This window comes from Podarcis muralis, chromosome 16 (genome assembly GCF_964188315.1).
Source record: "Podarcis muralis chromosome 16, rPodMur119.hap1.1, whole genome shotgun sequence".
Taxonomy (NCBI): domain Eukaryota; kingdom Metazoa; phylum Chordata; class Lepidosauria; order Squamata; family Lacertidae; genus Podarcis; species Podarcis muralis.
The window spans coordinates 25,014,318-25,086,406 of record NC_135670.1 but is presented as its reverse complement, the minus strand read 5'-3'; positions in this window follow the sequence as shown (position 1 = coordinate 25,086,406).

Here is a 72,089-nt window from a genome sequence, read left to right as displayed (position 1 = left end):
TGCAGAGCGGTGTTCCTTAACATAACACATTGTTGCTCCTACCACCCCACCACATTCACACTGTATCCCAGTGTATGCCTTTTTATACAGATTACCTGCCTGGAGAACTGCACTGCGGAATTTGGAGAAGTGCCCATTTCAAAGAATGGTTGTGTTTTGGCTTGTGCATTCCCCCCCCCCCAAAAAAGTGTGAACTAAGCAGGTTCACCTGTCAATGCAAACTGAGTTGAATTTTTCCCTCACCCCTAAGTATCCAATGTCCAGTTGCCCCGTATAGCCTCTTAGATGCAAACATGTCGCAAATGGGACACGAGGGGAAAGAGCATCCCACTGTTTGTCTGCAAGCATTTAAGATAAACTGGATTATGCAGCAACCTGTTGCAATATATCCTTAACCCCTAACAGAAGAACTCCTGTTAAGATTTACAGCCCTGTCTAGGGCTGTGTTCTTCCTCCACTATCAAAGGCAGTACATGTCTCTGAATACCAGTTGGAAAGAACGTGGTTGTGCTCATGTCCCGCTTGCAGGCTTCCCATAGGAATCCAGTTGGCCATTGGCCTGATCCAACAAGCTCCTTTTATGTTTGAAGAAGAAGAAGCGTTTGGATTTGATATCCTGCTTTATCACCTAAGGGTGGCGCTGTGGGTTAAACCACAGAGCCTAGGTCTTGCCGATCAGAAGGTCGGCGGTTCAAATCCCCATGACGGGGTGAGCTCCCATTGCTCGGTCCCTGCTCCTGGCAACCTAGCAGTTCGAAAGCACATCAAAGTGCAAGTAGATAAATAGGTACCGCTCTGGCGGGAAGGTAAACGGCATTTCCGTGCACTGCTCTGGTTCGCCAGAAGCAGCTTAGTTATGCTGGCCACATGACCCGGAAGCTGTACGCCGGCTTCCTCAGCCAATAAAGCGAGATGAAGGCTGCAACCCCAGAGTCGGCCACGACTGGATCTAATGGTCAGGGGTCCTTTACCTTTACCTCAAAGCGGCTAACATCTTCCTTTCCCTTCCTCCCCCACAACAAACACTCTGTGAGGTGAGTGAAACTGAGAGACTTCAGAGAAGTGTGACTAGCCCAAGGTCACTCAGCAGCTGCATTTGGAGGAGTGGGGAATCGAACCCGGTTCACCAGATTACGAGCCTACTGCTCTTAACCACTACACCAATCAAGACTTCTCTGTACTCTGCCCCATTCTGAAGCAGCAGATTTGCTCTTTTCCCTTGCTTTTCACTTTCCCCCATCCAGCTATTTATCATGTTACCGGCTGGGCAGCTGACCACCACCTTTCCTGCCATTGAGCAATTAGTCAGGCACCATCCTGGGCTTCAGGGCCAGACATGAAGTCATCCCACAAAGTATGGGGAGGGGGAGGCAGGGAAGAGAAAGAAAGCAACCTGAGATGGCTCGGTGCAAAAGACTCCCTGCCAACTTCACTCGGTGCTGCAAGCAACCGCAAAAAGCTGTTATGGGAGGCGTTCCAGGTTTCAAATGTTTGTTATGTTAACTGGGCCTGCTCTTCCCCAGCTGGTATCTATGCAATGCAATTATCTTTTCCAAGCAAATAAACTTGAGCGCTAATATCCACCACCTGGACCCAGACCCACTAACCCAGTCTCTGTTTCCTCTGATCAAGCCACCGAGCCAATCTCGAATCCCAGGCCTCATGAAACCAATTAAGGAGCGTTTGAGGGCTCAAAGGGTGCTAATTAACCAGCTCTTCTCTATTCAGCACCCCACACACAGAGGTTCAAGGGTCTATTTCAGCGGTGCCACCAAAAAGCTGGCAAATGCAAATGTTATAAGAATTCTAAGGTCCCAGGTATAAAATAAATGTTCATAAATGTACAAGGCAAGCACACACACAAGTATATAAACCACATGTCTGAAATAGTACAGGAGAACAACCATGAAACCGTTTTGACTCTCCCCAGTTGACCTCAATATATTTCTCTGCAAGGAGGGAGGAAATGGGGAAAGCCTTCCCTTTGTCTTTTTGTTTACAAATCTTGTCTTAAGGGCATATCTGTGTACGAATAGGGTGAGCCTGTGACCTGGATTCAGGAACTAAAAGTAAAGCAACCAGTGACCATTATCAAGTATCTTGGCAAACAGGATTTCTGCTGTAGACCGCCTCCTGTGATGTATTTCTGCTGTGGACCGCCTCCTTCTGTGATGTATGTATGATGTTTTGGGGTGGTGGTCTTGAGCTACAGGGTGGGCAGTTTCAAAAGTCTATATTAGGGCTTGCACACTATTGTTCAGGATTCTCTCCTCCCTCCTCTGTGTGGTGAGTGGGGACCTTGCTGCAACAGTTTAATAAAGATCAGGCTTACTAGCTGCTTTGCTTCTCAGTATTCTCTGGTTGGCCTCTGTTATTTTCTCCTACTGATAGGGAACCCACTTAAGGACTCTATACGAGCTCTTGGATACCCCAGAAGGGAAAAGGAGCAGTTTTTTCTTATAACACAAACGTCAAGCCAAACACAGGAAGTTTTGAGGAATTACAGAGAGAAATTTATCCAGGTCTGTGGCATTGGATGGAACACCTAAGAACATTAGGGGGGCCCTGCTGGATCAGGCCAAAGGGGGGTGCATCTAGGTCAGCATCCTGTTCTCACAGTGGCCAACCATATGCCCCAAATTGGAAGCCCACAAGCACAGCAGCCACATTATCCTCTCCTGCAATTCCCAGAAACTGGCACTCAGAGGCATATTCCTTTTGACAGTGAAGACAGAATGTAGCTCTTGTGGCTAATAGCCATCATGGCCACTGGTCCTATCACCTCCTGGCAAATAGAAGGGGAAGAAATGGAGGCAGTGAGAGATTTTACTTTCTTAGGCTCCATGATCACTGCAGATGGTGACAGCAGCCACGAAATTAAAAGACGCCTGCTTCTTGGGAGAAAAGCAATGGCAAACCTAGACAGCACCTAAAAAAGTAGAGACATCACCTTGCCAACAAAGGTCCGTATAGTTAAAGCTATGGTTTTCCCAGTAGTGATGTATGGAAGTGAGAGCTGGACCATAAAAGAAGGCTGATCGCCGAAGAATTGATGCTTTTGAATTCTGGTGCTGGAGGAGACTCTTGAGAATCCCATGGACTGCAAGAAGATCAAAGCTATCCATTCTGAAGGAAATCAGCCCTGAGTGCTCACTGGAAGGACAGATCCTGAAGCTGAGACTACAATACTTTGGCCACCTCATGAGAAGAGAAGACACCCTGGAAAAGACCCTGATGTTGGGAAAGATGGATGGCACAAGGAGAAGGGGACGGCAGAGGACGAGATGGTTGTACAGTGTTCTTGAAGCTACCAGTGTGAGTTTGACCAAACTGCGGGAGGCAGTGGAAGACAGGAGTGCCTGGCGTGCTCTGGCCCATGGGGTCATGAAGAGTCGGACATGACTAAACAACAACAACAAAGCCTTAAACTCAATGAATTTGTCTAACCAGTTTAACCAGTGCTATTTTTCTAGAAAAAGAGGTGCCAGAACTCACCATGAGTTCTCTTATTTTATTTTAATATTTTTTATTAGGAATTTCAACAAAACATTTTATCATAAAACATATCATCCTTAATTCCCCCCTATTTCCCCCCTCCCCATAAAGTAACCCACCCTCCCCTCCCCCCCAACTTCCCTCAGCTCCTCTCTCTGGTTTATCTACAAATGTTATTCTCTGCATGTTACAAAACTGTATAGATCCTTCATTTGTCTGACTAGTTTTTGTCAATAAAAAGTTTGTGAGTGTTTATTCAAAGCCTGCCAAGGAGTCCAATTCACTTTGTTGTTTCTTTAAGTACTTTGTCAAAGGTTCCCATTCATCTTTAAAATCACAGTTATCCTTGTCCCGTAGTTTATGTGCCAGTTTTGCCAATTCTGCGCAGTCCATCAGTTTCTCTTGCCATAGTTCTTAAGTCGGGGCTTCCTCATTCTTCCATCCTTGACCATGAGTTCTCTTATTATGACAACGACGCCCACCTGAGCGGTGCTGGAACTGAGTTCTGGTTTCAAAAAGGCCCTGCTGCTAAACCTTCCAACGTTCAGCTTTACGGGGTGCTCACAAGAGTCATGTGAGGAAAGAAAGAGTTTCTCCAGCGACTTTCTCCATGCCTTGCTTACACCACTGCCTAGTCTTCTGGCCACAACAGAATGCTTATTTCAAGCCTGCAGGCACCAGGGAACACCTCTGTGGGCACATGTTTGCCTGTGGGTGCCCAATTAGCAACCATCATTTTAGAGAATATATATGTTTCTGTGTGTGAGAGAGAGTGCAGGAGGGAGGGAACTGTTTTCATATAAATCCATAAACTATTCCAAATGCTGCTTGTTCCTCAGTAGCCATCAGTCATCACTGGACTGTGATCCATTGGACATAAAGGGGGAAAGTGAGATGATGCAAGACTCAGCCGTAGCTCATCACTTGAGTTGGGGGGGGGGGCGTTGCCTCTTCGCCAAAGCTGCTGTCTTCAGCTCATTGTTAGAGCAGTGACCTTCACAAGGGTTGGTGGCATCTCAGTCTCATCCTACTTTCCCATGGATGGTTTTGAAGGGGATTGAAAAGATCGCATTGGGGATGGGAAACCAGTCTGAATTGCAGGTACAGTGGTATCTCGGGTTACAGACGCTTCAGGTTACAGACGCTTCAGGTTACAGAATCCGCTAACCCAGAAATAATACCTATTTAGTTAAGAACTTTGCCTCAGGATGAGAACAGAAATTATGCTCTGGTGGCATGGCGGCAGCGGGAATCCCCATTAGCTAAAGTGGTACCTCAGGTTAAGAACAGTTTCAGGTTAAGAACGGACCTCCAGAACGAATTAAGTTCTTAACCAGAGGTACCACTGTATAAGGTAAAGGGACTCCTGACCATTAGGTCCAGTCGTGACTGACTCTGGGGCTGCGGCGCTCATCTCACTTTATTGGCCAAGGGAGCTGGCATACAGTTTCCAGGTCTTGTGGCCAGCATGACTAAGCCGCTTCTGGAGAACCAGAGCAGCGCACAGAAACGCGTTTACCTTCCCGCCAGAGCGGTACCTATTTATCTACTTGCACTTTGACATGCTTTTAAACTGCTAGGTTGGCAGGAGCAGGGACTGAGCAATGGGAGCTCACCCCGTTGCGGGGATTCGAACCGCAGACCTTCTGATCAGCAAGCCCTAGGCTCTGTGGTTTAACCCACAGTGCCACCCACGTCCCTTATTAGGAATAAGGGCAGGTAATTAATAGTAGCAGCATCTCTCTCTCTCTCTCTCTCTCTCTCTCTCTCTCTCTCTCTCTGTGTGTGTGTGTGTGTGCGTGTGTGTATTTCCCCACATTGCGCTTATACCTCATTATATAAATTCCTTCCTCCCCTCCCTTCCCCTGACATTGTTTACTGAGGATAATGAGAGGATGCAATTATGGTGGGTCACCCAGTGTTGCTTAGCCATGGTGTAAGCTTACATTTGTCCCAATGAAGGGACCTTAACATTGACATCCTTTGCTCCTCCTTTGATTCCTCTCCCCCCTCCCCAGCCTTGATATTATCTGGCTGCAGTTTAAATAGCTGCACTTGAAAGGACACTTCCTGGATAATGATTTTGACATCTCAAACTTGGTTATTTCATTCAGCTCGGGCTCAGTGTCATATCACATACGCACATGCAAAGACTCTGACTCCTTTCTCAAACAATGCCCTAATGTCTAGGTATTAGATTAAATGGCCTCATTCGACATCAAGTATACACAGCATTCATCTTAATTTCTATGCGGCGGGCGGTGGGGGGGGGGGACACCTTCACAAGGCAATGACATTTCCAATCAATTAACCGGCTCATCTTTCCACTCCCAAATTAGCTTCCCCCACCAGCCTGTGAAGTACTTTAGAAGCCCAATTTCAAAGAAATCATGCCTTTAGGAAGCTGCAAGACAGCTTGAGATTGGAAAACAAATGTAATTTAGCTTCTGCTTTGCAGACCACTCAGAATATTAGCAAGTGTCCGGCGTTCCTCAATGGACATTGATTTGGTTAGTCTACAAGACGGTGCAGAGCCAGCCGTGATATAAAATTAGGCCACTGCTATTTCATGCACACACAGAGAGAGGGGGAGAGAGCATGTATAATGCTTTGATGCTCACAAGCCATTGATGCACACACTTGGCTCTGCCATGGTGCCAAGAAAACTCCAGTGACTCCTGCAGGCCAAATTGGCCGGGTGTCGTGATGCTGAACTGTGTGTCTGTGTGCTGAAACCAGACCCAGGACCGAGGTCTATATGGAGAATGCAGCTTGTCAATCAGAGTCTTCTGAGTCATTATTCCTTGAACTAAGGCTATTGGAGCCTGCACCCTGTGAACTAGGACTCTGCTGAGGAACCCGTAGGTGGAGAAGCAGCAGAGCACAAGACTCCATGACAGAGAACTGGCCATTTAAGACTCCTCTGGGCACAGATGGAGTCTTGGGAATGGGTAATGTAGACCAACAAGGATATTTCTCCTTCTCTTCCTTCTTCATTCTTCCTTCCACCCAACCTCAGTTGAGCACCAGATCTTTTTAGCGCTGTGTTTCCCAAACGTGGGTGTCAGCGGCTGCCTCAGGTCCCAGCTCACAAAGGACCAACGCCAGTTGCTCTTTATAAACAAAAGTCTTTATTGTGGTTCATTGTTGGTTTGACATCCGTGGCGCGCAGCGCTACGTCTGAGTCCTTAGACCGGCGAAGTCCCGTCTGAATCCGCCCCTCCTTTACACCAGTTCAATACCCGAGCTTTGCTCCACCTCTTCCTTTCCTCCCTCTGCTCCTTTCGCCTCCGGGTCCTCCTGCCCTCTGGGGTCCCCACCCTCCTGGACTCTTCGGAGGCGGATTCTTCTGACTCCTCCCCCTGTCTCCGGCGGGCTTTGGGACCTGGCTCCCAATCCGGATTTTCTGCTGTCCCTCGCGCCTCTACATTTGAACTTGGCACGCGCGCCCAGCCGCCCACTTTCCTCCTAACGGCTACACTGCTCCCTTCACTGCTTTCTCCTTCAGGGAGGCTGGCCGGCCCTGCTCTCTCCTCCGCCCCTCCACTCTCTGACGGAGGCGTGGTCAGTCCTGCCTCACTCTCTCCTCCTGCAGGAGGAGGCTTTTGTTCTAATCTGTGGGATTCTCCCCCCCCCCACTGCGCTTTGGTGGGGAAGCTAGCCCTGATTTCCAGCTGCCGCTTGGCGACTCCCCACTGGCCCCCCTTGCCCTGAACCTGGGGGCCTCCTTCTGGGAATCTTCTGATTCGCTGGAGAGACTCAGGGAATCCCTCTGGTCACTGTCACACCCTCCTGTGCTCCCCTCCGATTGTTCCCCTTCGCTCTCCATCTCCTCCTTCTCCTGTGGCTCAGTCCCTGAGCCCCTGACAGTGGGTCTCTAGCTGTTTTTGGACTACAGCTCCCATCATCCCTAGCTAGCAGAACCAATGGTCAGGGATGATAGGATTTGTAGTCCATAAACAGCTGATCTGGTGCTCAGTGAGAGAACACATTATTTGCAATCAAAAGGTCCAAAGTTCACCCCCTCCCCAGTGTGGACAATCTTGAGCTAGGCAGACCAACAGCCTGACTTTGTAAGACAGCTTCCTATGTTCCAAGTGATGCTGAATAAAATAGGGGAGAAGTGAGTAAGGTTCCCATCGGAAGCTGACTTATACAGAGTCAGACCATTAGTCCTCCAAGCTCAGTATTGTCTACACTGACTGGCAGCAGCTTTCCAGCTTTTCAGGCAGGGTTGTCTCCCAACCCTACTGGGAGATGTTGGAGACTGAGCCCAGGGCCTTCTTCATGGGTTCAGACACACCCTCAGCAACCTTATCCTGAGCAGTGGCGTAGCGTGGGTTGTCAGCACCCGGGGCAAGGCAAGTAATTTGCGCCCCCTAACCCGTGGATTTGCACCCCCTAACCCGTGGATTTGCGCCCCCTAACCTGTGGATTTGCCCTAACCCCAGATGTTGCGCCCGGTGCGGCTGGCCCCCCCTGCACCCCCCTGCTACGCCACTGATCCTGAGTCAGACCATTGGTCCATTTAGCTCCATACTGTCTACACAGACTGGCAGTAGCTCTCCAGGTTTTTAGGTGGGATCTGCCCAAGCTCGACCTGGAGATACTGATGCTGATTCACACAGGGACCTTCTGCATATGAAGAAGATGTTCTACCTCTGAGCTATAATCTAAGATATAATTCTCCCCCCCCCCCCACAAGAGTAATTTGGTACCCTTCTAATTGGAGAGTGGAGTCTATTCACTGGCTCGGAATACACTGCTATCTCTGCACTGGGAAAAGAAAAAGTTTGCCAGCCTTGGGCCAACTAATATTTAGCTTCTCTCCTTCCCAGCTAGCTGCTCCCATCCAGGTATATATTTTCCTAGCTGCTCCCTGTTCCCGAGACAGGTGGAAGTTCTTAATCATCTAGTTCATTAGCTGGCCATTCCCCGGAGGCTCGGCAAAAGAGCAAACCTGTATATCTTCGCCTTGCCACTCTGACAGCCCTTCGCTCCTCGGCTACAAGACCGTCAGCTCAGGCAGCCTTTAAATGTCAGTAAATCTGCTTCTCTATATCACTCCCCAACACTTTGGATGGAGGTAACGTGGAGCGGCTGGCACAAATCCTTCCTTTAGAAATGCCTTGGCAGGGACCTGTCCAGTTGGGCTGTTCATCAAGCGCTACTCTCTCACACACACCGTTCATTCATTTGTTGCATGTATAGGCCACTTCTTCCTCCAAGGAGATCAAGGTGGTGTACCTGGTTCTCTGTCAGATTCTCTGGTGGCTAATGGATTGAGGTTGAATCCTGACAAGACAGAAGTACTGTTTTGGGGGGACAGGAGGCGGGCGGTTGTGGAGGACTCCCTGGTTCTGAATGGGGTAATTGTGCTCCTGAAGGACCAGGTGCGCAGCCTGGGAGTCATTTTGGACTCACAGCTGTCCATGGAGGCGCAGGTCAATTCTGTATCCAGGGCAGCTGTCTACCAGCTCCACCTGGCTAAGACCCTACCTGCCCGCGAACTGTCTCACCAGAGTGGTGCATGCTCAAGTTATCTCCCACTTGGACTACTGCAATGCACTCTACGTGGGGCTACCTTTGAAGGTGACCCGGAAACTACAACTAATCCAGAATGCGGCAGTTAGACTGGTGACCGGGGGCGGCCGTCGAGACCACATAACACCGGTCTTTAAAGACCTACATTGGCTCCCAGTACGTTTCTGAGCACAATTCAAAGTGTTGGTGTTGACCTTTAAAGCCCTAAACAGCCTCGGTCCAGTATACCTGAAGGAGCGTCTTCACCCCCATCGTTCTGCCCAGACGCTGAGGTCCAGCGCCGAGGGCCTTCTGGCGGTTCCCTCATTGTGAGAAGCAAAGCTACAGGGAACCAGGCAGAGGGCCTTCTCGATAGTGGCGCCCGCCCTGTGGAATGCCCTCCCATCAGGTGTCAAAGAGATAAACAACTACCTGACATTCAGAAGAGGCAGCCCTGTTCAGGGAAGTTTTTAATGTATGACATATTAGTGTATATTTGGTCTTTGTGGAAGCCGCCCAGAGTGGCTGGGGAACAAATAATAAATTATTATTATTTATTATTATTCTTAAGAGTTAGAATTCTTTAATAATCACAGTGAGGGATAATGAACATCTCCCTCTAGGAATTGTGGTGCTTCCAATTAAGGCTACAGCCTCTCCGTCCACATCACCCCTACATATTTTTTAAAAAATATTTTTTATTTATTTTTCCATGTATAACAATTTGCGTGGTGAGTTCCAGTCCCCCACCCACCCAGTGGAAATAAAGACACATGACACAATTATTTAAGGTTAATGGGCTAAATAGGGCCACAACTTTATCGGTTACAGGTGATGAGCAGTATTGGCTTAGGCATTGGTCCTAACCGACTATCCGGCTTCAGCCCGTCCACTTGAAGGGTTAACCACCAGTAGACGGAGTCGGTATATATATGACCTTACTTTTTTTTCTTTCCGGGGGGGGGGGGGGAGAGAAATTGTCTGGTGTTTCCAGTATAGTTCATTAGTTTGTTTTGCCAATCTCCTTCATCTTCTTTGGCAGTGACTTCTTCCTTCTATAGGGATGGGCTGGTCTTGGCCTGGCGTCTGTTCTCAGATGCAGGAACAACGTCTTTTACATGGTAAATCCATTAAGTCCTGTACCTTCCAGAATCATAGCTTCAATTTAAAAAAAAAAAAAACAAAAGTCATTTTCAACATTTCCTTCAAATCTTTATGTATCACTTCCCAGATTTTCTTAATAATTTTACACTGCCACCACATATGGTAGCCTCTCATCCCCTTTACCTGCCCTTCCTGCTTCATCTCCATCACCATCAAAGCTTCCCAAATCAAATCACACAGGGTATCATTTTTATCTTGGGCCAAGTCATAGGCCTCCCAAATCAATTCACACGAGGTATCATTTTTGTTAGAGACCAATTTTACTTTCTCTTGTATGTTCTTGACCAGAAGCTCCTACCAGCAGTCTAGCCCCCTAAATCTGCACCACCTGGAGCTTCCGAAGCAGACTCAAGGGCAGCCCCACATAGATTGCATTACAGTAATCCAGCCTCAAAGTCATACCACTTCAACCTGGTTTCCCCTACAGAATTCTGTGAGTTGTAGTTGGATAAGCAGTGCTCTTTTCTGGGGTACTCAAGGTTACACAGTACTGACGGCTTTTTTTCAAATGTAAGAAGTGTGGAACTGACTGATCCTGGTGATCAGCCTGGATAGCTAAATTGGATGGTTAGAGTACTGGCAGTTTTTCTTCCTTTAAAAAAACCACTGGTGCTGAGAGTCATTAAGAGATTTCTATTCCTCTGACAGAGCTACAATTCCCAGAGTTCCTTGTGAAGAAGGATTGATCGTTAACCTGCCCACCCCCCTGCATCCCTTCGTCTGGCAAAGCATACCCCTAAACTTACCCAAAGAAGCTGAATACTGGAAGACTCAGGACAGCCAAAAAGGAAGAACTCCTTCACACAATGCATAGCTAAATTTGGTTCCAGGAGATATCACGATCACCACCAATTTTTGACAACTTTAAAAGGGGATGAGACAAACTTGTGGAGAAACTTTTCAATGGCTACTAGTCACAATGGCTACCATATGTTCTAAGTCCACTACCGAAAGCAGCATGGCTCTGAATATCAGTTGTTGGGAATGAGAACTAGGGAGATTGTCATGGTGCTCATGTTCTGTAGACATCTGGTTGGCCAATGTGAGAACAGGATGCTAGACTAGATGGGCCACTGGCCTCTTCCTAGGTTCTCATCTATTTTTGTTTTTTTAAAATTTTTATTCAACATTTCAGCACAGCAATTTGTCAAAAACATATCGTCCTCATTCCCCACTCCCATAAATTTCCCTCCCCTTTGAGCACATGTTATTCTCTGTATATTATAAAATTGTAATGTTTCTATTTTACTTACTATATGTAGGGCTTGGTGTCAGCGTTGCTTGTGCAGGTTCTCTGCTGTTCACATGTGTTCCTTTGGTGGTGAGAGAGGTTGGGGTTGGCCTAGGGTGTGGTTGTTCATTTGTGGTGGGCTGTGGTGGTCTTTGTTTTCATGTGTGAGTGGGGTGGGTGGGTGTTTTGGATCAGGTTAGCCAGATTGATTTGTATGCCGTTGGTGGGTTTTTGTCATTGTCTTGTTGGGCTGTGTATGTGATAAAGGGCAGCCATACCGGGGTGAAGGTGTCTTCTTCTATTTGTACCCATGTCAGTTTCAGTTTATTGGTTAATTTTTCTAGTAGGGCTGTTTCCCATACTATTTGGTACCATTGGTCCATGCTTACTCCTGACAGGTCTCTCCAGTGTCTAGCTATGATGCTTCTGGCTGCTGAGAGTAGGTGGGTTATGAGTTCTTTGTGGTGTAAGTGGGCATTATTGTCTTGGAAGATGTTTAGTAAGGCCAAACCCCCCGCAGTCATGACACCCAGGACAGACCACACAGCCCTTCCTACGCCTCTGAGAGCTGGGACAGAGCAATGAGAGCTCACCCTGTTGCGGGGATTTGAACCACCGACCTTCCGATCAGCAAGCCCAAGAGGCTCAGTGGTTTAGACCATAGCAGAGGAATAGGCAAACTCGGCCCTCCAGATGTTTTGAGACTACAATTCCCATCATCACCTGACCACTGGTCCTGTTAGCTAGGGATGATGGGAGTTGTAGTCCCAAAACATCTAGAGGGCTGAGTTTGCCTATGTCTGCCATAGCACCACCCGCGCCCCTTCCTGGTAGTAAGCCCCATTCATCATAGTTCTTAATTTGTGGTAAGCATATCTCATAGAATCATAGGATTTAGACCATAGTTATGGTTATAGGACCCCAAGGGTCATGTAGTCAGACCTCCTGCCATGAAGGAAACACCACTAAAGATTCCCTGACAGATAGCCATCCATCCTCTGCCTAAAAAGCTCCAATGAAAGAGAGTCCACCTCCTTCCACAGTAGTCCATTCTGTCTCTCCTAGTTTACTGGGACATAAAATCTATCCATGTATAGATAGATACTCTAAATGCAAGTGAGATAACATGCCATCTCCAAGCTTGCAGGCCTCCTTGTTACTTATGCTGCATATTTATGACACTGGCGCCTCGCCGTTACCATTGAAATGAAATAGATTTTGTACATTATTAATATTTTGTAAATGTTTATGAAAACATGGAGCAAATAAAGATGACTAAGGCGGCACAATTCGTGTAACGGAAGGGCTAATGCAGAGGCCTCTGTGGAAGGGAATAAAGAAAGAATTTCAAATTCCGAGGATTTATCCCCATTCCGCACAGTTTATTCCCATTCTGCACAGTAAGGGCCACTGGGGGCTTGATTCCAAATGAGCACCTTTAAGACGCCAATCTCTATATTTCAAATCGTGTGTGTTTGTTTGTTTGTGTGCATTGAGATATATACTTAAAACAATGCAAAACACTTCAACCGGGAGACATTAAAATCCATCTATTCATCATGAGAGTCAGAAAATCAATTGTCTTTATTGCTCTGAAAAATTAAAAACCTTTCTGCATTTTATTAAAGTGTACATCTCCACCGTGCGAGGATGTGAATAATTGATGGCATCACCTAGCAAGCATTTATTGGGAAGAAATAAACCCTTTATTGCCCATTTCCTCTGGAAGCGTAGGACCCGATTTACAACAGGAGAAGGTCTTTGGTAGCAACATGGAAGCAAGAAGTGTGAGTCCAGGGATTGCCAAGCAAAGATAGCTATTTGGGAGCACAGCTGGTCCTACAATTGTGGAATATTGAAGGCGGGGGGTGGGATCCAAAAAGCTGTGAAAATCCAAATTTTACTACAGTAATTTCCATCAGCAACCAAGCAGCATTCACCCTGAGTGTGAGCTCCATTCTTACATCTCTGTATTTCAAATCTGTCCCTGACCTCTTAGATTCCAGCTTCCATAAAAACAGCCTCGTCCCAGTATACCTGAAGGAGTGTCTCCACCCGCAATGCTCTGCCCGGACACTGAGGTCCAGCTCCGAGGGCCTTCTGGCAGTTCCCTCACTGCGAGAAGTGAGGTTACAGGGAACCAGGCAGAGGGCCTTCTTGATAGTGGCTCCTGCCCTGTGGAACACCCTCCCATCAGGTGTCAAGGAAATAAACAACTATCTGACTTTTAGCAGTCCTGTTTAGGGAAGTTTTTAGTGTTTGAAGTTTTATTTTGTTTTTAATGCTCTGTTGAAAGCTGCCCAGAGTGGCTGGGGAAACCTAGCCAGATGGGCAGGGTATAAACAATAAATAAATTATTATTATTATTATTATTATTATTATTATTATTATTATTATTATTACATAAAAAGAGCCTGCTGGATCAGGACAATGGTCCAGCTAATTCAGCATCCTGTTCTCACAGTGGCCAACCAAATGTCTGTGGGAAACCTGTAAGTAGTGGCGATGTGGTCTAAACCACTGAGCCTCTGGAGCTTGCCGATCGAAAGGTCGGCGGTTCGAATCCCCGCAACGGGGTGAGTTCCTGTTGCTCTGTCCCAGCTCCTGCCAACCTAGCAGTTCGAAAGCACACCAGTGCAAGTAGATAAATAGGTACCGCTGCAGTGGGAAGGTAAACAGCGTTTCTGTGCACTCTGGCACTCATCATGGTGTTCTGTGCACCAGAAGCGGTTTAGTCCAGTGTTTCCCAACCGGTGTTCCGCGGCACACTAGTGTGCCGCGAGACGTTGCCTGGTGTGCCGCGGGAAAAATTAAAAAATTCGAAAGATATCCGGAGAGGCGGCCTTCAGGCGAGTTTTAATTTTAATTTTCCTTCTCCCACTTAATGCCCCACGCTCGCCCGAGCAGCTTGCAGTCCCCGGTAACCACGGCGACCCGAGGGAGGGGAGGGAACAGGGAAGTCGAGGGCGGCGGCGAGCCGCGATGACGTCAGTGGGCCGCGCCGCCTCGCCCTGGCACGGTGTGAGAGCCCCGGCTAGTGGCGCGAGCTTCGGAATAAGTGGGATCCGCGTGCGCGAGACCGAGATCGCGGGTAAGGAGCTCAGCCCTGGGCAGGAGGGCCACATCCCCACAGAGAGCGAGCCTCCCCCGGCCCACCACTCCGGGCAGGTCCACTCGCATGAGGGGGCGGCGATGGCGGCGATGGCGACGGCCGGCAGCTTGCCTGCAATGCCATCCCTCGAGCAGGCGAGGAGCCCAGAGGCTACCAGATGCGAGCCCTCTTTCCCACCCTGCTCGGGAGTCCAGAGCACTTGGTCGCATTCAGGATCTAGAGTGGGGAAGCGGGGCTTGTGTCTGGGCTGGACACATTGGGCTGCCTGTGCCGCTCGACCTGCGGGGAGAAATCAGGGTGGGAGTCACGACCGTGAGGCAGGGCTGCCAAGTGTGGCAGAAGAGGACACGGCCGTCGCACCTGTCCTTAGGTAGGAGCTTCTTCCGTGTCGACCTGCTGCCCTAAAGTCTTGGCTTTTTTCTTGGCTTTTTGGTGGTTGGCACAGAAGGAAGGCAAGGGGGAGGGGGAAAAATTGAAACTTACACTTTCGTGCGTCCCTCCCGGCGTGACGCTGCGCGCTGACGTCACGGGGCTGTAATGGTGGTGTGCCTCGAGATTTTTTTCATGAAACAAGTGTGCCTTTGCCCAAAAAAGGTTGGGAAACACTGGTTTAGTCATTCTAGCTGCATGACCCGGAAAGCTGTTTGTGGACGAACACCAGCTCCCTTGGCCTGAAAGCAGAGATGAACGCCACACCCCATAGTCAAATTTGAATGGACTTAACCACCCAGGGGTCCTTTACCATGCATAAGTGCCTGCTGCCTTCCTGCAGTTGGCAGGACAAGGTATTCAGAAGCATTACGGCCTCTGTCCATGGAGGCAGAGCATAACCATCATGGCTAGTAGCCATTGATAGCTCTTTCCTCTGTGGGTTTGTCTAATCATATTTTAAAGCCATCTAGCTCGGTGGCTATAACTGCCTCCTGTGGGACTGAGTTGCATAGTTCAACTATGTGCTGAATGAAGAAGTATATTCATGCATTTATTTAATGTACAGTGGTACCTCGGGTTACATACGCTTCAGGTTACATTCACTTCAGGCTACAGACTCCGCTAACCTAGAAATAGTACCTCGGTTTAAGAACTTTGCTTCAGGATGAGAACAGAAATCGTGTTCCAGCGGCACGGCAGCAGCGGGAGGCCCCATTAGCTAAAGTGGTGCTTCAGGTTAAGAACAGTTTCAGGTTAAGAACGGACCTCCGGAACGAATTAAGTTCTTAACCAGAGGTACCACTGTATATACTGCCCTTCATCCAGAGAACACAGGGCAGTTCATGGCATTAAAAAATAAACAGAAAACACAAAAAATGTAACACAACAAACAACAACACAGACAGACGTTTCTGTCCTGAAACTTCCAAAATTCTGCTTCCTTGGATATCCATGAATTCTAGCTTTTCTAGAGATGGAGAAGAACTTTTCTCTATCCACTTCCTCCATGCCCTGCAAATTTTATAAGCTTCTACAATTCTTTTTAGAATAATTTTTATTTGATTTTACAAGTGTAAAATTATAATAATACCAAATAAATATCCACATCTAGAGATTTCTCTGAATTTCTAGACTTTCCCCCGTCCCCTCCATAGGTCTTATTGTCATAATTTTCAACTGCATATTGTTTCATCGTCCATATTTTGTATCTGCCCATATTGTCCACAGTAAATTGTTCCATTAAAAGGTAAAGGGACCCCTGACCATTAGGTCCAGTCGTGACTGACTCTGGGGTTGCAGGGCTCATCTAGCTTTATTGGCCGAGGGAGCCGGCGTACAGCTTCCGGGTCACGTGGCCAGCATGACTAAGCCGCTTCTGGCGAAACAGAGCAGCGCACGGAAATGCCATTTACCTTCCTGCCAGAGTGGTACCTATTTATCTACTTGCATTTTGACGTGCTTTTGAACTGCTAGGTTGGCAGGAGCTGGGACCAAGCAACGGGAGCTCACCCCGTCGCAGGGATTCGAACCGCCGACCTTCTGATCGGCAAGTCCTAGGCTCTGTGGTTTAACCCACAGCGCCACCTGCGTCCCTTAAATTGTTCCATTACAAGTGTTATTAAAATCCTGCTAATCTTTTCATTTGCTTACAGTGGTCTCCTAAATAAATTATAAAAAATGCTCATTCTTTCTTAAGGTTTTTGTCATCTTGATTCCTGAGCTTTCCAGTCAGTTTTGGGGTATAGTCCATCAGTTTGGTTCGCCATTCCTCTCTGGTAGGGACTTTGTCTTCTTTCCATCTTTGGGCTAGTAACACCCACGCAGCTGTTGTCGCATACATAGTCTTTTCTGTTCCTTTTATAAACTTCTGTCACGTTGTATCTTACTTACCTTTTCTCTGAATAATGCACTTGTATGCTATTTTCACTTAGATGTGTGCTTTTATGCTTACTCCACCATAGTCTATGGATCTTTCTCCGCTTTACTTGGTTGCAGCATTGCTGTTGTTTAGTCGTTTAGTCGTGTCCGACTCTTCGTGACCCCCTGGACCAGAGCACGCCAGGCACTCCTGTCTTCCACTGCCTCCCGCAGTTTGGTCAAACTCATGCTGGTAGCTTCGAGAACACTGTCCAACCATCTCGTCCTCTGTTGCCCCCTTCTCCTTGTGCCCTCCATCTTTCCCAACATCAGGGTCTTTTCCAGGGAGTCTTCTCTTCTCATGGCCAAAGTATTGGAGCCTCAGTTTCAGGACCTGTCCTTCCAGTGAGTTCCCACGGCTGATTTCCTTAAGAATGGAGAGGTTTGATCTTCTTGCAGTCCATGGGACTCTCAAGAGTCTCCCCCAGCACCATAATTCAAAAGCATCAATTCTTCGGCGATCAGCCTTCTTTATGGTCCAGCTCTCACTTCCACACATCACTACTGGGAAAACCATAGCTTTTACTATACGGACGGTTGCAGCATTACTTGCTGCAAAATCTGGGGACATGCGCAGATCTCAAAGGTGGGCTGTGTTTCGGTCCCTGCATTGTTTCAGAAAGTGTGGATTAGGTATGGTTGCCTTTAAAGGTGAACGGAATTGAAATTCTCCTGCCCGCTCCCTACTCACAGCCCAAACAAGCCGGGAAAGTCAGCAGCAACAGCAGAGACTGATATTTAGAGCTATATATGTGATATATAGACTCTACCCTTCGATTAGGTTCCCCTACAGTATATTTGTTTTTTGGTGTGTTTTTTTAGGAAGGAAGCGGGAGGCAAACAGCCCTCTGTTTTTAAACATAGTCATTGAAGCACTCCAGCTGAGGGAAATTATTAGAAGTGCCACAGCTGGATCCCATTAAGGCTGCTGACCCACGCTGAGCGAACCGCAACGAGATTAAATGCATGTCATCCAGGTAACAGATCCCGGAGCTCCTTACTCTCAGTGTAGTCAATCACCCCTCAGTTGCCTAGGAGGAAAAAGAGGAGGTGGGAAAGAACAGGGAGGGAGGTTTGCGTGAGCCTCCCCAAAGCTTTGCTTATAGTATTGATTGACTTGCACGGAGCATCAAAACTTCAGAGGTTGTTATCCCGGGGCTGTTATCCTGAGATAACAAGGGATTCCCAGGTGTTTGGTAAACCTCATTGATCCGTTCTCAGGACACACATCAGGGAAATGACATGAGCTGATCGTATCAGCCATGCCCGCACTCTTTGATAATGCTAGCCATGAACTGTTCACTGCCATCTGTTTATTTGGAATTAAATGCTCAGCCCATTCCTGTCGTCTGCGGGAGATTTTCTCCTGCAAATTCCAGAGATCTCAGAAGCCTGCTCTGCAATTACTGAGAGGAGCAGGGCCTTCTGTGTGGCTGCCCCTGTTCTGTGGAATAGCTTCCTTGTGACCTGATGGCCAAATAGTGAGTCAGACACAGTCTGTTTAAAAACATTAGAAGAGCCTCTTGGACCAGGCCAATGGGGTCCCGTCTAGTCCAACATCCTGTTATCACAGTGGTCAATCAGATGCGTGTTGGAAAACAGGACCTGAACACAACAGCATTGTCCCCTCCTAAGGTTTCCAGGAATGGGTATTCAGAAGCATTGCTGCGTCTAACTCATACTCACCAACACATCAAAGGCAAAAATTGGGGTGTCATCTTCCGAGACACCATCTTCCCATTTTTTCTTGTGAGAGAGGACAGTGGCCATTTTGGGTGCAATGATCTCACATGATTTCCCCCCCCCCAAAAAAGTGCCTTTTCTGGCACGGTGCCCCAAAATGCACACATTGGAGTATAATGCAAGATCGTGTCCCCCAATCTTTTTTTTTTGGGGGGGGGGGAGAATCACAGCACAGCAGCATGTGAGATCACAGCACCCAAAATGGCCGCTGTCATCTTGCAAGGAAAAAATGGGATATCCCAGTTTTCCTGGACACATGTGGGATAGGCCAGCTGGGCCAGAACAGCATAGCTTTCATGGTCAATGACAGCCAACTCCATGAATTTGTCTAATCCTATTTCAAAGCCATCTAAGTTGGTGGCTTTCACACCCACCTGTGGGAGCGAATTCCGTACTTTATCTGTGTTTAAACCAAACAAACCAAATATGTGGGAATAAGCTGAGCCTCAGGAACAAGCCTGCAGATCCAGCCCTTCCTGGAAAAAATGGAGGCAAGGCACAAGTATCTCCTATCCCTTATCCCAGGTCTTACCTTGAAGGTATAGAAGCCTGTCCAGCACCATTACCTCTCAGGGTCTCAAAGCTCCAGGTGGATGAGGTAAAGGACCCCTGGACAGTTAAGTCCAGTCAAAGGTGACTATGGGGTTGCAGTGCTTATCTCACTTTCAGGCCAAGGGAGCCGGCATTTGTCCACAGACAGCTTTCCGGGTCATGTGGCCAGCATGACTAAACCACTTCTGGTGCAACAGAACACCGTGATGGAAGACAGATCGCACAGAAATGCTGTTTACTTTCCCGCCGCAGTGGTACCAATTTATCTACTTGCACTGGCGTGCTTTCGAACTGCTAGGTTGGCAGGAGCTGGGACAGACTGACGGGAGCTCACCCTGTCACGGGGATTCAAACCGCCAACCTTCTGATCAGCAAGCCCAAGAGGCTCAGTGGCGCTGTGGTCTAAACCACTGCCTAAGTGAATACTCCTTCTCCCCCACCCCACACCTAGCCGCTGAAAGTAACCAAATAAAACCAAATGAAGCTATTTACAATGGTGGACCACTAACACTGCTCACTCAGTGTGGAGGGAGGGAGGGAGGGAGGGAGGGAGGGAGGGAAGGAAGAAAGAAAAGAAAGAAAGAAAGAAAGAAAGAAAGAAAGAAAGAAAGAAAGAAAGAAAGAAAGAAAGAAAGAAAGAAAGAAAGAGTGGGACTCCATGGTGCAGTAGCCAGTCACACTGAATGTCACAAAGGGAATGTGGGAACAGCAGAAGGAAGAGGGAGCAGAATGCCATAAGAACTGACTCCAGCCAGCACCCTCACGCCATGTACAAGGGACATAAAATACAGGGAGTGCTCATTCAGCATCTGCCTAGCAAGCCACAATGGTGTCTTTACCGCTGATACTGGGAGCCTCCGGTGGTAGAATGGGGCCTGCCAAGACACAACAGGTACCTTCCAGAAACAACCAAAGACTTTTTTCTTTTCTTTTTTTGGTTCTGTCAAGCTTTCCCAGCTGAATGAATGGGTCTCTGCCATGGGTATCTATCTACTTGTTTCTTTAAAAGCACACACACACAAATGTGCTGCTTGCTGCTTTGAGCAGCTTCTATTGCATTTTGTCCATCACCTTGAGCCATATAAGTGGAAGGCAATAAGATAACAAAAACAACCCCCTGGCATTTCCTTTTTCTTTTTAAGTCCCCGCTGCTGCCACCACCCCACAGGCAGGGGGAATCTCTCCTTTCACTTAGTCCACTTAGACTTTTGCATAATTGCAGCTCTGTGCCAGTGGTTCCCACCAGGAGCCAGGAAGGGTCTGAGTCACCAAGGCGACTCGTGGGCTTCCTCCCAACTCGGCGATCTCTCTCATCCTTGCCAGCCCGCTGCGCGTGCCATTTCAGAAGGGCGCACCCCCTCCCCTTGTTTTTCAAACAAGCTACTCTGCATCCATTATCCTCCTCCTTCATCACCACCCTCCTTCATTGCTGCATCTCCCCCAGCTGCCATTTCAAAGGCATTTGTCACACACATACACATCTAATTCCCCTTTGGACAGGGGCCAGCTCCATGATAAACATCAGGCATCAGAAGCCCCTTTCTTCCTCTTTGTAGCGGAAGGAGGCTGGTTGGAGGCCCCAGCACACAGGTGTTGGAAAAGTCCTCAAAGAGATTTCTCCTCTGGCGCCATGCCTGGCACAGCACAGCCATCCTCTTCCCCGAACAAATTGAAGGGCCGACATTGTTGTTATAAATTGGTGCCACCCATCATAGAAGAGATTCCTGGGCTCTGCAGGGAGCCGGAGACCCTCTCTCAAAGGGCCGGTTGCCCGCAGTTACGCTGAGGGCGAGGCCCACAATTGATGTCTGACTTGAAAGCAATCTCTTGGCAGCAACAACAACAAAAGGAAAAGCGCTGGAAGGGGGCAGGTAGAGATTTGTCTCCTACAGCATTGCAATTTCCCCTTTTTCAGAGAAAGTGAATTTTTTCACATTCCTACTCCCTTGGAAAAAAAAGAGGAGGAGCTTTGAGGAACATGTGGGGCATTTTGCTCAGTGGGGCAAAGGCAGAGAAAAAGTTATTTCAGTCCCCTTCATGCCAATCTTCCCTCTTCTTCCTGTGGCACACCTCTCGTCCTTTACAGGGGGCTGAGTAGGATTTTTAGTGGAAGGTCCATATTGGATCGGGGTATTCTCTTATTCATCTACTTCATGCTGTTGAGGGTTGTCTGACTGACTGCAGTGGTGTTCTTTAATTTGTTCAATTGGCATTTAGTCTGGACAGATGAGAGGATTTAGTAAAGGATTGAGATGATACCTGAGGCACTGTTGGGCTCAGGTAAAAAAAAGAAGAAGTCCAGTCAAAGGCAACTATGGGGTTGCAGCGCTCATCTTGCTTTCAGGCCAAGGGAGCCAGCGTTTGTCCACAGACAGCTTTCCAGGTCATGTGGCCAGAATGACTAAACAGCTTCTGGTGCAATGGGACACCGTGATGGAAACGAAAGCGCACGGAAATGCTGTTTACCTTCCCGCCGCAGCGGTACCTATTTATCTACTTGCACTGGTGTGCTTTCGAGCTGCTAGGTTGGCAGGAGCTGGGACAGAGCAATGGGAGTGTTATGTACTGAAGTTCTCACCCTGGGCCAGCAGGGGGATACTGTAGATAGTTTTCACTCAGGTCCACATATGCAAATAAGGAATTGAAAGTGACATTCAGTGATTGGATAGTTACAGAAAGTTGTTACTGTTGCTTTGTAGTTGAGCTCTATATAAGCAGGTTGGCTGAACCCTTCAGTTCAGTTCTGTTCTGGCCTGTGAATAAACAAGAGCTGTCTGAAGAATCGCTGTGTCGTCTGATATGTTTACGCACAACTTAACAGGGAGCTCACACCGTCGCGCGGATTTTAACTGCCAGCCTACTGAATGGCAAGCCCAAGAGGCTCAGTGGTTTAGACCACAACACTACCCGCGTCCCAACACATGTGTTGGGCTGAGAGCACTCTTCAGTCAACTCTTCCAGGTCTGGACTGCAGCTGTGCTAGGGAAAGGATGCCCTCTAGCCAGGCAGGCACATCGAGTGAATATTGGCCACATGGGCCTTAATGTACCTGTCATGTTCATGCATCTAAGGCCCACACTAGGCCTGGGTGATGTGTCAATAAATCATCCAGGATCGGTTTGAGGGCCAGATCACAATGGCATTTTGACCCAGCAATATATCATAGGTTGGGATTGCCTGCCGACTGGAGCCTTTCTGTCAAAGTTCAGGGAATAAACACAAAAATAAACATGAAGAGTCCTTACCGCATAATTTATTCAGTATTCACAGAGAGAGAAAGAAAGGAATGTAGTTCTTATTCAATGATGGCATTGCTCAGAGTAAAGCCCAACCCGCTGTGTCTCTCTTCTCCTACGTCGCCCCTGCACCGGCTGATCTGGGCTTTCTGCCTCTGAGCTTTCTGTTCTACTTCTCTTAATGCCCGTCTGGTCCTGGGAGAAGCGGGGACAGGAATGCTGTCTAAAGACACTGAGTCTGTCAGCTGTCTCTCCCCCTGTGTTTCTTCTTCCTGCTGTTCCTCTTCCAGTATTTCCCAGCTTTCCCCCTCTGCGGTCTCTGAACTATGCCCTTCTGCAAACCGCTGTTCTAAATCTATACTGTCCTCCTGTTCTTGAGAAGGTTCAGGAGAGGGGGGGGCACCATTCCTCCTCAGCCCCTGACATTTTCCTTCCTTCTCTGGCCAGGCAGCCAGGCAGGCTCCCTCCCTGCACCAGGTGCTTGCAGCAGCAGGAGTGGCGGCAGCTTCCCCCTGGTGCCTTGCAGAAACCGTGTTCTCCTTAATGGCCACAGGCTGTGATTGGGTACTTGTGTTTCTGGGGAGTTTTCGATGTTGCCAATTTATCGGTTGGGCTCAAAGATTTTAAATATTGGGCACGCAGCTTTGGGCGTTCTCTTTTGCTGCGTGCACCAGATCACCCGCCCACCCTCCCTGAGCTGGGGATTTTGTGCTTGACCTTGCTATGCCTGTCATGGGGTCGCCTGCTTTTGGGGCAGGGGCCTGGTAGGAATTTTGTCCATTTGGCTGATTGTCTGGAGCCATTTGGTTTTTGCCTACTGCGTAGCAAATCGTTACAACTTGTAAGGTTTGCGGTTAGGCATTGGTTAAAAAATTGGTTGGTGGAGGGGTAAGTGCCTACCCCACCAATGCTGGTGTTGCAAGGGAATTCCGTTAAAGGAATCCAGGGGCTTGCCATGCTTTCGTCCAAGTCCCTGGCATCGGGCTTGGGCCGCGCAAGCCTCTGGGAGCATGCGGGGAGAGGTGAGGGTCTGGTGCCCAGCTTCATTTCTCCCCAATATTGTTTTCCCTGACTGGCTTCCGCTGGAATCCGGAAGTCAGTTCTGTCCCTTGACGGGGGGACAGATAGTTGGAACCAATGCCTAAGCAACCACTCACAGGTATGTATTTAAATAAAGTTGTGGCCAAAATTATGCCAAAAACCTTAAACAAAAATTACGTGTGATGTGTGAGTTATTGGGGTGGCTTGGGGACCTCAACACGCAACTAGCGCTCCTTCCTTTTCAATGCCATGATGTATCGCTTAGGAAGCTGTTTTCCTGCAAGCCCATTGTCCCATCTAGTTCAGTATTGCCTGCACAGGCTGGGATCAGCTCTGCAGGCTTTAAGGGAGAATCTTTCCCAGCCCTACTGGAGATACTGCGGATTTAACTTGGGACCTTCTGTGTGTCTGTAGTTATGCATGCCTACAGAGAAGGCTCTTCCTCCTTAAATTGCCCTTTCCTTTCCTTTCCTGCTCATGATTCATAGAGAGCAGCAGGTTTTTAAATGCAGCTCAGGATTTCAAGTATTTTGGAGTCGTTATTAATTTCATGTCTGCTCATTCATTAACCAACCTGCTTGGAGCCTGCCCCCACCCGCAGGTCTCTTTCTTCTCTCTCTCTCTCTCTCGCATTATAAATTCTAGAGGGGTTACAACCCTCCATAAGAACAATGGTCCAGCATCCTGTCCTCACAGTTGTCAGCCAGATGCCTGGGGAAAACCAGCAAGCAGGATTCGAACACAAAAGCCCTCTCCCCTTCTGAGTTTTGCAGCGGCTGGAACTCAGAAGCATTGACTGCCACTGTCCGTGAAGGTAGAACATATCCATTGTGGCTAGTAGCCTACTCCATGATTTGTTTGGCCCTCTTATAAAGCCATCCAAGTTGGTGGCCCTCACTGCCTCCTGTGGCGGTGAGTTCCACAGATTAAACATGCACTGCATGAAGAAGGACATTCATTTGCCTGGCCCAAATCTTTGCATGTTCAGCTTCATTGGATGTCCACGAGTCCTAGTGTTATGAGAGAGGGAGGAAAGCTTTTCTCTGTCCGTTGTTTCCATGCCATGCATCATTCTATAAGCTTCGCTCATTTCACCTCTTATTTGTCTTTAAACTAAGAAATCCCAAACGCTGCACCCAGGGCCAGATTTAGGTTTGATGAGGCCCTAATCAAGTGAAGGCAATGGGGCCCTTTATATGTCCAGCTGTCCTTTGTCAACAACAAATTGTCGCTGTTTTTTTGTGTTGAATATATGCTGTATGGTAGTTTATGGACCTAACAGGAATCGAAAAAGCCATCTGCGCATAACAAAATATGTATTTTATCAAAGTACATCCAGTTTTTTTCTCCTTTAAATTTTTTGGGGCCTCCCAAGAAAGTGGGGCCCTAAACTATAGCTTGTTTAGCTTATACGTAAATCTGGCACTAGCTGCACCCTTTCCTCATAGGGGAATCGCTTCACCTCCTTGATTATTTTGGCTTTTCTGAAACTTTTCCATCTATAGTGTCCTTTCTGTAGCAAGGTGATCCTGTTGGTCTGTTGAAGGACATAAAAAACAGCCCAGATTTTGGGCTGTGGTAACCCTGGGGCTGGAAAAGGGGTTGAAGGACCAGGTTACCAAATAAGTTTATATATATACACACACACACACACATATATACACATACATACACACACAAACACACACATATATACATATACACAGCGGTACCTCTGGTTACATACTTAATTCGTCCCGGAGGTCCGTTTTTAACCTGAAATTGTTCTTAACCTAAAGCACCACTTTAGCTAATGGGGCCTCCCGCTGCTGCTGCACCGTTGGAGCACGATTTCTGTTCTCATCCTGAAGCAAAGTTCTTAACCCGAGGTACTATTTCTGGGTTAGCGGAGTCTGTAACCTGAAGCGTATGTAACCTGAAGCGTATGTAACCCGAGGTACCACTGTATATATATTTTCAGATTAAAGTTTTACAATCACGTATCCAACATACAACCTAAAAACAAGATTCCAAGGAATCTCCTGGACTTCCCTCCTCCCCTTTGTGGATCCTATTGTTAATCAGTTCCTCCTGCATTTTTAATGATAATCCAATTCATTTACATCTCCATTATGTCCAAAATTCACCATTAAATTACAAGTGTTATTCCAATCCTACTAATGATTTTAGCTGTTTACAGTGGTTTTTAAGATGAATTACAAATTTCCCCCATACCTTATCAAAATTTCGGTCTCCCTGATTTCTGATTCTTCCGGTCATTTTAATCCATCAACTTAATCTGCCATTCTTCTCTGGTATGGACTTTATCTTCTTTCCATCTCTGGAAATTCTTGGTTTACACTCCCCTCATCCCTCACCACTGGCTGAGACTAACATAGTTTCAAAGGGCCGTGCTCTCTAAGGCTAGCGGGAGCTTTTAAATATAAAGATTCTTCCATTTTATAATGTTTCTAGAACAGAGAGAATGCTTATAAAAGAAGACGGAAATTAAAAGAGGTAAAGCAAAACTATAAAATAGGCACGGAGGAGAAGCACAGTGACTCATGGGTTGAAATAGTGAAGTCCAAGTCATGAAAGGAAAAAGCGAGCATAAAAGCTGTTTTCACATAAAGAAGGAATACTAGGGTTATTTGGTCATCAGGTGGAGCTCCCAATTTGCCAAGCTGGTGAGGAGCTGGTCTTGAAAGTGATGTTTCTGCTGTATGTATAATGGAGAAATGCCAAATCATATAGAAAGTGTTGGAGATTCTAGTCTTTGTCGAAATCTCAAATTCTGTGTAATTTTCTCCATTATAGCTCTATTCCAGAGTGAATGGTACTAAGCACCCAGTGTAATATCTTGGGCTGTTTTCCATTGAGTTGCAATTGCTATTCCAGCTGCCGAGATAATATATAAGGCCAATTCTTTTGACAATGTAGCTACACCGGTATCATCAAAAATACTCAGTAACATTAGTTTTGGACAGCAAAATACTACTACTACTACTACTAATAATAATAATAATAATAATAACAATAACAATAACTACATTTGTATACTGCCCTGTACCCATAGGTCTCAGGGTGGTTCAAAGGATAAAATCACAATATGAAAACGCAAAATACATAATCAGAATAAAAACAAAAACAACCCAATAACATCCCCCCCCCCACATTTTAAAAGGGCATTGGCTGTCAATCAGCCAAAGGCCTGGTTAAAGAGGAACATTTTTGCCTGCTGCCTAAAGGTGTATAATGAAGAAGAAGAAGAAGAAGAAGAAGAAGAAGAGTTCGGATTTGATATCCCGCTTTATCACTACCCAAAGGAGTCTCAAAGCAGCTAACAATCTCCTTTCCCTTCCTCCCCCACAACAAACACTCTGTGAGGTGAGTGGGGCTGAGAGACTTCAGAGAAGCGTGACTGGCCCAAGGTCACCCAGCAGCTGCATGTGGAGGAGCGGAGACGCGAACCCGGTTCCCCAGATTACGAGTCCACCGCTCTTAACCACTACACCACACTGGCTCTCAATGAAGGCGCCAGCTGAAGCTCCTTGGGGAGAGCATTCCACAAACGGGGAGCACAAATGGGGGAAAAACGGTTTCTTTGGTAATGTTTATGGGCTGATGGGAGTTGTGGTCCAAACTGGCTGGGGCTGATGGGAGTTGTAGTCCAAAATATCTGCAGGGCACCTGCTTGAGGGAGGCTGATCGGGGAAATATCAGCCCCATTGGCCCAACATAGACCTCTGCCCGGTGACTCTTCAGCGAAGCCTTCCCAGCCCGTTTACAAAAGCTGTAGAGGATAAGACAAATGAGTTGAATTTCTTGCTCATATTAAAGAGCTTTATCATCCTCAGGAAGGCATTTCTCCCTCGCCAGTTTGTGCGCCGGCTGCCTCCTCGACAGGAGCAAGGGGGCCTTCGAGTGGAATGCATCTCCGCTCGGAGGCATTGTTTAGTATTTTGGTTGTTGCCAAATAGCAACAGATTGGCAAGCAGGTGTTTGCGTTTGCAGCCCTCACACTTTACAAGGTCCAAATCCCCCCCCCCCACACACACACACCTTCCCCACCGACAGGCAAAAGAACAAAAATGAATGGCATTCGTAATAACATCTCTCCAGGCTGGTCTGCTGCTTGGGCTCCTCCTGGTGGCACGTTCAGAAAATCACATCCTGGGTATCCGTGGAACGCAGGGCGCTTCAGACTAGGCACAGGGAGTGTCTCAGAAGTGTGTCAGGTCACGTGTCCATTATCTTATTTTATTTATTTATTTCATAAAATGAATACACATGTAAAAAGGTAAAGGTAAAGGACCCCTGACAGTTAAGTCCAGTCGCGAACAACTCTGGGGTTGCGGCGCTCATCTCACTTTACAGGCCGAGGGAGCCGGCATTTGTCCGCTCCAGTTTTTCCGGGTCATGTGGCCAGCATGACTAAGCCACTTCTGGTGCAATGGAACACCAAAACCAGAGCAGCGCATGGAAACGCCGTTTACCATCCCGCCGGAGCGGTACCTATTTATCTACTTGCACTTTTGGGGGTGCTTTCGAACTGCTAGGTTGGCAGGAGCAGGGACCGAGCAATGGGAGCTCACCCCGCTGCGAGGATTCGAACCGCCGACCTTCTGATCGGCAAGTCCTAGGCTCAGTGGTTTAGACCGCAGCTCCCCCCGCGCCTCCCAAATACACATGTATCCTGATTGTAAAAAATAAACAAACCCAAACTTCAAAAAGATTTTTAAAAAGATAATCTTTTACAACACGATAAAACAATAAAAGTCATCGACAAGAAGAATTAACAACAAACGTTAAAATAAGAATAAGCTAAAAACAGATTAAAACTTGCATCAGCTTTCTAAACATCTGGGAAGGCTTGCCTTAAAAAAAAAGTTATTAGCAGGTGCTGGAAAATGTGCAGCGAAGGACACAGTGCACACACCCTCCCCTCTCTGGAGAAAATCCCTTATTTTATTTTATTCTTTGCAAAAAGAAAAATCACATGCCAATACAGTGGTACCTCGGGTTACATACGCTTCAGGTTACAGACACTTCAGGTTACAGACTCCGCTAACCCAGAAATAGTACCTTGGGTTAAGAACTTTGCTTCAGGATGAGAACAGAAATCGAGTAGCAGCAGCGCAGCGGCAGCGGGAGGCCCCATTAGCTAAAGTTGTGCTTCCGGTTAAGAACAGTTTCAGGTTAAGAACGGACCTCTGGAACGAATTAAGTTCTTAACCCGAGGTACCACTGTAAACAATTTTTTTTAAGGGGCAAGATTAGACACGGATGCACAAAGCATTCCCCACCCCCCAAAAATCAAGACCCCTTGCACTCTGCTCCGCTCCCCCTTTCTTCCCGCCCAGGATGGCTCTGCCTTCTGCCTGCTCCTCTGAGCTGAGCTGGGCCTTGGTGGTGGCAGCATCTCCTCCTTGCCCACTCTCCAGCAGCCACTATGAGCTGCCCAATGGAGGATGCCAGCAGTGGCAGCCATGGGGAGGCCATGGAGAGATCATGGGGTGGTCCCTCACAGCTGGTACCATCACCGCTCAAGACAAGCGCCGGCTCATCCTCCTCTTCAAGCTCAGAACTGTCATGGGGAATAGGGACATGCCAGGATGGCTTTCATAGTTCTGGGACTGTACCTGGGAAATCAAGACACTAGGAGCTTATGTAACACTCCAAAAGATATTGCTTCGCCCCAGTCACTGCTTTGGATCCAGCACAGAGGAAGCATGTCTCTGCATCTCCAGCTTCCAGTCCTCTTCCAGCTCAGCTGTCAGACACCACACTGGTCAAGTGATGGGGTGGAGGGAAGGCCCACCCATTAGCCGAAAGGGCAACATCACTTAGCTGCAGCCCTCACAACCTAGCTGCTTCTGTTGGGATGCTGATGAAGACACTTAAGCGGCCAGCTACGGTCATTGTCTTACAAAGAAACTTGTCTGGACGAGTTCAGCTATAGAATCTTCTATTAGAGTCTAACCTTCCCTGAGTACAAGACCTAAGAATTGGCAGAGACTGAAGGCATCTTCCAAACTGACACCCCCTAAGCCCACAAAACGAATGGACGGACAAAAGCCAAAGGACAAGGTCTGGCCTGATGTCAGGTCTGTATCTGCAATATTTGGAGAGCTGCAGTGGCTGAGCTCTGAAGGAGAAAGGAAACTTTCCAGGGAGGCATAAATAAAGCAAGCAGAAAAACTGGGGAGGTTGGGGCTAGAAATTGTGCTGCAGCGAGGGAGCGGGTTGAGCAGGAAGGCAGGCGTTCAGCTGGGCCCAGGCAAAGGGAAAGCTAATGCAGCAATCCAGCTTCAATGGGACCCAGGGGAAGGGAGCCATATTCCAGTGATCAGCTTTTTCAAATAATATTAAGTTCCTTAATATATTTCCCCAGAAGGGTGTAAGAGGGGAGGGAGGGAAGGAACAAAGGAAAGACCCCAAAACAGAATTCTGCATGGGCTGAAAAAGCAAAAAGGGACTGGCATCTCTTTGAATAATGAGAGCCCACCAAAGAGCATGGGAACAAGTTTGTGGTCTCTGGAACTGACTCCTTCTCCAAGGATTTGACAATCTCGGACCCTCCAGATGTTTTGGCAGCTAGACTTGGGACTGGGAATGGCCACTGAGACCACATAACACCAGTCCTGAAAGACCTACATTGGCTCCCAGTACATTTCTGGGCACAATTCAAGGTGTTGGTGCTGACCTTTAAAGCCCTAAATGGCCTCGGCCCTGTATACCTGAAGGAGTGTCTCCACTCCCATCCACTGAGGTCCAGCACCAAGAGCCTTCTGGCAGTTCCTTCACTGTAAGAAGCAAAGTTACAGGGAACCAGGCAGAGGGCCTTCTCGGTAGTGGCATCCACCCTGTGGAAAGCTCTCCCATCAGATGTCAAAGAAGGAAACAACTATTGGACTTGTAGAAGACATCTGAAGGCAGCCCTGTTTAGGGAAGCTTTTAATATTTGATGAATCATTGTACAGTGGTACCTTGGGTTATAGACGCTTCAGGTTACAGACTTTGCTAACCCAGAAATAGTACCTCGGGCTAAGAACTTTGCTTCAGGATGAGAATAGAAATCGCGTAGTAGCAGTGCAGCAGCAGCAAGAGGCCCCATGAGCTAAAGTGGTGCTTAAGGTTAAGAACAGACCTCCAGAACAAATTAAGTTCTTAACCCGAGGTACAAAGCCACTCCAGAACTAAGGGGGGGGGGGTTGCGGGCTCATGCCCCCATCCACATTCTCGCGGGGCTAGCGCCAGCCCCGCAGGACTTAGGGTTTCCCATTAGTATTCACCTTCTACAGCGCCGGCCAATTGGCTGGCGGAAGGGGCGGGCCTACCTAAGGGCACTTAAGGTCAGGGCAGCCCTGGCTCGCCCCTTTTCCTTCTTTGCAGCAGCTGCAGTAAAATACAACTGTATTTTAATATTCTACTGGAAGTCACCCAGAGTGGCGGGGTATGAATAATAATAATAATAATAATAATAATAATAATAATAATAATAATAATTATTATTATTATTATTACCATCTTCCATGAGTCCCAGCCAGCACAGCCATTTTGGACTACAACAGCATTAAGTGGTATATAAATCAAGAAATAATAGATATGGGGCGATATTCATTGCAGCAATTTTATCAGATGACCCTTCTAACCCCTTCCAACTCTACAAGTCTATGATTTCAACACTTCCCAGGATTCTTTGGGGGAAGCTGTGACCATGGTATCGTGGTGATTTAAAAGTATAGTGTGAATGAGGTCTTAGTCAAGCCACATCGTTGGTTTTTGTTTTGTTTTTAGAGCACCCCTTCCATTTCATTCATAAGCCAACAGAAAACATTATCTGGGTTTTATACAGAAGAGAGCTATTTGGCAGTTGACTATTCTCTCTCTTGGATTTTGGATGCAAAAGGCAGACATATGTGCTTTGCCCAAACTCATGTGCTCCGTAATACTGGAAAGCCCTAAATACTAGCTGGCATCAATTTTATTATAGAATTCCTGCCTAGTCGTGGGATGAGGGGAGCGACTCCATGGCAAAATGCACTTCTCGCCCTCTGGAAAACCTCAAAGAACGCAGATTTCTTTCCATCACTAACAGAGCAATCGTGTGCATATGTACTCCATTCTCAGAAAACAATCCTAAACACATGCTATTATTTATCTCACTCTGCATTACTGTATACCACTTTTTTGTCACATACACACCCACCCAAATGTCTTCAGTGGGGTTTCACTGAATGCTTTTGTTACATTTCTCGACTCAAACAAAAATGTACCACAATCCATCTTAAGCTGCGAGGAATATTTTAGGAAAAAATGCACACAAAGGTGTGCAGTTTGTGAAACGTTTCTAAATTTTGGGGGTGCATTTTCTTTCCTTAAAAAAAAAATTCCAGAGTGGTGTGGAATGCGATGTCAGCTCCTGCTCCATAAATATGAGCCCATGTCAGATTTATTGGCCAACCGTAGCAGTAGCAAAAAAGCAAAACAAAACACCTTTCTTTGAGAAAAGTACGGTATCTAAAAAGGGGGTATCTAAAAGCAAGCTGGGCTCCATGATCACTGCAGATGGTGACAGCAGTCATAAAATTAAAAGACGCCTGCTCCTTGGGAGAAAGGCGATGGCAAACCTAGACAGCATCTTAAAAAGCAGAGACATCACCTTGCCAATAAAGGTCCATATAGTTAAAGCCATGGTTTTCCCAGTAGTGATGTATGGAAGTGAGAGCTGGACCATAAAGAAGGCTGATCGCCGAAGAATTGCTTTTGATTTATGGTGCTGGAGGAGACTCTTGAGAGTCCCATGGACTGCAAGAAGATCAAAGCTATCCATTCTGAAGGAAATCAGCCCTGAGTGCTCACTGGAAGGACAGATCCTGAAGCTGAGGCTCCAATACTTTGGCCATGAGAAGAGAAGACTCCCTGGAAAAGACCCTGATGTTGGGAAAGATGGAAGGCAAAAGGAGAAGGGGACGACAGAGGATGAGATGGTTGGACAGTGTTCTCCAAAGCTACAAACATGAGTCTGCGGGAGGCAGTGGAAGACAGGAGTGCCTGGCGTGCTCTGGTCCAGGGGGTCACGAAGAGTCAGACATGACTAAACAACTAAACAACAACAACAACAAAAGCAAGCTGCTTAGCACTCTCCACCAGCCCCAAATTGCTCTTTTGGAACAGGTGCATTGAGCTGCCTTGAACTTCAGTGCTGCAAAGGAGGTGGTTTCCTATTAGCAAGACTCCACTTTAGGAAGCCATGGTAAATACATCATGCCATGTCGTAGCTCATCACTTCTACAGCATTAAGTTCCAAGAGCCTGGGGCTTTTTAAATTACGGCAGTTTATTCCAGCCCGACCTTTCATTAAATGGAGCACGTTTTCCTCAGTGATCAAATATTATCTACACATCCTCCTCCTGCAATATCAAGGGGAGGGGAGTGGGAATAAGGAGTCCCCAAAGTCTTGTCTTGACGCTCACGAGCTGCTGTAATTGTCAAGGTCTGCTGCGCACACTGAATTTGAGAGAACGGCAAGGTGTGAGAACAGTGGGGCTTCCCCACCCACTACCACCACCTTAGAGTAAGAGAATAAAGAACAAGATGCTGACATGAACCTCTTTGTCACGAGAGCAGGAAATGTAGCAGCAAATTCAGAACTGCAAGGTCCCTTCATGATAGTCATAGCCATGCCCCTTCCAAAATTATACAACTTTCCAAAATTCTGCATGGAGCTGTCCAGGGTGCTACTCAAGACAGAGCTACAGCTCCTATCTAAGTTTCAGTGGCTGATGCTGAAGCAACATCTAAGCTCTACTGTTATGGAATCTCCAGCTTGAACCCTGCATGGAGCTGTCCAAGGTACCACTGAAGCCTTGCCTTTGTACTGCTGAGGCCATTGCTCAAGACAGAAGAGCGTGTAGATCCTTGCTGTGTTGGTGAAAGAGCGGGATTGTGCCTCTAACCCCCCTCCTCCTGTGCTTCTACTCCTTTATGTCATGTGTGGCATACAGTTGGCTGCAGTAAAATTCCAGTGCATGAACATCTGCTAGCATGTAGAGCAGGCATGACCAAACTTGGCCCTCCAGCTGTTTGGGGACTACAGTTCTCATCACCCATGACCACTGGTCCTGTTAGCTAGGGATGATGGGAGTTGTAGTCCCAAAACAGCTGGAGGGCCAAGTTTGGCCATGCCTGATGTAGAGGTTCCTGTGTACCCAGGAGCCTCTAGTCACAAGCAGGTAATGATAGCCTGGAATTTCACAATGGACAACTTCACAGAACATGCAGCTGTTGAAGAAATGGTCTGGGTCATTTTGATACAGAGGAATAACAACAAACAAGGTAACTTTCCAAATGGAAAATGGTAGACTTAGGTATTTTTTAAAAATAATAAAACTGCTATGGTGGGTGCAGTCACACCCCTCCAGAAGCTTGCATAGAGCCGGCTGCTGCAGAGTTAATGAATGAAATGTAGAGCCGTCAGAGAAGAGCTTTTAGCAAACAGTTTCTAGCAGAGAGGGAGGTTGCACGAGCAGTGATCCATGGCTGGGAACAGGGGCATTACAAGCTAGCAAGAGTGTCACATACTGTATCTCATCTGTGGGAAATGCTGGAGGGGAACACATCATATCTTTCCTCTCTTCATTCCCCTGCCTCATCCATCACTTTCTCAGCCTTTCCCCTCCAACCTGGTGCCCTCCAGATGTTTTGAACTATAGCTCCTATCACCCCCCCCCAACCACTCAGGCTGATGGTAGTGGTAGTCTGACACATCTGGAGGGCACCAGGTTGAAGAAACTGGGTTTCCTCTCCTTCTATTGGTGGATTTCTTTGAGTCAGGTCATCCTCTATAAGGGTGCCAGCTGGTGCGGGTGAATGTTTTAACACACATATGAAACATCAAGGACATCTAAGAGTCCTGCTTCGCTCCTTGGTCCTATGCATTGAGTAATTTTTTTTGTAATAAAGATGTAAGAACATAGGAAGACCCTGGCTGCTGGATCAGGTCCATGGCGCATCCTGTTCTCACACTGTCTGACTAGATGCAAGATGTGAGAAGCCTGCAAGCTGGACATCAGCACAGCAGTGCTCTCCCAATCTGTGATCCCCACCAAATGATATTCAGAGGCATACTCCCCCAACAACAAAGCTGGTTTGAAATCATTTCCCTCATTTTCTACTGAAACGTTATCCATTGGGGCGAAATGTTGCTGATTTTCTGCTCTCTCTCTCTTGTATGAAATTTCTCCAGATGGGTCTGCTTCTTCCTTTGATAGATTTTTACCAGGAAGGATAGCTGCTGGGAAGGGGGGGGAGGAGAGCCTTGCACCCCTTTCCACCAGCCACATTTCTCAGAATGCATCGGGAGCAAGGTGAGTTAATGTGACATCATCCCGAGAGATGTCAAGAAATGTGACTGGCATGAAGTTTCCGAAAGAATCTCACATAGTCTTGGAGGGGACTGCACACAATTTTAATCTATTTTCAAGATTTCAGAAACATAGACATTCAATGAAGCTGAGTGTTGGAAGATTCAGGACAGATAAAAGAAAGCGCTTCTTACGATACAATACGATACAATACGATGATACAATATGATAATCTTTATTGTCATTGTCCCATACACAACAACAAAATCGAAAAATCTACATAAGACATTCAAAAACCAACAAGCCTGCTATCCCAACCTGGTTAGCCCCCTAAAAACTCTGATACCCAATTTTTAAATACAATATACTCCCACAGAGACTCCTTAAAGGTAAAGGGACCCCTGACCATTAGGTCCAGTCGTGACCAACTCTGGGGTTGTGACGCTCATCTTGCTTTATTGGCCGAGGGAGCTGGCATACAGCTTCCGGGTCATGTGGCCAGCATGGCTAAGCCACTTCTGGCAAACCAGAGCTGTGCACGGAAACGCCATTTACCTTCCCACCGGAGTGGTACCTATTTATCTACTTGCACTTTGACATGCTTTCGAACTGCTAGGTTGGCAGGAGCAGGGACCGAGCAACGGGAGCTCACTGCGTCACGGGGATTCGAACCACCAACCTTCTGATCAGCAAGTCCTAGGCTCTGTGGTTTAACCCACAGTTCCACCCACGTCCCTAGAAACTCCTTACACTGTGTTTAAAACCAAAATCGCATTTGGATAGAAACTGTTTCTCAGGCGTCTTTATAACCCTGTACCTTCTTCCAGAAGGCAGAAGCTGAAAGAGATCATTTCCGGGGTGCACAGCACGTGGTTGAACTGTGGAACTTACTCCCACAGGAGGCAGTGATGACCACCAACGTATAGCTTGAAAAGAGGATCAGACAAATTCATAGAGGAGAGAGCTGATGGGTCTTCGCCATCCACAGCTGGAGGTCGCCGATGCTGGAAGCCACAGGAGGAGAGAGCGCCTTTGTGCTCCAATCCTGCTTGCAGGTTTCCCGGGGGGGGGGGTCATCTGGTTGGCCATTGGATGCTGGATTAAATGGGCCATTGATTTGATCCAGCAGGGCTCTCTTCAGGTGTTGATTTGTTCAGAGAAGTTTCATCGAGCAAGTGAATTCTGATTTATATTCAGCCATCCCTATTTCAAACTCAGACCTTTGCACAGAGCAGTCAGGTGGCTGATGGGTGGTGGTTTGTTCCCCCGCCCCATCATGCTGAATCACAAAAAAACATTCAAATCCCATCAATGGGAAAGGATACATAAAACAGGGATCCCATTCCACAAACGATAAAAAAAAGATCACATTCAATACTCGGCCCTTCCAAGTAATTTCAGAAGCAATTCTCTATTTATTGCCTGTTTGTTTATGGTTCTGGCATCGACAAACTCCACCGTTTTCCTTGTTAAAAGGTCCCCCACCGGAGAGATTTCTCTTTTTTCTGCTAAACTCAGAGGTGCTTTTAAAATGCTTCCTATTCCTTCCTGGAACCCATTTTCATTAAGACAACCCAGAAGCCAGAACTGCTGCACTTCCAGGAATATAAGAACAGAAGAAGAGCTCTGCTGGATCAGGACAACAGCACATCTGGTCCATCATCCTGTTCCCATGGTGACCAGTCAGATGCCCCAATGGGATTCCCCCAAGCAGGACCTGAGCACAAGAACACTCACTCCTACAACTGCATACCCTCCAACGTTTCTCCAATGAAAATAGGGATGCCCTATTCAATACTACTACTATTAATAATATCCTGCCCATCTGACTAGGTTGCTCCAGCCACTCTGGGCAGATTCCGACATATATAAAAACCTAATCAAGCACTAAACATTTTAAAAAAACCTTCCATATACAGTGGTACCTCGGGATGCAAACGGGATCCGTTCCGGAGCCCCGTTTGCATCCTGAATGGAACGTAAGATGCGGCGGCATGTCTGTGTGTGCACGGGTCGTGTTTTGCCGCTTCCACACATGCGCATGACATCATTTTGAGTGTCTGCGCATGTGCGAGGGCGAAACCCAGAAGTAATGTGCTCTGTTACTTCCGGGTTGCCGCGGAGTGCAACCCGAAAGCGCTCAACCTGAAGCACATTCAACCTGAGGTATGAGTATACAGGGCTGCCTTCTGATGGCTCAGGGGTCATATAACTCTACCCCCCAATATTTATCTGATGAAAATAGGAAAAGTGGGACTTTCCGGGATCAAACCAGAAAGCGGGACAGCTTCTGTAAATCCCGGACTGTCCCTTGGAGGATCTGCAACTGGTATTTAGAGGCGTACGGCTTCTGACAGTGGAGATAGAATATCCATTGTGGCTAGCAGTCACTAATGGCCTTGCAAAGGGATGCGGGTGGCACTGTGGTCAAACCACTGAGCCTCTTGGGCTTGCCGATCAGAAGGTCAGCGGTTTGAATCTGCACAATGGGGTGAGCTCCCATTGCCCTGTCCCAGCTCCTGCCAACCTAGCAGTTCGAAAGCACATAGGTGCAAGTAGATAAATAGGTACTGCTGCGGCAGTAAGGTAAATAGCGTTTCTGTACTCTCTGCTTTCCATCACGGTGTTCCATTGCACCAGAAGCGGTTTAGTCCTGCTGGCCATATGACCCGGAAAGCTGTCTGTGAACAAACGCCGGATCCCTCAGCCTGAAAGCGAGATGAGTGCCGCAACCCCATAGTCGCCTTTGACTGGACTTAACCGTCCAGGGTTCCTTTATCTTTACCTTAATGGCCTTGCCCTCCTTGACTTTGTCTAATCCCCTTTTAAAACCATCCAAGTTGGTAGCTGTAATGACACTGTGCGGCCCAAATTCTGCAATTTAGCTATGCTGGGTACTCTTCTCCAGTATTGAGGAGAAATCTGTGGCACTCAGTCCATATTATTAGGACATGTAACCCCATGAGAACAGGATGCTGGACTAGATGGGCCTTTGGCCTGATCCTGTAGGGCTCTCCTGATGTTCACAGCTGGCATCCTTATATTTGACCTGGTAGAAAATGGGCAACCAGTGCTGATCTCTGAGCATACGCTGACAGGTTCTCCCTTCCGTCAGCAACGGTGCCGCAGGATTCCGCAACTAACCGCAGCTTCCGGATCAAGCACAACAGAGCATTGCAGCAGTGCATGATGCAACATGTGTGGGCATCACCCCACGAAAACAGCAAAAGGGTGCTTCTCTTCCACCACCGTTGCTCCAGCTATCGTGGAAATTCATGCAGAGGATTTCACCGACTTAATTAATACGAACGATTGGCTGAGGTTTGCTTAATGGCAGCTCTCCCGGTAATTAATAGCGAGGCTCCGTGCAGAAACTGGAATCGGTTTGCAACCGGGGGCGTGCGGGGGAGGGAAGGGGGTGCCAGGCTGGCTTGCCTGTGTGTAAAACCAGCTGCGGCTCCGCCGATCCATTTGATGTGCCTGGGCTGCCGAGGAGGCCACATTCCCGACTCCTCCGTTCCACCGCAGCTCTTATCAATAATTCAGCACCTTCCCCCTATATATATTCTTCAGTCAAAGGCTCGGCTGAGTCTATTTGTAACTCAATAGCGCCCCAGTCAATAAGCACCTGCGGTTATGTATTCTTCTCCTTCCAAAGATGAACATGCCTGTAAACTACAGAGGTGAAACCTCAGAAACAAACAAACAAGCCCAACTTGGCTGAAAGTGGCCGCGCGTGTGCACGGAGATATAAACTTCTGGCTCAAAAAGCACATCTTCCTTGGGCTGGTGGATCTCATTGGAATTTGAAGGAGGCTGGGAGCAGAATTAGAGAAGACCATTCCCGCTCTAGGGTGGGGGTGAGTTTGCCGCACCCCAGCTCCCCCAGCGAGACGACACAAGTGGACCATGGAGGAGCTGAGAGGAGGACAGGGAGGCTTGGGCCAATGCTGGTTGGGGATGACTCAGTTTATAAATTGGCTCCTTCCCAAACTGTTCCTCCTCCTCTTTGCAGCATCCTCTCTTCCTAGAGAAGACAAGACGTTCCTAGAGGGACGCGGGTGGCGCTGTGGGTTAAACCACAGAGCCTAGGACTTGCCGATCAGAAGATTGGTGGTTCGAATCCCCGCAACGGGGTGAGCTCCCGTTGCTCGGTCCCTGCTCCTGCCAACCTAGTAGTTCGAAAGCACGTCAAAGTGCAAGTAGATAAATAGGTACTGCTCCGGCAGGAAGCTAAATGGCATTTCCGTGCACTGCTCTGGTTCGCCAGAAGCGGCTTAGTCATGCTGGCCACATGATGGAAGGTGTACGCCGGCTCCCTCGGCCAATAAAGCGAGATGAGCATCGCAACCCCAGAGTTGGTCACGACTGGACCTAAGGGTCAGGGGTCCCTTTACCTTTACCTCTTCCTATAGAGTGTGGTCTTTGCTGGTTTTCCTTTGTTTGAGCAGTATTTGGAGGGGGAGACCCTAATTGGTCCAGGACTCCTGTTTTTCTTCTACTTCACAGTGTTGGGAGTTCACTCTTCGGAGTGGCGTTTTTGTTTAGTTTAAATTGGCCTCTAGTCTGGGAAGGAAAGTGAAATTAAAGATGCTTTTTAGAACGAGTCAGAAGAGATCATGAGGGTCATGTAGTCCAATTACTATAATATATGGATTGTTCGATATGTGTTGATTTATAAAATTGAAAATGATAAATAAAGTGTAAGACTGGATCAGATAAGTTCTGCAAAGAGGTGGAGGGAACATTCTTCCATGTGTGGTAGACTTGTAAAAGGCTAAAAGAGTATTGGGAAATGATTCATAATGAATTGAAAAAAATGTTTAAAAGTAATCCCCCCCCCCAAAAAAAAAGAACAACAACAACCCAGAGTCCTTTCTCTTGGGGATATTTCAGACTGAATTTCCCAGATGTCAAAAAAGGTTATTTATGTATGCTATTACTGTGGCCAGTGTTTTGTTAGCCCAAAAATGGAAACCAAGCGAGGTTCCAACTAAAGAAGAATGGCAACTTAAGTTGACAGAATATGCGCAGCTTGCAGAGTTAACATATAGAATAAGAGAACAAAAAGAACATATGTTTAAAGAAGATTAGAAAACATTTATCGAATATAAGGGAAATAACTGTGTACGGCTGAAAACACTGGCAGCATTAAGATAAATTCAACAGTGTAAACAAGTTTTGATGGATGCAATAATGGAATACTAAATAGTGTAGTTTTTTGTAAAATATGCAGGGATTTATGATATGTAAAATGAACCATGGAAAGAGAAGAAGGGAAGCCATGTCTTAAGGATGTAAAATAAGTATTTTAAATTGTGAAACAGAAAATTTAAGAAAAATTGTGTGGGGGGTGTGTGTGTGTGGGTTTTTTAAAAAATCCAACTACTAGTACATGTGAAACAGATCTAGGCATCTTAGTGGATCACTAAGCTCAACATGACTCAACAGTGCGATGCAGCAGCAAAAAAAGCTAACGCTATTCTAGGCTGCATCAGCAGAAGTACAGTGTCCCAATCAAGGGAAGTAACAGCACTGCTCTATTCTGCCTTGGTCAGACCACAGCTGGAAAACTGTTCAATTCTGGGCCCCACAATTTAGGAAGGATGTTGACAAGCTGGAACGCATGCAGAAGGGGAGGGTACTGCTCTTGTGCTTGAGTCCTGCTTGAACTCAAAATAGGCACCAGGTTGGCTACTGTGGGAACAGGATGCTGGCCTAGATGGGCTGCTGGCCTGATCCAGCCAGGCTGTTTTTACGTTCTTAACATACCAAACCAAACCAAACCAAACCAAACCACAGCCATCTTTTGAAATTTGCATTCTCGTCACCTGCAATCGCCAGCAACCAGCAATCAGATGCATACTTCCAGCTCTTTGCACATTACCAAAATGTTAAGGAACATGTTGCAGAGCGGGGGGGGAATAAGGGGGGGTCGCTTCAAATCAATTTTGCCACATTGACCAGCTTGTTCTGGTCCAAGGCATGTTCTCCAGGCGAAGAATTGAAAGAACGAGCCTTTGTGGCAGCTCCCCTTTTGCACTTTGAATAATGTTCCTAAGCGTCGCATGGTTGAAGATGATCAAGGTAATGAAGTGAAGTTCTAATGTGACGAATGGGAGATCAGGGGAATTTTTAATATATGAATCCGACTCCTGTTGGATTTGAACTTGCTACCTTCAAAACCTCCAGCCAGCAGCCCGCTGCTGCTAAATTAAGCTACAAAGACTTTCATTAACTGCCAACCGAGGGGGATTTATTAATGTTCTTCGATAGTTTGCAGAAGGGAGGAGAGAGGAAGACAGACGTTTCCTTCAATGAATGAATGAGATTACAGAGAAATATTAATCCAACTTCAGATACACCGGGGCACAACAGGATCTCCCAACGCCCTCCCAAGATGATCTGCCTTGAAGATGTAGGGGATGTTGGGAGTGGAGAGGGCCATCTGCTTAAATCTGACAGTACAAAATGCCCACCTGCTTTCATTACACGGGTGTTATTTGCTGGTGACAAATTAATCCGTCCTGATAAAATGATGAGATAACTGGTGGGCGGCAAGGGTGAGGGAGCAGTAAAAAAATAAATGAAAGCTATATCCCACTGCACAATCCAGTTACTCCCAAGTACGTGGATTTTTTCACTGATTTATGGTGGAAAATACCACCTCCCGATTTCCTCGTTAACGTTATTGGCTGCGGCTTGGAGAGAGAGGCAGTCAGCATCAGCATCTCCAACGTGAGCCAGTGTGGTGTAGTGGTTAAGAGCGATAGACTCGTAATCTGGTGAACTGGGTTCACGTCTCCCCTCCTCCACATGCAGCTGCTGGGTGACCTTGGGCTAGTCACACTTCTCTGAAGTCTCTCAGCCCCACTCACCTCACAGAGTGTTTGTTGTGGGGGAGGAAGGGAAAGGAGAATGTTAGCCGCTTTGAGACTCCTTAAAAGGTAAAGGGACTCCTGACCATTAGGTCCAGAAGTGACTGACTCTGGGGTTGCGCTGCTCATCTCGCTTTATTGGCAGAGGGAGCCAGCGTACAACTTCCGGGTCATGTGATCGGCAAGTCCTAGGCTCTGTGGTTTAACCCACAGCGCCACCTGCATCCCTTGAGACTCCTTAGGGTAGTGATAAAGTGGGATATCAAATCCAAATTCTTCTTCTTTCTTACCCCATAGTCACCTTTGACTGGACTTAACCATCCAGGGGTCCTTTACCTTTATATTTTTTTGATTATCCATGATATAGCCTTAGGTTGCCATCTACGGAAACCACTGCATCAATCCACAGGAGAAGGCAAGAGATGGAGCTGTGGGGCTTCTCCGTTGGGTCTGTTAAAAGGCTGGAAGCCTTTGACTCCTCCTCTCCTTGCAATATTTCCCATTCCAGCTAATCGCTGCAAGAATCTGCAAACTCTGGTGCTATTTCTTCATTTCTTTTTTCCTTCTCCCTCCCACTCCCCTTTTCCTTTTCCTTTTGTGTTGTGTTTGTTCCAAACCACCCTGCCCACCCACCCCCAATGGAAAGTTCCAGGTCCAAGACTTTATCAATGGCATTTTGCAAGCCACTCTAGGAGCCCGCTTTGCATCACTAAGGGAATCAACAGGATGTTTTAAAAATAAATAAATAAAATGGTGCCCCATCCACACACCCCCCCACTGTACGGTAGAGAGGCAGCATGCTTTTCATGATATTAGATACATATTTCTGCTGACGCATGAACAAAGACGCAAAGAGCCGTGGCACAGTCTAAACAAATAAGAAGCTGGGAAACAAAGCTGTACGTTTTCTTTTCCCTTCCGAAAGCTCCTTTCTAATTAGAATCCCTGCAGAGTTTGCTTCCCTAGTTGGGATTCAGAACCGTGAGTGTCTCCTGGGGAGGAAGTGAGGGAGAGAGTAGTCCTTTATCCTGCCTGACTGTCTGGCTTTTTTAAAAAAAGAAGAAGAAGAAGAAGAAGAAGAAGAAGAAGAAGAAGAAGAAGAAGAAGAAGAAGAAGAAGAAGAAGAAGAAGAAGAAGAAGAAAAGAGGGTGAGGAGAAGGTGTAGCATCTCTGACTCACAATCAAGTCAAGAGCATAACCCTTTGTGCGCAACCAACTCAGCCATGGGCATCTAAATAGCTCTTCTTGGTCTCAGTTTGGATCAATTTTGTGCTGCAACCCTGCTACAGATCTCCTTGGAAGAACCAGACATCATCAGCAATACAACACACACACACACACACACACACCCCATTTAATAAGAAGGGGGGGGGACATTTGAATTAATCTGAGCAGCAGGAAGATCACTGCCGCAAAGCAGGAGATGGGACATAAAAGTGAAGAGTAGTTCACACCAGAACATCAGAAGATGCTGCTGGTTCAGGCCAATGGCCCATCCAATCCAACATTTTGTTCTCATAGTTGCTAGCCAGAAGCCTATGGGAAACTCACAAGCAGGATCCGAACACAAGAGCACTGAATACTTGGTTGCTCTTTTCTCAACCTTTTCAGACACACCCAGCTGAACCAGGAAATCAGCTGAGGAGGGGCTTTTTGCACACTCAACAAATGATCAGTCTAATGCATGGGTAGGCAACCTAAGGCCCGGGGGCCAAATCCAGCCCAATTGCCTTCTAAATCTGGCTCACAGAGGGTCTGGGAATCAGCGTGTTTTTACACGAGCAGAATGTGTCCTTTTATTTAAAATGCATCTCTGGGTTATTTGTGGGGCATAGGAATTCGTTCATTTCCTCCCCTCCAAAAAAAAATATAGTCTGGCCCCCCCACAAGGTCTGAGGGACAGTGGACAGGCCCCCTGCTGAAAAAGTTTGCTCACCCCTGGTCTAATGACTTGAAAGGGGGCAGTTTCCATCCCTATCAGGGCAATGGGCTACACCCACTCTACTTTCCCCCCTTTCCCTCCTGCCCTCAAATCAGTGAGGTCTTGAGGGCCAGAAGATATTGCCTGGGGGGTGGGTAGGTCAGGTTCTGAGCTGGGGGGCGGGGGGGGTCAACCACCCACAATTTACAAGCATCGTCTGTAAAGAACAACCCCTACAAGTGCAATCATTATCTTAACTGGGCGTGTTTTGTCTCACAGTCTTCTTAAGCAGTTTCCCCAAGGCTTTCCAGTTAAAAGATTTAATGCTATTTTTAGATATCTGGAACAGCAATGAGTTGCAGGATACTTCCAGAATGAATTAATTTAGGTGTGGGTTATTTTATTTTTATTTTATTTTTTTTAATAATTTTTTATTGGATTTTCACATTTTATAAAGACATTACACACACACAAAAAAAGACAAAGACAAAAACATGTATAATTTCAGATCCTTACTTTCTTAACCTTATTCCCTGACTTCCCCCCACCCCCCTTCATACATCCCAATTCCCATAATTCAGTCAGCAAGTTCTTATCTCTCCTCCTTACCATATTAATATTATTTTTAACTTAACTCTTCTTAGTTAGCCAAATTTCCTTTTCCACCTCTCTTATAACAATTAAATTCTTTCCTAAGGTTGATCCGAGTTCCCTTCCACAGATTCCCCATTTTTATATTAGATATAATCTTACTACCTAAACCCAAAAATCATAGACAATTTTAAAATTCTTTTTCCCCTCCCCCCCTTCCCCGGTTTCCATCCTTTCCCAAGTACATGTCCATAATAACAGTTCTTAGCCTGGATTCCTCACGTCCGAGGCCTTTAAATCTCTTTCAGTCCCTCTCTGCCGATTTTGTTGGTAGCCTTTTGTATTGGTTGTCGAATCTCGAAGGAGTTCTATCACAATCACACCAGATTTTCTTCCGACCAGAGTACTTGGAAACAGCTGCTGCAAAAGATCCATCAATCTTTCATCTTCAAGGTGGAGGCCCCAATCATATTTCTTATTTCTTTTAAGTTCCTGTATCCCAAATACTCCAGGGGCCCCCTCCTTCATCTTTCGCATCTTTTGCAGATTTGTAATCCATGTAATCCAGAGGTCTTCTTCCTTATAATCCACTAATGTAGGCTTCTGGTTGCTGCTCTCCATCTGTATTTTCTCTATTCCTTCCTTAGTTTCCTCCAGTTCTTGAAATATCTCTTCTGATTCAGCTGCAGATTTTTCCTCAGTCAAGTCCTTAGTACATTCAGCAGAGCTGCTTATTCCAGAGGTCAAGGTCATAAGTTGTTTGCTCATAGCCAGAGTTTGCTCTTGCAACATTCCCACAAGAAGGAACATTCTTTCTATCTCTGCCTGTAATTTTCCATCTGCAGCCATTGTAATGTCTCTGAATTCCCCCTAGAGGGATTCTGGTTACTTAGTAGTTTTTCCCCCCAACAATCCTTTTTCTTCTTTGTTTCCAACAATTTTGATTCAATTGTAGCACATTTAGTCCAGAGAGATATTAAATAGCAATTATTTAGCCTTAAACTGCCCGTTTGACAGCTTTGACAGCTGTCAAACTCTTTATTCCTCTTCCACAGACTCAGACACAGGACGCTCCCGGGCCCGGGGGGGGGGGGGGGTTACGCAGAAAGCTTCTAAAATTTCACTCTCACACTCCAGCACAAAAACTTCTTTTATCAAATCATGGAAGTTAATTTTTTTTTTGTCTCACACTGAGAAGAGTGGTCTCTCCACCTTAGTTCTCCGGTCCTTGCTTTAGATCGTTTGTAGGAGGGGGGGTGCGGACTTCCCTTTAGCACATCCCCCGGTCGTACCGAATTCAAGGGTAAAAATTTTAAAGTCCGAATTCCGTTCTACTCACGGGTTGTTTCTTTCAGTTCCGAATTTAGGGGGAAAAGACAGCGCTCTCCGGCCATGGCTCGCGGCTTCGCTCCACTGAAGTAGCGGTCTACTCACAGCACCACGCCACTCTCCGTACCCTCTCCGAAGCCTTTAAAAAGGCTCTTCGTGGGTCGGGGGCGCTTAAGGTGCCCGCCGAGTCACCAAGTCTGCAGGCTTCAGCGCCTGCGGTTTCTGAGGGTCTCCGCGTCACCGTCGCGGTAAGACCCGTCTCCAGCGGAGCCGATTCCCTCCGGAGCTCGGAGGGAATCCGCCATTAGTCGATGGCGCTAACCCAGAAGTCCTAGGTGTGGGTTATTTTAAATGGGAACCCAGCAAAAATAAAATAAAAAATGATCTAGACAGCCAGAGGTTTCTGATTGACTGGAAAGCTACAAATGCTCAGAGATCCAGAGTTTGTGGATATTGGGTGACCCTTTTCACTGGGGATGTGCTTTGTAATTGGATGAATCCCACACCCCGAGTCCAGGTGAGGTTTCTCAGAGGTGAAGCAGGGTTTATATGTGCCTGCATGAGTTGCAGCAGGTAATCCTGAAGCACTTTCCCAGGCCTCAGCAAATCCAAACACTGCAGGAATGCTGCAGACAAGCTTCAGCTGAAAGCCAAGCTACTGTACTTTTCCATCTATAAGACACCCCATGTATAAGATGCCACCTGTTTGTGGGGCTCAAATTTAAGAAAATGGGGGGGGGAGAGAGATGGCATGGAGTTGTTGAGCTTTTTTTGGGGGGGGGGGATGCTGAGTATCACTCACCAACTGGCAAACGCTAACAATTGCAAGCGGCGCAAGCCAAATTAACGATGCGGCAGCCAATCCTAAACAACCCTTGCTGCATCTGCTAATAACCCACCCATTTGACAAAGCAGCAGCCAATCCAAAGCAGCCCTTGCAGTAGACACCATTCATCCACCCAGTCGCTAGATCCTGCTCACAGATGCAACCAATCGCCCATCCCCCCTCTGCACTACCCATGTATAAGACGACCCTCCCCCCCCATTTTTTACTTTATTTTGGAGTAAAAAAAACCTCGTCTAATACAGTGGTACCTTGGGTTACAGGCGCTTCAGGTTACAGACTCCACTAACCCAGAAATATTACCTCAGGTTAAGAACTTTGCTTCAGGATGAGAACAGAAATTGCGTGGCAGCAGTGGGAGGCCCCATTAGCTAAAGTGGTACCTCAGGTTAAGAACAGTTTCGGGCTAAGAATGGACCTCCAGAACGAATTTAGTTTTTAACCTGAGGTACCACTGTACACGAAAAAGTATGGTATGCCCCTAAGGTAAATGTGATGTCCCTTATGTCCCTAAGGAAGATGTGAGGCAGGCTTGATTCACTGTGAAGGGACTCATCAGCCTACAAATTCTATCCATTTCTGCCAAAAGTCAGCACAAGTTAAAGGCTTTCCCCTTTTAAAAATAGTGAATTGGGGTGGGGGTGGGGACAGGTGAAACAAAAAAGGCCTCTCCAGCTGAACCAAGGTGAGTTGCTTCCTGAAGCTTTCAGTTGGGTCCTGAAGGAATTATTGCAGATGGTACACATTGCTGAGTGTGACTGCTTTCGTGTTACACATTAACTTTCATCAATCACGTTAACTACATCAGCCCCAACTAGCACTCATATGATGCTGGGACTGATGAAAGTATGGCCATGTTGTCTGGAATTTATGGGAGTTGAAGTCAAAAACATCTGGATGACACCAGGTTGATTAAGGCTATTAGATTTGTGGGGTTCCTTTTTTTTTTTTTACATAGCATCTTAACATTTTTTTTTCCCCTTTCCAGCAGGGCTTCCAGATGGAGGTCTTTATCCTGTCCAGCTTGGATTGGACTAGATTTTCTCTATGTGCCATTCTTATTTTAAATTGTGTATGCTTGAATGTATTTTATTTTAAAGATTTTATTTATGCAGCCAGAAGCCTTGAGCCCGGCACTGCTCGGAAATTCTAGAAAACCAATAAATCAGTGCAGTTTTGAATGGTCTAGCCCTCCCTCTTGATTCAAAATGCCATCCTGTATCCAGGCACAATTTTTTTAAAAAAACTTCTTCCTTGATCTTGGGAACAATCATGCAGTGTATTGTAAAAGGTGTCTGAGAAAATGCAAAGAGAATGAACAGTTTTCCCCAAATGTACAGGATATCATTTTAGATATGTTTTTATTATATTGCAAATTACTTCTAGGGACGCGGGTGGCACTGTGGGTAAAAGCCTCAGCGCCTAGGGCTTGCCGATTGAAAGGTCGGCGGTTCGAATCCCCATGGCGGGGTGCGCTCCCGTTGTTCGGTCCCAGCGCCTGCCAACCTAGCAGTTCGAAAGCACCTTCGGGTGCAAGTAAATAAATAGGGACCGCTTACTGGCGGGAAGGTAAACGGCGTTTCCGTGTGCGGCTCTGGCTCGCCAGAGCAGCGATGTCACGCTGTCCACGTGACCTGGAAGTGTCTTCGGACAGCGCTGGCCCCCGGCCTCTTGAGTGAGATGGGCGCACAACCCCAGAGTCTGGCAAGACTGGCCCGTACAGGCAGGGGTACCTTTACCTTTACCTTAAATTACTTCTAGGATGACTCTTAGGAAACAATGCATGCAAGGCTGAATAATATCCCAGAACTGGTCGTTTCTTCTCTGCCCAAATCAGACGTTTGGCAAATCATTTAGAACTGAACACTTTGGTTTTCTCTTCAATGAGAGTGACAGCTGGGAGTCCAGGATTGTTGCTCCAGTTTAAGCCCATGTGGTTTTGTGAGCCTTTGCCACAGCACCCAGCATCAGTTCAACAGATTGATGGCATCTGCAACAGCTTGCAAGCCTGCCTCTTCCAGGCTGCCCTTGTGTCCTCACCAAAGAGAACAACAAGGGGCTCTCGCTCTAAAGGGATAAAAGTGGCTTTCCTCCCCTCTGGCATTATTTCCAAGCCTTTCCATCCGGTCTTCTCTCACCATGGGTGCAAACAGGTAGGTGGCTTAAGAAAAGAAGACATCAAATGTTTAGCTTCTGGCGATTCAGTGCTGTGCCTGGCTTTGTGGCCTGCAGCCTCCATGTGTGCTTTTATCCACTTGGCAGATAAAACACCAAGTCTTCCTTGGCAGCAGCATTGTGAGATTCATTTCTTGCACAGGGTGCAGAGATGGATGGCTATCAATAGCCAGGGGAGCATGGATGTGGTGGTAAGGGGCCTTGGACGGCTTTGAAAGAGCCCCTCCGAATGGTAGCTCTGTCAGACGGTTTCCTAGGGCTATGCACTGGATTCATCCGAGGCTTGAATCCTGAGCCAGGTTGCTCAGATCTGGACGGCACTGGGTCTCAGATGAATCAGGTACACACAGGCAAGAATTACTGCAAGTTGGGACGCTGGTAGCACTGTGGTCTAAGCCACTAAGCCTCTTGGCTTGCAGATCAGAAGGTCGGTGGTTTGAATCCCCGCAATGGGGTGAGCTCCTGTTGCTCTGTCCCAGCTCCTGCCAACCTAGCAGTTTGAAAGCATGCCAGTGCAAGTAGATAAATAGGTACCACTGTGTTGGTGAACTCGCCGAGATGGCAAAAATGACTGCATCAGTCAAGGGCTGCTCCAATCAAAAATTCTGTACAGAATGGGAATGCATAAGGAATACATGAAGAAATATGGTGTTAAAGCAGAACTCTTAATAGGCATTTGTTAAGCATGTAAGGACAAAAGAAGTAATTATAATTTAACAGTTTTCATGTTACTCTATTTTATCAAAGTAAGAAAGAAATATTATGATGGGAAGATCTCACACAGGTGAAGGGAAGCAGTGGGGAGGAGGGGAGGGTTAGGTTGAATTTGGGAAATAAAATAATATATGGAACAGCAAAGGATATACAGTGGTACCTCGGGTTACATACATTTCAGGTTACAGACTCCGCTAACCCAGAAATAGTACCTCGGGTTAAGAACTTTGCTTCAGGATAAGAACAGTAATTGTGCTCCGCTGGTGCAGCAGCAGCAGGAGGCCCCATTAGCTAAAGTGGTGCTTCAGGTTAAGAACAGTTTCAGGTTAAGAACGGACCTCCGGAATGAATTAAGTACTTAACCCAAGGTACTGTACCAGTGTAATAGATTCTTATAGAATAGTAATATATTGTAACCAGAATAGAAGTTTAAAAGGGGAGGTAAATGTACTTTTAGTGTTTTCAAAAAATAAAAAAATAAAAAATAAAATAAAATAAAATAAAAATAAAATAAAATAAAATAAAATAAAATAAAATAAAAATAAAATAAAATAAAATAAAATAAAATAAAATAAAAATAAAATAAAATAAAATAAAATAAAATAAAATAAAATAAAATAAAATAAAATAAAATAAAATAAATGGGTACCACTGCAGCGGGAAGGTAAACGGCATTTCCGTGCTCTCTGGTTTCCGTCACGGTCTTCCGTTGCGCCAGAAGCTGTTTAGTCCTGCTGGCCACATGACCCAGAAAGCTGTCTGTGGACATATGCCGGCTCCCTCGGCCTGAAAGTGAGATGAGCACAGCAACCCCATTGTCTCCTTTGACTGGACTTAGCTGTCCAGGGGTCCTTTACCTTTACCTTTTTTTAGTGCAAATTGGGTTGGATGGGCCCGGAGTGATCAGTGGCTGTTGGGGGGAGGAAGGAAAGGGAGTCAGGTCACTGTGGCCAACCAGATACATGTGGGAAAACAGCAAGCAGGACTCAAGCAGAAGAGCACTCTCCCCTTCTGCAGTTTCTAGCAGCTGGTATTCAGAAACACCTCTGCCTCCAGCTGAGGCAGCAGAGCAGAGCCACCATGGCTAGTCGCCTTTGTTAGACATCTCTTCCACAAATTTGTCTAATCCTCTGTTAAAGCCATCCAAGGTGGTGGCCATTGCTGCCACAAGTGGCGGGGAGTTCCATAGTTTATACACTCCATGGAGAAGTCATTTCTCTTATCTGTCTGTGAGCTATGATTTGAGAATAAAACGCCATTCCTGGTCTGACCTCACTGGCTGCCAATTAGTTTCCAGGCACAACTCAAAGTGCTGCTTTTGACCTATAAAGCCTTAAACGCCTCAGGACCGCAATATCTCCAGGACCGCCTCTCCCCATATGAACCAACCCAGACCCTGCAGTCATTATCTGAGGCCTTTCTTCATGTGCCTCCTCTGCAAGAGGTCCAGATGGTGGCAACACAAGAACAGGGCCTTCTCTGCAGTGGCTCCCCATTTGTGGAATTCTCTCCCCAGGGAGGCTTGCCTGGTGCCTTCGCTATATATCTTTAGGTGCCAGGCAAATGTATTCTTCTTCTCCCAGCCCTTTGGCTAATTAAACAATCTATGCTATGGCCTTTTAAACTGGGGGGGGGGGAGTGTTGTTTTTGTTTCTTACTACGTTATAGGTTTTTGTGCTTTGATATTGCAAATCATCCTGTGGTCCTCAAATGGAGGGCAGAATAGAAAATTAATTAATCCTTCTGTTTCCTTGGATGAAGCACTTTCTGAGCACTTCCGGTTTCCAAGGCAGTTTCCCTTTCGATCGTCATGCAATCTGTTATGTACTGAGTTGAATAGGATCCAGAATGCAGCAGTATGATTGGTCTGAGAACAATAGGATTCAGAATGCAGCAGTCTGATTGGTCCTAGAACAATAGGCTCCAGAATGCAGCAGTCTGATTGGTCCACAGGAGCCACCCAATCCAGCTCCAGGTGGAAGTGTATCTGCAACCAGATTGGCCTACAGGTGAATCCCAGAATTAGCCAATCACGTGGGGCCCATTGTGTAAATAATGTATATAAAGCAGACATTCTGGGGGAACTTCCATTCCTCCTCACCACTATGAGCTGAATAAAGAGCATGAAATCTACTCTTGACTCGGAGTATATTTCACAATCCCTCCATTGAAAACAGGTCTCCCCAGTGAGAAATTGCAGAGTCAGGATTCTTCCCGTGAGACAGCCGAAGAGCACTGATGTCCCATTCCCCTGAGGCTCTTAAGCCTTTGTCTGAGATGCGGAAAGTGCTAAATGATCCTCTCAGCCTTTCAATGAGCTCCTAAGTAGTCAGCAGGAGGCAAGCTTCTCCTTCAAGCCAAGTATCCACCCGGGGCCAGGCTGCACATTTATGCTAAGTGTGCTTTTTATAAACATGCGCTTAATGCCAGCCATGGAAATGCAGTTCGATGTAACGGTGAACTAGTAGGATTTCCACCTGGGGAAGACTATAGAAGATGTTGAAAACAGTTGGATAGGAGTCCATAAGAATGTAAGACGAGCCTGTCGGGTCAGAACAACAGCCCACATAGTCCAGGGTCCTGTTCTCACAGTGGCCAACCAGATGCCCCAATGGGAAACCTGCAAGCAGGATTCGAACACAAAAGCATTTTCCTTTCCTGCAGTTTACAGCAAATGGAGAGTCATACTGAATCAGGCCAATGATCTACCCACTTCAGTGTTGCCTAGAGTGGTTCTCTAAGGATTTCAGGTGAGGAGTCTCTCATACCCTCCAACATTTCTCCAATGACAATAAAGGTAAAGGGACCCCTGACCGTTAGGTCCAGCCGCGGACGACTCTGCAGTTGCGGTGCTCATCTCGCTTTATTGGCTGAGGGAGCCAGCGTACAGCTTCCAGGTCATGTGGCCAGCATGACTAAGCCGCTTCTGGCGAACCAGAGCAGCGCACAGAAACACTGTTTACCTTCCTGCCAGAGCGGTACCTATTTATCTGCTTGCAGTTTGATGTGCTTTCAAACTGCTAGGTTGGCAGGAGCAGGGACCAAGCAATGGGAGCTCACCCCGTCGTGGGGATTCGAACCGCCAAACTTCCGATCGGCAAGTCCTAGGCTCTGTGGTTTAACCCACAGCGCCAGACGTCCTAATTGGGCTTGCCAATCAGAAGGTCAGAGGTTTGAATCCCTGCAACGGGGTGAGCTCCCGTTGCTCGGTCCCAGCTCCTGCAAACCTAGCAGTTCGAAAGCACACCAAAAGTGCAAGTAGATAAATAGGTACCACTCAGGCGGGATGGTAAACGGCGTTTCCAAGCACTGCTCTGGTTTCGCCAGAAGCGGTTTAGTCATGCTGGCCACATGACCCGGAAAAACTGTCTGTGAACAAACGCCGGCTCCCTCGGCCAGTAAAGCGAGATGAGCGCCACAACCCCAGGGTCGTCTGCAACTGGACTTAACTGTCAGGGGTCCTTTACCTTTTTTAAAAAAAAAACTTTTTAAGGAAAAGCAGGACATTCCGGAATCAAATCAGAAACCGGGACGGCTTCTGTAAATCCAGGACTATTCCTAGAAAACTGATTGGGAGTGCCTGGTCTCTCCCAGCCCCATTTGGAGATGCTGGGGTTTGAACCTGGAACCTTCGGCATGCAATGCAGATGCTCCTTATTAGCACATAATATCATCCTCCTGGACCACTGCTACTCCAAGTGGTGTCAGAAGGAGGAGGAACAGGGGCCCTCTGCAGCCTAGTGTGGTCCAGACCAGCACAATTTTAGCATTTCCGTCTTTGCTTACTGCTGCTTAAACCTGATTTTAATATCTTTGCTATTGTATCTTTGCTACGTGAGTCGCTCTGAGGCACTGGAGTGCAAAAATGCAAGTAATTAATAATAACTACCGTCACCAACAAGGGACGCGGGTGGCGCTGTGGGTAAAACCTCAGCGCCTAGGACTTGCCGATCGTCAGGTCGGCGGTTCGAATCCCCGCGACAGGGTGCGCTCCCGTTGCTCGGTCCCAGCGCCTGCCAACCTAGCAGTTCGAAAGCACGTCAAGTGCAAGTAGATAAATAGGGACCGCTTACCAGCGGGAAGGTAAACGGCGTTCCGTGTGCTGCGCTGGTTCGCCAGATGCAGCTTTGTCACGCTGGCCACGTGACCCGGAAGTGTCTCCGGACAGCGCTGGCCCCCGGCCTCTTAAGCGAGATGGGCGCGCAACCCTAGAGTCTGTCAAGACTGGCCTGTACGGGCAGGGGTACCTTTACCTTTACCTTTACCATCACCAACATTATCTAGAAAGTGGGGGTGGGGGAGTCCCATGAAGGGAGAAAGGAGTTTTTGAGACCACAGCAAATTCTTTTCTTTTTTTAAAAAAAATAATTATATGCTTTTCAGGTTTATACATTTCACTAATTTTACAATCATTTTAACATTTCAAAACTTGACTTCCTTCCCCCTCTTCCTGCGGTTCCTCATATTTATTTTTAATATCTTCTGCAAATCCAAATTAACTTAATTTGCTCAGTTATTCATCTATTTTAAATATATACGCTTATAAAACTGCAGGTTATTACAATAATCCTGCAAATGTTCTTTTCTGTTTACAATTTATCTGTAAATATTCCACAAACCATTTCCACTCTTTTATAAAAAGTTTGTTACCTTGATTTCTTATTCTTCCGGTATGAATGAATAAATTTATTACGGTCATAGACCAGAAGAAAAGAAAAAAAACATAAAAGGCAACAGTAGTTTACGAGGGAATGATGGTGTCAATTAAAAGTTGTAAAATTATACATAAAAACAATACATATATGCACACACACCCCCCCACACACACATATATACTCATATATGCACTACAGTATATGTATAGACTTAAAAAAGGGGGGGGGGCTTGTCCAGGGGTCAGATCTTTTACTTTTTTACAACTAATGCCCTCCGCTTGATCGCGGCCGCAGAAAACTTGGCCACTTTCAGTGTTACTTCTGGGTTTTTATCTCCTAGTAAGATTTTCAACCGCTGAGATTCAGATCGACCTGGAAATTTCTGAGCGATAGGGGAGATAAACAGTGACCTGATATCCCCGTAAAGGTCGCAGTGTAACAACACATGTGAAGCCGTTTCCACCTCCTTCAGACCACATGGGCAAACTCGTTCAGCATAGGGTGTGCCCTCGTATCTGCCCTTTAGTAAGGCAGATGGCAGTACATCAAATCTGGTAAGGGTAAACGCCCGCCTATATTTTGCGATTTGTAGATCCAGCAAATATGGGGTTAGATTAAACCCTTTTTCATAATCTTGGATAGCTGGATATTTATCTATCTTGCTCATATGGTCCTGAAGCTCTACATCTCCTATTCGCTGGCTCACCATCATTTTAGCCTTTTCAAAACCTGAGGCTATAAGTTCTTGTGGGGAAAGCCCCAGGCCCTTCAATTTTTCATAAAGCGACAATCTCCATTTAGACTGGAACGGGTCTAGTAGAGTCAATGGAGCCACTCCCACTGGGAAAAATATGAGTTTTAGCCAGAAGTGAATCTTCAGGATCCATATCCTGGCAATATTCTTCCGGTAAGTTTCACCATTTCACCATTTCTTCATATTTCGTAAGTTTTTGTATCCATTCTTCCTTTGCTGGGATTTCTGCTTCTTTCCATTTTGGGGCGAGGAACATTCTTGCCGCTGTAGTCCCATACATGAATAAGTTTCTATACTGTTTAGGTAGTTCTGTCCCTATAATTCCCAAAAGAAAAGCTTCTGGGTATTTTGTTGTTGTTGTTTTTACAAACGTTATTTTAAACATCCTTTTCAATTCATTATATATCATTTCCCAGACCACAGGGAATTCTTGACACACAAGAAACACAAAGGTAACATCTGAAGCAGGGCCAATTGTGTTAAAACAGGTGGTTGGGCTTGTTTGGAGGTTCTAGCAGGGAAGCGCAGCTATCATATACCCTTGACCAAAGAACAGTACACTCCTTTCTGGGATGGTCGTCCTCTTCCACCGAGTGCACAGCTTTGGGAGGGACGCACATGGAGGGGTGAGGGGCGAAGGGGACACCTGCCTAGCCAGCCAGATCAGCCGAATCAACCCTGGCGATCAATGGGGTGACAGATGTCGCAGCCAGATCGCCCTCACATCCAAAGAAACAATGGCAAGAGAAACTGATGAACTATGCAGAGCTGGCAAAGTTAACAGACAGATTATGTGGAAAAGGTAATAGTGACTTTGAAAAAGAATGGGAACCCTTTACATCATACTTGCAGAAACAAACAAACAAACAAACAAAAATAGAATCGTTTGCAATTTTATTTATAAACAACAATAAACATAATACAGTGGTGCCTCGCAAGACGAAATTAATTCGTTCCGCGAGTTTTGTCGTCTTGCGATTTTTTTCGTCTTGCGAAGCACGGTGTCGGAAAAGTTTTGGAAAAGCTTCAAAAATCACCAAAGTCTTCAAAAACCTCAAAAAAGGCTACCACACCACGTGCTATGAGTTGCTCCTCGAAGTCAAGTCGTAACTGTATTAACGGTGTTAAGAAAAAGGAAACAATCTTGCAAGACGTTTCCGTCTTGCGAAGCAAGCCAATAGGGAAAATCGTCTTGCGAAGCAGCTCAAAAAACAAAAAACCCTTTCGTCTTGCGAGTTTTCCATCTTGCGAGGCATTCGTCTTGCGAGGTACCACTGTAGTATGATAATATGAAAGTATATAAGGGACGCGGGTGGCGCTGTGGTCTAAACCACTAAGCCTAGGGCTTGCCGATCAGGTCGGCGGTTCAAATCCCCATGACGGGGTGAGCGCCTGTTGCTCAGTCCCTGCTCCTGCCAACCTAGCAGTTCAAAAGCACGTCAAAGTGCCAGTAGATAAATAGGTACCGCTCCGGCAAGAAGGTAAACGGCGTTTCCGTGCGCTGCTCTGGTTTGCCAGAAGCGGCTTAGTCATGCTGGCCACATGACCCAGAAGCTGTCTGTGGACAAACACAGGCTCCCTCGGCTAGTAAAGCGAGATGAGCGCCGCAACCCCAGAGTCGTCCGCGACTGGACCTAACAGTCAGGGGTACCTTTACCTTTACCTTTATATGGAAGTATATACAAATAGCAGGTTGTAATATGAGATGTACTAAACCAGGGATGGCAGTTGAGGGAAGTCAGTAGGGAAGGGGGAAATCAAAATTTGAATGTAATGATTGCACATATTGTTATAAGAGGGAAAAAACCTAATAAAAATGATTTTAAAAGGGGGGGGGAACAGGTGGCTGGGGAGTCATTTGAGATGGAGCTCAACACATCTCTCCAAAGACCCCTGGTGCCCCAGCAAGGTGGGTTTACCTCCTAGTACATTGCACATTAGGACCAGGGCCAGCCCAGGTCACTTTGCAAAACTGAAAATGCCATGCCCACACCTTCTCCTCCACAACCCTCTGACAACTGAGAGCAGGAGCAGTGCCACTGCCACCATGTGGAGCTCACTGCCCCCTCTTGCCCACCACTCCCTGTCCTCTACTGCCAACACGCCTGGGCAGCAGTTGCACAGAGGTGATGCACTTGCCGCTCTGAGGCCCTTGCCTTGCCTCATGGCTCCCCTGTTTTTCATTTCACAAGCTGGTGTGGTGGTTAGAGGACCTGGGAGACCAAGGTTCAGATCCCCACTTGGCCATCAAGCTCATTGGGTGACCTTGGGCCATTCATTCATTCATTCATTTCATTCATTTCTTGAATTTAGATACCACCCTGCACCCGGAGGTCTCAGGGCGGTTCACAAGAAAAGAACACAATATATAAAATCAAAATCAAAACAATAATCCAATGACAAACCCCCCCAAAAGAGCCACATTTTTATAGGGTATATGATGTTGATCAGGTCAACCAAAGGCCTGGTTAAAAAGGAACGTTTTTGCCTGGTGCCTAAAGGTGTATAATGAAGGTGCCAGGCAAATTTCCCTGGGGAGAGCATTCCACAGATGGGGAGCCGCTGCAGAGAAGGCCCTGTCCTTGTGTTGCCACTCTCTGGACCTCTCAAGGACACGAAGGAGGGCCTTGTAAGAGGGCCAGTGACTGCCTTTCAGCCTAGCCTACCTCACAGGGCTGTTGTGGAGATTAAATGAGGAGGGGAGAACTATGTCCACCACCTTGAGTTCTTTGGAGGAAAAAAGGTGGGATATAAATGAAAAAATAATAGATAGATATAGATGATAGATAGATAGATGATAGATAGATAGATGATAGATAGATAGATGATAGATAGATGATGATGATGATAGATAGATAGATAGATAGATAGATGATAGATAGATAGATAGATAGATGATAGATAGATATAGATAGATGATAGATAAAATAAAATAAAAGTAAATAAAATAGATAGATAGAATAAAACTCATAAACAGGAGCTGAGCAGAAGAGCACTCTCCCCTGTGGAGGAAACACAATGCTCTCCAGGTGGCTTGGACTGCAGCTCCCATCATTCCCTATCATTGGTTATTCTAGCTGAGGCTTATGGGAGTTGTAGTCTTTAACATCTGGGGGGGCACCCAATGGCTACCCCTGCTCTACTGTAAAGGCAAACCCTGCAATGACCATCCACTGGTTTACTCTCCTTTAGATCTCCATTACTACAAATACAGAATCTGAGGTTTCAATCGGCCGGCTGGTGTTTTTAAATCAGCCCTATGTATTTTGCAAAAATAGCCTGTAGGATATTTTGCCTCTCAAAAATACCCCCAGGAGAGCCCTCTGGGAAAGAACCTCCAATATCATTTCTGGCTTCTAATAGCGCATTTATTGCCAACGATAAAGGCTGAAAAAGCCCTGTTGCTTCAGAGGGAAACTTATTACTTGGTGAATATGTAGTAATCTCGCTGAAGATTAACTTCCCCTGCAATTTAGCAATTGCCGGGGACTGTGAAACCAAGTTATTTAGTTCTTCACCTGCCTATTTCCAATTAAGGAAATGAAAACTTCAGAGGGTGAAAATAAAATAAAAATGACCCTCTGGTTTAAAAAAAAGGGGGGGAGAGGATTGCATACGGCTATCGTGGCAGCTGGTTCTCTCATAGGCATGGAGCGACAAGTTGAAAGGCAGAGCCAGGGAAGCTCTGTGGCTCAGTGGCAGAGCAACTGCTTTGCATGCAGAAGGTTGCAGGTTCAATCCCTGGCATCTCCAAGTAGGGCTGGGATCATCCCCTACTGGAAACCTTGGAGAGCAGCTGCCAGCCAGTGTAGACAACACTGAGCTAGGTGGACCAGTGGCTAAGAGCCATTACGCCAATTCAGCTGAGGGGAGATGGACAAAACCCCAAAGGAGATGTAAAGCAAATGTGGGCTTTTGTTGCGGATTTTAATTATTTACCTTCTGCCTCTAAGAACTTAAATTCCCACCCACCTCCCGGCCAATTAGAGAAAGTAGATTTCCTCGACAACTTGCCGGCATTCTTCTAAGTGGAGTGAAATGAGGGGTGAACCCATTTGGCATAGCCTTAATTACATTTTTGTAGAAGTCACAACCAGGGATCTGAGATCTTGTGGTCTAGCAACAGGGATAGGGGGGAATTTCATTCAACCCTCATTTTTAAGCAGTGATGCTGGGATTGGTGGGGTAGAAGACAGAGGCAAGAAGGATGGGGAGCCAGAGCCACAGGAGCCAACTCCTAGGGGCCAAGGTCCCTTCGGGCCCCTAATAAAATATTTGAGGGAGCTCCCCCCCTCCAAGTTGATGGGTATTGCCATTCAAATAGTGTGCGTGCACTGTGTCATGTGATCCATTATGTCGGGCGGGGCTTACCTGCCCCCTCCCACAATATTTTATTCAAGTTGGCACCCTTGGCCAGAACCAACAATAGGCAGAGACAACTAAAGCTAGGAAGAACATCAGGAGAGCCTGATGGATCAGGCCAATGGCCTATCTAGCTCAACATCCTATTCTTACAGCAGCCACTCAGATGCCACAAAAAGAAAGAGCAAGCAGGACCCAAACACAAGAGCATGCGATGGTCACCTCCAGGCTTGACTACCGTAATTCGCTCTACGCGGGGCTGCCCTTGAAGCTGACCCAAAAACTCCAGCAGGGTCCTTGCCGCGGGATCACATTCATTCAGTGCTTTACCAACTGCACTGGCTCCCGGTGGAGTACAGGGTCAGGTTTAAGGTGCTGGTTTTGACCTTTGAAGCTCTATGCAGCCTGGGACCCACATACCTATGGGACCGCCTCTCCTGGTATGCCTCGCGGAGGACCTTAAGGTCCACAAATGACAACAACTTGGAGGTCCCAAGTCACCAGGTGGTTAGGTTGGTCTCAACTAGGGCCAGGGCCTTTTCAGTACTGGCCCCGACTTGGTGGAACGCTCTGTCACAAGAGACTAGGGCCCTGCGGGACTTGACATCTTTCCGCAGGGCCTGCAAAACAGAGCTTTTCCTCCTGGCCTTTGGTTTGGACTCAGTCTGACCCTTATGTTTCCCTCCCCTTCATGATTTTGACTTTTAAAATAAGGCTGCATTTTAAATTGCATTTTAACCTGCCTTTTAATTATTATTTTCTTTTTCTTTTTTCTTATTATGTTTTTACTGAAATTTTATTGGTGTTAGCCACCCTGAGCCCGGCTCTGGAAGGGGAGGGCGGGGTATAAATAAAATTTGTTGTTGTTGTTGTTCTCCCCTCCTGCAGTTTCCACAAACTCGCATTACTACCTCCAGATGTGGAGACAGAGCATATCCATCATGGCTAGCAGCCATCAATAACCGTCTCCTCCAGGAATTTGTCTCGTCCTCTTTTAAAGCCGTCAAAGTTTGTGGCCATCTCTCTGCCTTCTAGGAGAGCAAGTTCCACCGCTCAATTATGTGCTGTGTAGAGATTGAAATACCTGCCTGCGCTCTACATGTCTGGCTAGGGCTTTGCCTAAAGTGAAATGTTTTTATCAGGCACCGGAAAGAGCAGAGCAAAGATGCCTGTCCGATGTCAAAAGGCAGGGAGTTCCAAAGCTACAAAAAGGATCGATTTCTCACAAATGTAGAGCGAGCAATTTGTAGCATCTGCCGCAGTGCCAGGTCTGCGTTAACTACCTGGTGGCATGCAACCTCCCAAGGAACAGCCCCATCAGGCACAAATCAGTCCATCATTCACCGGTGCTAAAATTGATAGATACGGCCATTAAATTAATACGAGGCTTTGCCTTTGGAGCTCCTTGTGGCTTGTGGGCTTGGCATGAGATTTCTTGCTGGTGGGAACAAGAAGTCCCCACGATGTATGTGTTTGGCACAGAGCCCAGCTAGCCCCAGCCGGAGCCGAGGAGACGCAGGTAATATCGCTGGCACGCTCAGCTGTTTTATGGCCTCCCTCCGAGCCCCACTCCCCCCTAATCAGATTACGAAAACTTCACATCGACTTAATGCAAACAAACAGATCATACGGAGGGTGATAAAAATAAAATATCATAGTAAAAAAAAAAGAAGAAGAGAAATGGAGAGCATATTCGGCAAGCAGAAAATTGTAAAGCAAGGAATGTGTCTCGCTGCACTAATATTTGCTGAGCTCCAGGAGAACTGCAGGAGGCACGCAGCTAAACACAGCTGTTCTGTCCCACCTTCTTTGAAGGCAGGGAGAGGTGGGGGAAATACAACAAAGGCACAAGGATGTAAGAACGTTAAGAAGAGCCCAGCTGGAACTGGCAAGTCGACCATCTTAGTCCAGCATCCTGCTCTCACAGTGGCCAACCAGATGCCTCTTCTGGGAAAGCCACAAGCAGGACCTCAGCACAAGAGCTTTGTCTCACATCCTATGGCTTCCAGTAACTGGGATACAGAGGCATTACTGCCTCTGACCATAGCCATCATGGCTAGCAGCCTTCACCTCCATAAATTGGTCCAATCCTCTTTGAAAGCAATCTGAGTTGGTGGCGCTCACTGCTTCCTGTGGGAGTGAGTTGCAGAGTTTAAATCTGCAGGTAAAAGGTAAAGGACTCCTGGATGGTTAAGTCCAGTCAAAGGCGACTCTGTGGTTGCGGTGCTCATCTCGCTTTCAGGCCATGGGAGCAGGTGTTTGTTCACAGACAGCTTTCCGGGTCATGCGGCCAGAAGGACTAAACTGCTTCTGGCACAATGGGACACCGTGACGGAAACCAGAGTGCACGGAAACACCATTTACCTTCCCGTCGCAGCAATACCTATTTATCTGCTTGCACTGGTGTGCTTTCAAACTGCTCGGTTGGCAGCAGCTGGGACAGAGCAACGGAAGCTCACATCGTTGCGAGGATTCGAACCGCCGACCTTCTGATAGACAAGCCCAAGAGCCTCAGTGGTTTAGGCCACAGCGCCACCTGCATTTTTATCTTAACTCTGCACTGCATGAAGAAGGCCTTTCTTTTAGCCGTCCTGAGAACTAAATAGTGGGTCCCTCAGAAGTTCAGAATTAGGGAGCTTCAGAAATTAATACAAGCAGCCCCTCCATTTACATTCAATATGTGCACAATGGTGTATGCACATATCGTGCAGAACCTGGATGTGACCCAGAAACATCATAAAGGCATTACTGGAACATCACTAAAAGGGTGCAACGGGGGTGGGGGAGATGCAGAATGGGGGCAGAGTGGGGTGTCTGCAGGCTTTTTCAATGGTGAACGATTTCACAGTCATGAGCAGTGCCTCGGAACGTAACCTCTGCATAAACAGAAACAGCCTGTAGTGACGGGGGTGAAATTCAGTCCACCTTTAAAAGTGAACCTACTACGTTTTTAGCAGGCACCCAATTGAGCACAGGGAAGGTGCCTGCCTGATGTCAATAGGCAGGGAGTCATGGAACTTTGAAGTGTCAGGCATAGCCCTATTGGCTTTAGCCCAAACGTAGCAGAGTTTTCCTGCACAGCGAAGAAGCTAGTTGCGGCAGTAATGACAAGTCAGCTAGACTCAGAATAACTATTTACAGGATTTATTAAAAGGAGAAAATAAAACCAGCAGAGTTTCTGCATACAAAACAAAGCAAAATAAATCCTCTCTTTCTCTCTCTCTCTCAAAACCATACAAAGCACTTCTACTCCTAACAACACCTCACATCAAACTGAGCTAGCAAACCCTTGATAACAGAGTTGAGTGCTGGTCGTTAACCAATCAGAGTAAGCAGTTTCTAGGTCAAGCAGACCTGGGCTTTCTGCCAAGAGTAAATTGACACCAGCCTGAGTTAATTGTGCGAAGCTAGAATCTGCAAGTTTCCCACGAGAACCAATTAACAGAAACTGAACACCCCCTCACAGATTCTGCTGAACAATTAACACCAAATACACCTATGTAGGAGATCATTTTTCCAGCAAACCTAAACCCTTGCACATTCGCTTGTTCTTTATCTTTGCCAATGGTTTAGTTAACACATCTGCTACATTTTCTTCACTTGATACATAAGTACAGGTGATTACATTGTCTTGTACACAGCAACGTACATTTTGGTATTTTACAGAGATATGTTTGGAACGCGATTTGAAACCCTCTGTTTTACTTAATGTTATACAAGCTTGATTATCAATGTAAACTTGTACTGGTTCTCCACAATTTACATTTAAATCTGCTAACAAATGCTTGAAATAAATCACCTCGTTGCACAATTCACTCAATGCGGCGTACTCTGATTCCGTTGATGACACACTTACAACGTCTTGCTTGCATGACCGCCAGCTGATTAAAGCTCCACCGACCATTATGACTAGTCCTGTGACAGATTTTCTATCCGGCAAATTTCCCCAGTCACTATCACAGTAGCAACTCAACATTTCATCCTCTGAAGAATTTAATTGTAACATATAGCCAATTGTCTGTTTGAGATATCTCAGAACTTGTTTTACCCCTTTCCAGGCATTTAGTGTGGGTTTTGAGACCAATCTACTTAATATGCCTACTGCATAGCTAATATCAGGTCTGGACCACTGTGCTAGATACAATAAACTTCCAATTACAGAGTGATATACATCAGGATGTTCAAATTCAGGACTCTCATCTACATGAAGTGTTTTTATGAAACCTGGATCCATAGGCACCACTGCCCCTTTGCAATCCTGCATCCTGTATGTAGTCAGTAGTTGTTTAACTTTGTTCTGCTGACTAATTAAGCAGCTGCCATCTTGGGCCCAGCACACTTCCAACCCTAGATATGTCCTAACCGGGCCTAAGTCTCGTCATAATCTTTTCCAGGCCTCTGAGAATATCCTTGAGCCACTAAACGAGCTTTGTATTTGTACTCTCCTGTCACCAGAGGTTTAAGTTTGTACACCCACCTGCAGCCTACAATCTTTGCCCCCTCAGGCGCTGCTACTGGTGTAAAAACCTTGTGCTCATTTAGAGAGGACATCTCTTCCTCCATTGCCTGTTTCCAGCGCTCTGCCTCCTCTTTTGGTAACTTTAACACATCCTGAAAACTCTTAGGTTCTGCACTTACACTAAACACATTTGCAGTATCTGGAGAAAAACGCACCGGAGGCACTCCTTTGTTTTGTCTTTTAGATCTTCTGGGAGAAAATTTTTCTTCTGACCCACTTTCCTCCTCAGAACTACGACCTCTCTTTTGTTGCTTAGCAACTGGTCTTTGGCTAACTCCACTTTCTTGAGAGCTCTTATCTGAACTTTCCTCCCCCTCAGACTCTGACTCCCTGTGTCTACCTTCAGAGTCATGAAGCTCCTGGGAAGGTTCAAACCAAACCTCAGTATTGGCATGTAGTCTCTCCCAGCCACTATGTTCACAAAAACTGGCATTCCTGGAGATCACAATGCCATTTGTCCCTTCAGCAAAGCGGAAACCTTTTCCCAGCTCCTGGTAACCCACAAACACTAACTGTTTGGTCTTAGGATCTCCCTTCTTTCTCATTTGTTTCGGAATTAATACCCAGGCTTTTGATCCAAACACATGCAAATGGTCAATTTTGGGTTTTTTCTGAAACAATTTAAAGTACGGGGTTGTACCTATTGTTTGATGAAAGAGCCTGTTTTGGAGATAACACGCGGTGAGCATGCTCTCCCCCCAATAAGACATGGGCAAATCAGCATCATCAAGCATGGCAAACATCATATCTTGTAAAGATCTGTTTTTTCGCTCTGCAACGCCATTCTCCTCTGGGGAAAAAACGTTCGTTTTTCTATGTCCAATGCCACGCTTTTGTAACCAATCTTTAAAGGCATTTGACATAAATTCACCACCTCTGTCCGTCTGAATCCTTTTAAGTTTAATGGACAGAAATCTTTCCACAGATGCCACCCAGCCTTTAAACTTAGTGAACACATCACCCTTATTCTTCATGGGAAAAACCCAGGAGTAACGCGTGGCGTCATCCACAATTGTTAGTGAAAAGCGCGATCCACCCCTGCTTACAGCAAATGGACCAATTACGTCCATGTGAACCAGCTGTAGCGGTGCCTCACTAACTCTGTCACTTCTGGGGTAAGAGACTCTGTGGGTTTTGACCTTTTTACAAACATTACAATCAAGGTACTTGTTACAACTCTTTAAATTACCCCCATCAGCCAATTCAGACATTTTTAGTACACTTTTCCAGCAAGCATGCCCCATTTTCCTATGCAATAAGTGCACACAGTTGTCATGTATAGCTTTGTTATTCACTGCAGGCTGAGATTTACTGACTACTGCTGCAACTTGAGATCCTGCTTTAAGCCAAAACAAGCCTCCCTCTGACTTAGCAGTGCCTAAAATCTCACCAGCCTTCTTAATAATGCAACTGTCTCCTTCAAAATACACTTTAAACCCAGCTTTTAGCAAACAATCTACAGACATCAGATTGCTCCTTAATGAAGGCACACAAAGTACATTTTGCAGGCATTCACGAAGACAAGGAACAAAAACTGCACCCCCCGAAATCACTTCGGAAGTACTTCCGTCTGCTAGAGCCACCTGGCTGCGCTGTGCTGAGTTCTTGGAAACAAACAATTCATCTGTATTTACGATGTGGCGAGATGCTCCCGAATCGACCACCCAGACCGCTTGTTTCTCATCAGCACTCTTGACCTCGCCGGTCACCAGCTGAGCCGACTGTTTTTGTTTGAAGAATTTCTTTTTACGCTGCTGCTGCTGATCTCGTCTCTGCTCCTGCACCGGCAACTGAGACTTGACCAACTCCGGACATTGTCGTTTTAGATGCGCTGAAGACCCACATCGGAAACAACGCCTAACAGCAAACGCTGACTCCTCACCGGTACGCTGCTTTTGCTTCACCTCTGGCACGGCATGAGAACTCCTTCCAAACCGCCCACCTGTAGAAGCCTCTGCAGCCAACGACCTTTCTTGCCTCTTCTGCCATTCTTCAGTCAAACGCCCAGTAACGTAACTGACGGATAAATCACGCTCCTGGATGCCTTCTAGAGACAAAACTAAATTATCCCAGCTTTCCGGGAGAGAACTTAAAATAATAGCCACCTTCTCCTGCTGGTCTAACGCACAGTCTCTTTCCTGTAGCGCAGCAAACTTTAACTGTAAACTGTGTAGGTGTTCCTGCATTGTAACCCCAGGCTGTAACATTGCCTTGTACAATGCCTTGCGAATGAACAGCTTGGAAACCGCTGTCTCACGCACATGGAGTTCTTTAAGTGCTTGCCACACACCTCTAGCTGTCTTGATTCCCCTCACATACGGCAACTGGGAATCTTCCAGCCCCAAGACAATTGTGGCCCTTGCTCTTTGGTCTTTATCGAGGTCTTCATCATCAGGCTTTGCAGGAAACTTACTCACCACTTGCCAGAGACGATCCCTCTGCAGCACTGCCTGCATGCGTTCCGACCACAGCAAGTAATTGGAGTCATTCAGACGCTCAAAAGCCATCTGAACTGGTTGTGAGGCCATCTTGAGAGCGATGTCCCTGGAACCCGGAACCAGCTACTCACGACCACCGAGAGAGAAAACAGGAACCACAGCACCCAGCACTCACACGCTGCAGCTGTTGTCCTTGTGTCCACTGCGTCACCAGCTCACCACGGTCAGGAACCAGCCAGAGTCCATCTGCTGCACCAACAGGAACAACAACTTCTGGAACTACTGGAACCAACGCCGTTGATGCTGACACCACCGCAACTCAGGCTGGCAGCACAATGCCCATAACCTCATGGAACTTTGAAGTGTCAGGCATAGCCCTATTGGCTTTAGCCCAAACGTAGCAGAGTTTTCCTGCACAGCGAAGAAGCTAGTTGCGGCAGTAATGACAAGTCAGCTAGACTCAGAATAACTATTTACAGGATTTATTAAAAGGAGAAAATAAAACCAGCAGAGTTTCTGCATACAAAACAAAGCAAAATAAATCCTCTCTTTCTCTCTCTCTCTCAAAACCATACAAAGCACTTCTACTCCTAACAACACCTCACATCAAACTGAGCTAGCAAACCCTTGATAACAGAGTTGAGTGCTGGTCGTTAACCAATCAGAGTAAGCAGTTTCTAGGTCAAGCAGACCTGGGCTTTCTGCCAAGAGTAAATTGACACCAGCCTGAGTTAATTGTGCGAAGCTAGAATCTGCAAGTTTCCCACGAGAACCAATTAACAGAAACTGAACAGGGAGTTCCAAAGTGTGGGTGCTGCCGCACTAAAATATTTATTTCTTATAAATGCGGAATGGGTATTACATGGCACCTGCAACAGGTGAACTGATGCCAGTGTGCTGGAAGAAGCAAAGATCACCAGTGTTGAAGCGATGATTCTGTAACATCAACTTCGTGGGACTGGTCATGTGTATGGATGCCTGATGATCGTCTTCCAAAGAAACTACTCTATACCGAACTTTAAAAATGTAAAGCATAATGCTGGTGGTCAACAAAAGAGGTTCAAAGTCTCTCTCAAGGCAAATCTTTAAAAATGTGGTATAAACACTGACAACTGGGAAACACTGGCCTGCGAGCGCTCCAATTGGAGAACAGCCTTTACCAAAGGTGTCATAGACTTTGAAGATGCTCAACCTCAGGATGAAAGGGAGAAACATGTTAAGAGGAAGGCATGCTTGGCAAACCCTCACCGTGATCAACTCCCACTTGGAAGCCTATGTCCCCACTGTGGAAGGACTTGTGGATCCAGAATTGGCCTCCACAATCACAGACTCACTGTTAAGACTGTGTTCATGGGAGACAATCTTACTCGGCTACGAGTGGAAGAAGAAGAAGAAGAAGAAGAAGAAGAAGAAGAAGAAGAAGAAGAAGAAGAAGAAGAAGAAGAAGACATGTTACCTGCAACAGTACCAGTTCCACAGTCAAGTGGGCATTTATGGGGCAAGGTAATTGGTCCTAAGTTGTTAAGGGCTTTATATACTATTGCAACACCTTGAACTCAGCCTAGTAGCAAATCAATAACCAGTGCAGATCTCTGAGCATGGGTGTCATATGCTAACAAGACCTCGCTCCTGTCATCAATTGTTCTGCAGCATTCTTGCACTACTTGCAGTTTCCAGATCAAGTGCAAAGGAAGCTCTGCAAAAAGCACGTTGCAGTAATCTGGTCTTGAAGTTGCCAATTGTCAGGGCTTAAGCCAGGTGTAGGTCAGCAACAAAAAGCAATAAATCTCTGAGGCCAGTGAAGCCAAATCTTTATTCAAGTAAACAAACCACAGCTCAGGCCCAGTGGTCTCAGCTACTCTTCCTAGGAGGTCTTGCCTCAATGACACAACTGTGAGGACTGAAGGTCCTTTCTGCCCTTCTTAAGGCTCCTCCTCTTCCTGGTCTCAGACTATGTCTGCACACAACTAATCTCTGTTCTGCTCTCTCTCTCTCTTCGGTTTTTCAGATTAAAATGTGTCCAAAATCCACCATTAAACTACAAGTGTTATTTCAATCCTACTAACGATTTTAGCTGTTTACAGTGGTCTTTAAGATCAATTATAAATTTCCCCCATTCCTTATTAAAATTTTGGTTTTCCTGATTTCTGATTCTTCCAGTCGCTTTAGCCATTTTGGCATAATCCATCAACCTAATCTGCCATTCTTCCCTGGTTGGGACTTCATCTTCTTTCCATCTCTGGGCCAATAACAGACCATGGCTCTGTTCTGCTCTTTTAATTTCTCTGCGTGTCCTTGGAGACGAACGGGGAGTTGGAGCTGGTTGCAGCAGGAGGGGGAGACCCTGGATTCTTCTGCAACCCCTTGATGCCTCCTGCCCTTCAGCCTCACAGTCCGCACTGCTCTCTGACACAGACTCCTCCTGCTCACTAAACCCTGTTGCTCCTCCAGCTTCTGACAATTGCCCACCCACCCCTGGTCTTCTCCCTCTGACCACTCATTCCCATCCCACCCACCACCCCTGCCTCTAAGCCTTTTTCCCCTGGGGGTTCCTTTGGGGGTTCTACAGCTGGTGCCTCCCCCCACTCCTTTCCTGGTCCAGGAACTCTTGCATCTGTCAAATGAGGCAGGTTTACCAAACCAAATTTCTCCACATCCCAGGCAATGATTCCAGGTGCTAGGAACAAATGAACCAGAGGCAGAGACACTCCATACCAATAATGAGAAGCTGTAGCTAAGCACTCGAGAACTAGCTAATCCCCGCTCCTGAAAACCCCAAGCAATCCATATGCAGGTGCTCCAGCAACAAGACTCAACTTTCCGAGACAAACAGCAAACATCCATCTGTGGTTTAATTATTCCCAGCCTAACAGGCCATCATGTAAAACACCAAACCTCTCTGGGTAATAAAGATGCACGGCAGAAGCGGGTGAAAAATATATCCGGGGGGCTTTGTTAATGGAGAGCTCTCCGCCGCGCACTGCCGACAGGTCAAGGACTGCACATCCCACGGAAAAATCAATGGGAAACCCGAGCGCTGCTTTTGCGCTCCACTCCCCATCCTGCCAGGCCGATCGATGAGGACGGGGGCAAGTTATTTATTCACTCGGTGTGCCTGCAGGCTGATGGCAAGGCAGCAGAGTTCAGGAACACAGCCACGAGCTGTCCGGGGCGTGCTGGAGCCAGGAACTGGACACGTGCATTGCAAACATGGAAGGCAGTTGGGGAGACAGAGAGAGCTTAGGATGGCTAGGGGCATCGAGGCTTAGAGCGAGGACTGGGAGCTGCTGGGACTTGGAGAGGAGGAAATGTTGTAAACAAGTTGGCTGCTGTTTTTATAGAATGTAAGGGTCTACACTTAGGCAGGAATTATCAGGTGTACAAATATAGTATGGGGGACACCCGGCTGGACAGCAATACCTGTGAAAAAGATCTAGGGGGTTTGCAAGTCAACCGTGTGATGCAGCAGCAGAAAAGCTAATGCAATTCTAGGCTTCATCAATGAAAGTCTAGTGGCCATATCAAAGGAAACAATAGTACAGTGGTACTTTGGTTCTCACACTTAATCCATTCCGGAAATCCGTTCCAAAACCACAGTGTTGCAAAACCAAGCTGCACTTTCCCATAGAAAGTAATGCAAAACGGATTAATCCGTTCCAGACTTTTAAAAACAACCCCTAAAACAGCAATTTAGCATGAATTTTACTGTCTAACGAGACCAATGATCCATGAAATGAAAGCAATAAACCATGTACTGCAGTCACACAATCAATCAATCAATCAATCAATCAAGTCAGTAGCTGGACTGGGTTCCACACAGTCACAAAAACAAAAAAGAGCTGCAAAAACAAAAACGCAAAATAAATAGCAAAAACGGACAGACTTCAGACACTCAAAATGGAAGCGTGGCACTCAAAATGGAGCACGTTCAGCTTCCCAAAAAGTTCGCAAACCAGAACACATACTTCTGGGTTTGCAGTGTTTGGGTTCCAAGTTGTTTGAGTACCAAGGCATTTGAGAACCAAGGCACCACTGTACCACTCTATTCTGCCTTGGTCAGAGTCCTGTGTCCGGCTCTGGGAACCACAGTTTAACAAGAATATCAACAAGCTGGAACGTGTGCAGAGAAGGGTGAGCAAGATGTTCAAGTGTCGGGAAACCAAGCCTTATGAGGAATGGTTGAGGGAGTTGGCTGTGTTTAGCATGGAGAAGAGGTGACTGATACAGTAGCCATATTCAAATATATGAAGGGTTGCCGCATGGAAGCCTGGAGCAAACTTGTTTTTTGCTGCTCCAGGGTTTAGGAACCAAACCCATGGATTCTGACTAAACATTAAGAACTTTCTGGTGGTAAGAGTTGTTCAATAATGGAATGGACTACCTTAAAAGGTAAGGGACGTGGGTGGCTCTGTGGTCTAAACCACAGAGCCTAGAGCTTGCCAATCAGAAGGTTGGCGGTTCGAATCCCCGTGACGGGGTGAGCTCCCGTTGCTTAGTCCCTGCTCCTGCCCACCTAGCAGTTCGAAAGCACGTCAAAGTGCAAGTAGATAAACAGCGTTTCCGTGCGCTGCTCTGGTTTGCCAGAAGCGGTTTAGTCATGCTGGCCACATGAGCCGGAAAAACTGTTTGTGGACAAACACCAGCTCCCTCAGCCTGTAAAGCAAGATGAGCGCCGCAACCCCAGAATCATTCGCGACTGGACCTAATCGTCAGGGGTACCTTTACCTTTACCTCAAAAGGTGGTGGACTATCCTTCATTGGAGGCTTTTAAACAGATTTGGTGGCTGCCTGCCAGAGAATATTTAACTGTGATTCATTCCTGCATTGTAGGGGGTTGGACTAGATGATCCTTGGGATCCCTTCAAGATCCTAGTTGCCTAGTTTGATTCCCTCCCAAATGCACCTGGATTCAAAGAGATGAGAAATCAGGGAGGTTATCTGGGGGTCGTATTTAGTAGAGGTGTGTATATGGACAATAATATCCGTGTCAGCACTAGTTTAGTTATTATCTCATAACATTTATAGACCGTTTGATTGTTAAAAAAACAAAAAACAAAACCCTCAAAGCGGTTTACGAAAGACAAAACAGTAAAATGAAGAGAACTCATAGTTTTATACACACAAAAGTTAAAAAACTAAAGCAGGCTTTGCCTGATTTCAGCTGGGGAATCTGAGTCCATTTCTTGCCCCTGCTCAGTGTTGCAATTTTATTCTTTATTTTATTTTACAAAATGGCACCTGCCTTTGTTGTAGCTGTATTCATGATGAGCAGTGTGTGTTGCCTGAAGTGCCTTAAGCCAACCATCTGCATAGGTACCGCAGTAAATCTAAGCAGTAAAGCCTTTGGAAAGAGCTCCTTGTCCAGCCTTTGTTCCTGAGCAGCTGGGAGCCAAGACACCTTCCCACTGCTAATTTATCTTGCTTCTTTTGTATGCAATATTGAGAAAAATTCTCTTGCAAATGTTTCTACACTCGGGGTGGGGGGGCTAGAAGTAGAAAAAGAGACAGGCATCACATCAAGAGTGCATGTGCATTTTCAACAACTTGGAACAGCTCCTTGATCCATTCCCAGCTGCTGCATATTACAGTTTTAAAATGAAAGACAGATGCCATTCTCTCTCCTCACCTCCCACCTCTTCCAGATTTGCTCTGCATTTTATACCTATGATCATACACCTGTGCTTTAGGTTCTATCCAACTAAGATTTACTCAGGAGTAGGTGCATTGAAATTAGCAGAGGATAGACGTGCCTGATCCAGTTAGCTTTACCTTCCCTTGGAGCAAAAGGATGGTATCCAATGCTAGTCCATACGAGCATATATAGTCCTGCGAAAGAGGTTTAAAGACTATCTCACTGCAAATCTTTCAAAAATGTAGTATAAACACTGACAACTGGAAAACACTGGCCTGCGAGTGCTCCAATTGGAGAATAGCTTCTACCCAAAGGCGTCACGGACTTTGAAGAAGCACAAACTCAGGACGAAAGGCAGAAACAAGCTAAGAGGAACGCACATTTGGCAAATCCTCAGCGTGTGTCAGGGCCTGGACTGAGGAGGCATGAGTAGAATGTGTCCTTTTATTTAAAATGCATCTCTGGGTTATTTATGAGGCATAC